This window comes from Crocodylus siamensis, chromosome 5 (assembly GCF_052110815.1).
Source record: "Crocodylus siamensis isolate JL-2025a chromosome 5, ASM5211081v1, whole genome shotgun sequence".
NCBI classification, from domain to species: Eukaryota; Metazoa; Chordata; order Crocodylia; family Crocodylidae; genus Crocodylus; species Crocodylus siamensis.
This window is the reverse complement of record NC_143399.1, coordinates 176,330,939-176,396,408: the sequence shown is the minus strand read 5'-3', so window position 1 is coordinate 176,396,408 and position 65,470 is coordinate 176,330,939. Positions and strand designations below refer to the sequence as shown.

The window sequence follows — 65,470 nt, the reverse complement described above, 5'->3', positions numbered from 1 at the left end:
CCTGTTAAGGCGAGGTAAAAGGGTTTTCCTGCAGTAGATTAAAAACTAACCCATGGTAGCTAAGTCTTCAGTGAACAATGTAGCCTCCTTAGAAAGAGATCTCTTTTTAGAGGTCAGCCCAATGCATGAACAACTTTCAGAGCAAGGAGAAAAGAAGAGCCTGGAAGATAATTTGTAAATTAGTTTCTCCCCAGTGAAACTCAGCATATAGCAAAACTTTATTTTGTGTAAGAAAGAGACAAAGAAGAAATGGAAAACCTATTAGTTTCACAGTAAGAAGTTTCCATTGTACCTTTTTCCAAAAGACATCTGGTAGGGGATAACCAAGACTAACAGATAGCAGTTTAAAATCTAACACAAGAAATTCCATGGTATGTTAAAATATTACATGCTAGAAATTAATTTAAAACAGCAAGTCATATGCTGTCCCATACATACCACTCTTACAATGCCAAGTACTGTTGTATTAGACAGTCACTTACAGGTTTCCCTCTATTTATGCAGGTTCTTTATATGCAAATTTGCTCTTATGCAATTAGCATATTTAGACCCACCAATTCATTCTATGCAAGGTAAATTCACTCTTATGCAATCAGTATAGACTCCCCCCCGCCCAAGCAGGTAAGTCTGTGGAGGAGGGGAAAGGGCCCCACTCACCCCAGCCCCAGCTGAAGCAGTCCTGGGAGCGGCCAGCACCAGCTGCCTGCAGCCACTGGGCTGCACCATGCTCCACTTGTCCCTCCTGCATCTGGGCTCCACTTGTCCACACTCACCTTTGCTACTGGGGCCCGAGAGCAGCTGGCACCAGCTGCCTGCACCAGGGCACGGTGCCACGCAGGAGCAGAGGTCAGTGCGCACAAGCAGAGCCCAGGCACAGGGGGACAGGCAGAGCACGGTGTGGCTGTGGGCAGCTGGTGCTGGCTGTTCCCAGGTGGGGGTGAGGTGAGTGCCCCTCTGCTTTGCTGCCTTGTGCAGCCCCAGGAGCGGCACCCCTCCTCCCAACCCTTCCCTAGACCCAGCCTCACTCCCTCCCTCCTTTCCCACCATGGGAACCTATCCCTATTTCTTACATTGTAAAGTAGGTTTACTTTATGTGAATTCAATTTATGCACTGTTCTTCTGGAATGCATGTACTGCATAAATCGAGGAAAACCTGTAGTCTCTTCCCTTGACAAATTAATTCCTGCTAATTCCAAGTATTAAAAATAACACATTGAAAGGTATTTTTCTTGTATTAAGAGGTGCTGGTTGATAAAGTATATCTCCAGAAGTTTTTCCCATCTCTATTTACTACATTTTAAAATCCTGTAAATGAAATTATGAAAATTGCATTAACCATGGATAAGTATTTTTCCATAATACATGGCTAAGAACATATGGATCATATTTTCAATACATTCTTATGTTTAAAGTGTTATTAAAAGTAGTCTTTTTCTAATATTTAAAATATTTTCAGTGTTGAAACAATACTGGATTAGAAAGGAGTTTTTCAAGCAACACTAGCAGGGGTTCTGTGTGGGTTTTTTGTATGTCACTAGGGAAGAGTAACAATGAGCAAGACTTACTTTGTTTTACACATTTCGTTTGCTTTTGGCTACTGACACTATTTCAGTATGCTTAAAAGGATTTTTTCTCTTGGTATGGTCTTGTAGATAATAGTATACCTTCTAGTCAAGAAATGCTCCCAAGCATGCCTTCCCAAGCCTAGGAACCCAAATGGCTAGTATAATTTGAACCACACATTTCCCCAGCGGCACACAAGAGCGTGATGTAGGTAGCATCAGGCCTTTGACTGAAAAGCCTGAATGTCCAGGGTGGGGTGACTGTGGACTGCCTTTTACATCTGAGTTGATTGTAAACAGCCTTTAGCATGAGTCTGAAGCTGTAGCAAGACATTGCTTTGCTGTCAAATCCCCACATTTTCTGGTACATTTTGCAAGATCTGCCTGTACATATGAGACTCCCTCTGCACTACTACAGAATGGTAACTCACTGTGAAGCTTGGAATACTTGGCCAATTTTGTTCATTCTCTTGCCAGTCTACAGAAGAAATTTGATTCTCCATTGCCATAATGCCTTATGTAGTCATTTGAACTTGAGCAAGATGTTAACAAAATAATTTGTATTATTTTGAACTCTGTCTCAATTTGCAAGTATTGTATTTACGCAAATCCAAGCTGACTTTGAACCTAAAATGACACCCCCCACAATATTTAGATTAGTTATAAGTGTAGTTTTCCATGTGTAGAATTTAATTATTGGAGGATCCTCTTAAATTTGTCCTCCTACATGCTGCAGGAGAAAAGCAACAGCAGGGGCTTAAGCAGTAGAGAAAAGTAGAGGTAGTGGGAATGTAGTGGTAGAAGAGCAGGTGGTGGAGAAAGCACGGGCAAAGGGAGCAGACAGCCTCTTATCCCCCTGCCGACTGGCCATCTACCGCTTGTCCCCCTGCCTACCCCCTGCTTCCACCGCTTTCTCCACTGATCTGTGTGCAAGGGAAGCCCCAGAGCCACTTCTACCCCACTCCACAAGGAGCAACTGTGCTGAGAGCCTAGCTCGGCAGTATACAGTATCTTCTTCCCTTCCTTTCCAGGCTCCCCTTCTCTTTTTTTCCCCATCTCCCCCACTGGCAGGGAGCAGGCTGGAAGCAACAATCTGTATGCTGTGAAACCTAGCTCCTAGGAGGGCAGGGCAGAGCAGGGCAGGAGCAGCTCTGGAGCTCCTTTATGCCAGCAACATCTGAGAGTTGCACCACTCCAGCTGGGATTTTTTGGATCCTACTACACAGACACCCTGGCTTGCTGGAGACTGCAACAGCATGCAAAGATTCCTTCCTCCTGGCCTAGCTCCCTGAAGGAGATGAGGGTAAGGGATCCAGGAAGAGAAATGATGCTGGAAGCAGGAATTTGCATGCTGTTGATGCTTTCACTGGCCCAGCTGGGCTCCCTATACAGCAGCTCTTCAGCCCCTACCTGAAGTAGTTTGATACTCAATTCTAAGAGGAGGCTTTGTTTCCCCCATGGGAAATGGGGTAAAAACATTGTCTTGGAATCAAGAAAATATGGGTAAATAATTACACAAATTGCAAGGCAGTGGAGAATTAGATCCCCAAATATATAACTAACACCATTAAGGCAATAACAATAGAATTTGTGTCTGTGTCTTTGTTATACTGATGCTAAGAACTTTTCTGATATTTGGTATCCTAACATGTTACACTTCTACTTTTGCTTGCAGAGAAATAAATAATAATACAGTAATCCTACAAAGTAATAATGATTTCTGATGCTACAGAAATGTTTTGGGTATACTGAAGATTCAAGCACTCTCTCAAAACTTCTACATGTCCCTGTTTCCAAGGATAGAGCTACCCATGACTCTCTGACACTCTCTTGTATCCAAACACTTCAAATAAAAGAATCTGTGCAGGGCGTTTCACCTGATAAAATGTGATTTATGGATATTTTGCACCTCCACTGGAAAGTGAGTACAGGAGCTGATAACGTCATGAGTTAGCTGTCAGGCCTACGAGGATCTCTTAGTAGGTCATCTAGTCTAACACCCAGCATCTTTTGTTGTCTCTCTCAGCTACTATAAACACTTCCATAATACCTGAGTGCTTTCCAATCTCTAACTTATCTGTCCTCAAAAGGTAATGTGCTTTATTTTCCTCATTTTTACAGATTTAACAAATAGAGGCCTCACCTAGTCAATCATCATTGGCAATCCCTCATGGTTGAGGATGATCACTCCTGTGGGTCAAGCTAAGTGTTATAGATAAATCTGTTAATGGCTAAGGAGGTTAATCCTAAAGCCACAGACGGTTGAACCATGGGTTTCTCAGTCTTGTTTCCTTTCCTTCCATTTCTGTTAGTTTTTCTGTTTTCAGGACAAGACATTTTTCCTCAAAGAAAGATGTACCTTCTCTCGTAAGGCATCACCATGTAGCCCTGTCCTGGGCTAGTTTTCCCCAAATTTGTGGTGTCAATGCCACATTTCTTAATGTTTGCCTTGAGAGTGCCCTTGAAGTGTTCCTTCTGGCCCCCATGTGTCCTTTGTCCTTGGCTAAGTTGGGAGTATAGCAGTTCTTTTGGTAAACATACATCAGGCATGTGCACACAATGCCCTGTCCACTGCAGCTGATGCTGAATGATCAGTGTTTCATATTGGTGGTGTTAGCATCCATGAGGACACTGGCATTTGTGCAACAATCCTTCTACTTTATTCTCAGGATCTTCTGAAGGTAGAGCTGGTGAAGGTGTTCCTGGCTTTTCAGGTGGTCCCTGTAGGTCACCCAAGCTTCACAGTCATAGAGAAAAGTTGTAACTACCACAGCCTCATACAGTAGGAGCTTTGTTCGAGTCCTGATATTGTGACTGTTGAACACATGGTGATTCAGTCTTCTGAGGGCAGAGCTAGCCCATCAGAACCTATACTCAATGTCCTCATCAATGTTGGCCTTCTTTGAGAGAGAGCTGCCAACATATGCAAAGTGTTCAATACTCTTCAGCTGCTGTCTGTCAATGACGATCTATACCAAGGGATTTGATTGGATTTTAGCAAGGCCTTAGATACAGTATCTCATCCCATTCTCATAACTAAATTAAGAAGCTGTGACATAGATGTTTACACGGTCTGGTGGGTGGCAAATTGGCTTAGCAGTTGCACCCAGACAGTGATAGTAGACGGGTCGTTATGGACCTGGAAGGATGTGGGTAGTGGGATCCCACAAGGTTCAGTCCTTGGACCTGTACTCTTCAATATCTTCATCAGTGACTTGGATGTGGGTGTGAAGTGTACTCTGTCCAAGTTTGTGTATGATACTAAATTGTGGGGTGAAGTGCACACTCTGGAAGGTAGGAAACGATTGCAGGCAGACTTGGTCATGTTGGAAAAGTTGGCAGTACACAACAGGATGTAGTACAACAAAAACAAGTGTAAAGTGCTGCACCTATGGTGGAAAAATATCCAGCACACCTACTGGCTGGGAAGTGACCCCTCTTGGCAGCACAGAAGTGGAAAGAGATCTCATAGTCATGGTGAACTCCAAGATGAACATGACTTGTCAGTGTGATGAAATTGTCAGCAAAGCTAACTGCACTTTATCATGCATCAGCAGATGCATGACAGATAGAACCAAGGAGGTGATACTTTCCCTCTATTTGGCATTAGTCAGACCACAGATGGAGTACTGCATCCAGTTTTGTGTGCCATACTTCAAGAACAATGTTGATAAACTTTAGAGGGTCCAGAGGAGGGCCACTTGTATGGTTAGGGACTTACAGGACAAGCCTTATGAGGAGAGACTGAGGGACCTGGACCCCTTCAGCTTCTGTAAGGGAAGGCTGAGAGATGATCTTGCGGCCACCTACAAATTCATTAGCAGGACACAGCAAGGGATTGGAGATGCTCTGTTCACCAGGGTGCCTCTTGGGGTAACAAGGAACATGGTCACAAACTGACAGAGAGCAGACTTAGGCTAGATAACAGGGAAAACTTCTTCACAGTAAGGGTGGCCAAAATTTGGAATGAGCTTCCAAGGGTGATGGTGCTCTCCCCTACCTTGGGGGTCTTTAAGAGAAGGCTGGATAGCCATCTAGCTGGGGTCATCTGACCCCAGCATTCTTTCCTGCCTAGGCAGGGGGTCAGATTTGATGATGTGTTCAGGTCCCTCCAGTCCCTAACATCTATAAATCTATAAAAGCAAGCTGGTAATGCACCCTTTCCCCATCCCCCATGTTAAGAGACAGTCCCAGGCACTGGTATGCTTGAGAGAAGCAGTTAATGGCTGTTTGTAGGTCCTTCTCTGTATATGCCATAATAGCACAATCATCAGCATACTGAAGGTCCACAATCAAGGCTAAAGTAATTTTGGTCCGGGCATGGAGGCAGGAGAGATTTAAAAAGTTCCTATTCAGCCTGTACTTGATGCCAATGCCATGTGGCAGACAGTCACAGATGAGCATCTTGATGACTACAAGAAAGATGGAAAACAGAATTCGTGTGATTACATAGCCCTACTTAATGCCAGCACTTTGAATGGCAGATAGCTCCATAGCAGGTTGGGAGGAGGATAGAATGGAAACACTGTAGTCATCTGGTCATAAAGGAGTCCTAGGATGGTGACAAATTTCCCTGCACAGCCAAACTTTGATAAGATCTTCTAAAGAGCTTCACGATTAACAGAGCTGAAGGCTTTGGTCAAATTAATATAGGCCATGAAGTCCCTGGTGTTGTTCTTGGAATATTTCCTGGATCTGCCTGGCTGCAAAAGTCATGTCCATGGTGCTTCCCAATGTTCTGAAGCCACACTGAGACTCAGGAAAGATTTTCTTGGAAAGAGGGAGCAGTTGGTTAAGCAGAATTTGAGCAAGGATCTTTCCAGAGATGAAGAAGAGGGCAATACCTCAGTAGTTTCCAGAAGCAGACTTATATCCCTTTTAAAAAATGGTGGCAATATTAACTTTCCTTAGGTCAGCAGGAATTTCCTCAGTGTTTTAAAAAAACAGTATATGGAGCTTGTTGGTCATAGTTTCCACCAACTTTGAAGACCTCAGCTGGTATGCCATCTGGGACAGAAGCTTTGTTGTTCTTCATCTGTCTTACTGCCTGGTGGACTTAAAATAGAGGCCTCATCCAGTCAATAAGAGCTAGGTGTCCAAGTGCTTTAAATTCCACTAGATGCTTATCTGCACCATTAGGCACCTAAATGCCTTTAAGATCTAACCCTATCATATGTACTTGCCCTGAGTTCACACTAGAAGTCTGTGGCAGAGCAGGGATTTTAATCTATCCATTCCAAGCCCCACACTAGCATTTTAAGCCCTAGATCATCCTTTTCCTACCTGGACAAGATGCCAGATGCTTGTGCCTTGACTGTATATTCCAGTTGGAGGCTGTAGATCCTTTTCTGAGTTGCCTTCTTGTAGACATTGTAAACTGACATTGCATTTTTCTGTAAAGAAAGCCTTTTGTTCCAAGATCCTGCAAGGCCATTGTTTCATTTTAAATATCTATGAAGTCTGAGAACTAAAATGTCCTAAAACTTTTTTCTGAGACAATGCTATGCATGGTAGTGCCTCATTCAAGTTAATTGCCAGTCATTCCAGGGACAAACCTGTCAGGCTGTGTGCTCTACCTGGACACTGAGCAACAATGATCTTGGAAGGACTATGTGTTTAAAGAGCTGTGCTGCTCCTCTCTTGTCCTGGGTTTTGACAATGAAAAAAAAATCATCTTAAATGAGACATCTGTTTACAGCCTTAGGCTGTGTGTAGATGAAACAAGGGGCATATGTGCATGACACTTTAAAGTGCATTAAATGTTTTTGCACCGCTTTAACGATGTTGGTGTTTCCACACATCAGTGGCGTATTGCACAGTAATTCCAGCTGCTGTAGCAAATTCAATGGCGTAATGCACCTTAAATGACTCGGGGCCCAGCAAACAAACTCCTCCAAAGAATTTTAGTTTGCTGCCCTACAGCTACGGAGCTCTGTGCAGCTCAGGGGCTCTGCAGGAAACCCATGCAAACAGCCTGGTAGGAGTCCGGGAAGGCAGGCTCCACTGAAGGAAAAAAAAAGTGGCAATCTTTTTTTTTTGGCTGGAGCCTGCCTGCCTGAGCTGTGCAGGGGCCCAGCGCTTCCCTCCATAGCTGTGGTGCCCCCCAAGACTGCCCAAGCCAGGTGCCTGTAGGTGGATGCTGCTGGGGGGGATGTTGGGAGGGGCACTGCCATAGAGGTAAGCACCAGCCCCACCTGCACCCAAGGACTGCTCCACCTGCCAGCAGCTCACCCTCCCCTCCCCACCGCCAGAGAGGCAGGTAAGTGCACAGATGTTTGCATGACATGGGGGTTTACTTGGCCCTAAATTGAAGCGGTGTTTTTAAAAACCCACTGCTTCAATTTAAGGCCCCCATTTCATCTACACATGCCTTTAAAGTGCTATCCCTGGGCTTGAAGGAGGTTATAATGAAGAGCACAACCAAACAGAGCTCTAGACGTGGCCTTGCTTCCTCCATGCCCTGTTACTTTTGCAGAGAAGTAGCTCTCACTTTATGGAGTTTCAGCAGTGCCTTCAGTATAACCAGAAATGATGACTCCCATTGTGCATTTGATTCTGCAGCCAGGAAGAAGAGGCTAATTATATCCTCTGCCTCCTTTGTGACCCCAGGAAAAAGCAAAGCACAAACCTGTTCCTTTTCATTGGGCACATCTATACAGGATGCTTAATGTGCAGAAGACTAATTCTATTGCGCAGCAGATGTAGTCTAATGAGCATTAACATCACTTAAAAGCATTAATTTGCACTAATGTGCAGTAGCGCCAATTTATGGTTCATTGAGTTAGTAGCTGTTATTACAGGTTAGTTATAACAGGTTAGTATTTACAGTTTTTTTTATTTACAGGTTAGTATTACAGATACTAACTTAATGCACCATGTAGACATACCAAATATTGCCTGTTGGATCAAACTGCAGGGTTTTCTTGGTTGAAGATTCCTGTGGTAACTACAGTCACATTCTTAAGAATGGGGGCAAATTATTTTGAAATGAGAGAAAGAAATGAGAGGTAAAGCAATGAAAACTAATGACCCACTTGCTTTAACATTCTCTGCTCTAATCCCCACCTTCATATAAATTGGGTTGACATTAGTTTTTAAGCCCAGGTACACTGAAACCTATTATAATCACAGCAGTCTTCCTTGGAGCAAATGGCAAAATGAAGATACATAGCAGCTTAACTAAATTTACTGGTGGTGGGCACACTGTTAAAATTAACTATGTTTCTTTCACTATAAGGAAAGTTTGAGCATCATTTTGCCCTTGGAGGTATGCCATGTTCACATTTTAAAGCACAAAATTTACTGTTGGAAGAGATGGGAGTGTTCCAACATAACAATGGGCTCAAGAAATGTTCTAAGGGCAGTAAAAGCTAGCTAGAAGGAAGGTACTATTTATCTTAGAAGTCAGAGAATAATGTTTAACATAAGCAAGAAAGGAGGAACAGGTCAACCCACTTATGATTGGAAACCCTTGTAGTTTGGAATTGGAGCTATTTTTAACGAGGTCTTCTGCCTTTACCTTTCAGGAAAAATTATTCTGACAAATAGGTTTTTTTCTTCCTCTATGCATGTGTGAGAGGGGCAGGGGAAATTCTTTTTGTTGTTAATCATAAAACTCCTGGAAATTGAGAATGTAGGAAAAATCAAGTGAAATATTTAAATATTTTCTGCTAATGAAATGAATGCACTTAGAGTTAAGGCCCAAAGAGAACATTGTGACTATCCAATCTGACCTATATTATGAAGTCTGTAAAATCTCACCAAGTTATTCCTGCATTACTTCCATAACTTCTGCTTGAGCAATTGCATAGCTCTTAAAAGCTTTCCACTTCTGATTTAAAGACTGCAAGTAAGGAACTTCTACAGTCATTACTTGGGACTTGCCTCACTAGCAATGTTCACAGATTCTGCTCTCTGTCAGTTTAAATTTGGATGAACAGAGAGAAGAATGTGGCCCCTTGGAGATGTGTTGAAAAAATAACAAAGGGAACTGGTGCTGAGCCCCACTGATGCTGAATAAAATATAGGACCATTTTCTCTGAGCACGGTTTGCAGAATTTTCCAGTGTAAGAAATGAATGCAGTGCCACTACTTTGTACTTCCTTCCATAAAGCATTGTCCCACGCTTTTCTTCAGTCTGCATGGGAAATCTTGACAAGATGGTAAAAATAATGCCCAAAAAGTAGTGTTTTGGTTTTATGAAGTTGATTTGGTGAATTCCCATCAAACTGGGCAATATACTAATCAGCAGAACCCCATCCCCCCCATCTTTTTAACTACAATCTATCATTATTCTACATAGGAGTGGTAAACTCACCTTGTGCCCCAGGCTGGATTCAGACAGACCACACCCCAAAACGTCTGGTGGCCTGCTCTTAGCCTGGCAGGCTGCATGAAGAGGCTCTGGTAGCCCCAGGCTGGATATAGAGGCTGGATTTGGCCCCATGACCAGGCATTTGACACCCCTGTTCTACATTATAGTACCATTCTACCTTAAACATTGCCTGACATATGGAAACTGACTGTGTCAAAGGGATTACCCCAGAAGGGTGAACCTTAATGAAGTAGGTTTCCTCTTGGGGAATCACAGGAATTAAACTCTTCCCGTACACTTGTGATACTTCTAGTGGGACGATTTAATGCTGGTTCAAACAAGTGACCGAATACCTTATTGAAAACATCACAGTCATAGACCCTGTGCAACACAGAAAGGATTAGCTGGTATGCAGACCACTAAAACTGTGTACTCAGTAGATGTTGTAATATATGGCTGCTTCTGGAATATGAACATAGTCTTTGGCATGTGGTTCATTTTTATTATTTATTTTAGTCAAAAGAACATTATTTGCTAAGCAAGTGCAGGCTGTGATATGTTCACACATCCTGCTCTTGGAAAGAAATGTTTCCAGTATTAATTTGCACTCTCTGATACAAGAGTTAATTTTGCTAATGTCCAGTGGTGTCCTGCCATTGCTTGAATTGACTGTCAGTTGAAGGTCATGAAGTGACTCAGCTTCAATGTGAGCAGATGAAATACTGGAGGATTTGTAATTTTTTTTTAATCTTACCTTACTAAATGTAAATACCAACTCCTGAAAAAATGGGAATTTGGAATACAGAGGTATCAGTCATAGCTTCTGAATTAAACTGCCATTTCCCAAAGTTTAATATCCCAGAAGAAATAATCATGTTATTTGTCTACCTATGCACACTAGTCTGGGATATAGGAGACCTGGATTTTATTCCCTACACTACCACAGATTTCGAGTGACCTTTAACAAATTGTTTAGAGCCAGGCTTTTAAAGGTGTTAAGACTTGCAAGCTGTCGCGGGGCACTCCCGCGCCCCGCTCCTAAGGAGATGCCCCAGGAAGAGGAGAGGCCTGAAGCAACACAGATGGGGGTTGCTAGGGCAATCAGGCAGGTCATGTGGCCCAGAGAGGGGCAGGGCCAGGCCCTTATAAACAGCTAGGCCAAAGCCTAGGGAGCAGTTCCCTTCTGGCTGCCGCAGAAGCAGGAGCTCTGCGGCTGAGCTGAGCGGCCAGAGTCGGGGGTTGCAGCCTTACCCCTAACAGGCTGCAATGATGCAGGGAACAAGATCGCCCTGATGAGAGGTAGGACGGAGCGTTGGCTTTACGAGCAGGTAGGCTCTTCGTTGATTTTGTTACAGCCGTTCGGGCTTGGCTTTAAGTTACAGTTTACACCGGAGGACCGGGTGAGGCTGTAGGGGAGCGAGGAGGCCTCAGCGGGGCTCCCCAGCAGTTTGGGGGCTCCGGGTGCCCAGTAGGGGCACGGTGCCGGGGGGGCACAACGGTGGTGCCGGAGTGGCACAGAGCACGGGGTTGGACCCCGGCCCGGAAGGGTGGCGCTTTGCCCAGTGGGGCAAAAGACCCAAGAAAGGGTCAAGGGGGCCAGGCACGGCTACGGCCACCTGAGCCCCAAGCGCGTGAGGCGTGCAGCGCGGGGAGCGCGGTACACAGGCCCCAGAGAGGGGGTAGCGCCAAGAGAGCGCGATACAGGCCCCAGAGAGGGGGTAGCGCCAAGAGAGCGCGATACAGGCCCCAGAGAGGGGGTAGCGCCAAGAGAGCGCGATACAGGCCCCAGAGAGGGGGTAGCGCCAAGAGAGCGCGATACAGGCCCCAGAGAGGGGGTAGCGCCAAGAGAGCGCGATACAGGCCCCAGAGAGGGGGTAGCGCCAAGAGAGCGCGATACAGGCCCCAGAGAGGGGGTAGCGCCAAGAGAGCGCGATACAGGCCCCAGAGAGGGGGTAGCGCCAAGAGAGCGCGATACAGGCCCCAGAGAGGGGGAGGCCCGGAGAGGGCGCAGAACAGGAAGGGGACCAGACAACGTCCCCCGGGACAGCTGCGAGGCTTGGGGCGTGCTAAAGGGGAGGTTTTGGAGGCACGCATTTGCCCATAAGGCTGGGGGAGAGGACCCCACTTTGGAGCGGTAGTGAGACCATTGAGGTGCCGTTAGGTGCGAGTAGGCAGCCTCCCAGACTGAACCAATAAGATCTAAGACGTGGCGGGCGAGTAGAGGGTGTCAGGCCACCCTAATTGGCACGGCAAAGGGGCGCTCGCAAGCTCACGGCCGCTCGCGGGGCCATCCGTGACACAAGCCTTAGCGGACTTTCCTTAGGATATCTAACACCAATACAGCTGCTAATTATACAATTTCTATATACCTATAAAAATCTCTCTCAGTCCCTCTATCCTTGGGTTGTCTCTCTGTAAAATGGGGCTGATAGTGAATGTTGGTTGAATAAATTACATTACACTTTGTATGATGCTCAGATAGTAATGGCAACAAAATAGTAAATTAGCTTTACTCCAAGGTAAAAGTAGCTTGACATGGATGTATGTATGACATTCCGCTACCCCTCAAAGTGAGGAATAACTATACACTAGTGAGTGTTACACTGCTGGATTGGTCATGGTCATTGCAGGGTAACCCTTTGTTTGACTGATAGACACTGCTACCAGCAGCTGTAAAAGAGCAGCTAGTTTGGCTGCTTACATGGAGTAAATTTACTTCAGAGTAAAACCCCAGGTAAATTACTCCACAGTGATCTTGTTGTGAACCTGGCCCTAAGACAGAAGAAACAATGTGTTTTAGTTATATAAAGAGCATGTTTTTGTTTTGTAACATGGCTTTCCCTTGGTTGACTCTTCCCCAGGGAAAAATAACAATTTCTGCATTCAAGGAACAAGTCATTGACTTCATTTGCAGAAAATAAATTAAGTGGGGGGAAAGGGGAGAAGAGAGCAAATTCCTGATATGAAATAAATGTCAGTCTAAGAAGTGTCAAAGCTATTATGCATTCATACAATAGAAGCTGATGCTCAATGCCTCCCCAAAATCAGTCAGTACCTAGAGTTGGGCTATTACCAGCAGATTTGTTTAGGGCCTGACTTTGGACTCATTAGTTAACTCAGTGGACTTTTACCAATAGAAATAATCCCAGTAATGTTAATAGGGTTAATTACTCAAAAAATATGGGTTGTAGGATCAGGCTTTAGGAGAAGACCATACCCATGGATTGTTATTTAGGTAACCCCAACAGCTCTGTCATAAAAGCATATTGTACTTGTAGGAATAAATCAATTCCTGACAGGACGACATTACTAATGATTTGAGCAACTGCCATAGCTGTAAGTACAAAAACCTTGTTCCATCATCTTAGAGTTGCAAATCATTATCCAAAATATGTTAAATTTTCAATATTTTAATAATCGTATGTAATTGCATATAAGGAAATCCTTAGTCAAATTAGTGATTCCCATTTGTGGGAATAAACCAGTTTTAGTCATTTTGTTTCTATACTATATATAGGATCCAATCTTTCTCCCACTGAAAGCAATTGGCAAAAATCCTATTTCCCTAGGTTTAATGAGTAGTTGTAACAAGGCACTCATCCCAGGGCAGCTGCAATGCCCCCTGTTGGCTGATCAACCCTTGACTGGTCTAATTCCCTTGGGCACTCTCTCCTTCACTTGCCCACCCCACCTTGATGTTAATTTTTCAGAAAAAGGGAAAGGGAGGCTGCCTCAGGGCTTCCCACATATAACAACAGATGTCCATGGTTACTGCCTTACGGGCTAATTACATGTCTCCAACCTCCCCTTCATACCACACCCATGCCTCTAAGATATTGTCTGTCCAGTCAGTCTTATCACTCTCTTGTAGGGGTCTTGGTTTACTTGGCCTCTGCCCCTTTTTTTTCATGCTGGGCCACTTAGCTCAGTTTCCACTGCGCTGGACCCAGCTTCTGGGCTCCAGCTCTAGCCTTGCCCTGTCGGACTCAGGTTTAGTTCCCCTTGTGTGCTGTGGCTGCCAGACCTGCAGTAAGCTATCATAACCTCAGGTCTCCAGCTGTCTATTTCCTTGCAGCCAGCTCACTCTAGGCTGAGATCTCCTGACCAGCAGCAAGTGCAACACTTTACCCTGCTGGGCCTCTCCACTGCATGGTCAGCAGGGTTTTGACACTGCCTGGCCTCTCTAGCTTCAGTTTTTCTTCTTAAAGTAACATGATCCTCCAGCTCTCTGTTACAGAAGTGTAGACACAAACGGCTCATTTGGAATGGGTGTTCTGATATTGCTAAACTGTGTAGTAAATTGCCACAGCCTTATGTTCATCATCGTTTCCATTACTGCAGTGGGTGGGCAGGACACAACAATACTTCATTACTTTGTCAACAATAGATAATGCATAGTATATTAAAATGACATTTTTGTCGCATTTAACTCAATAATTTATTTTTACTATTTTTTCAGTTTCATAGAAATAAACTTATTCTTGGCATTAAGTAGTAATATGATTTTATGCCTAGATTATTCAGTGGTAGTGCATTTGAGTTCAGTTATGTTACATATATATTTTTATTCTTTTCTTCGATCAGAGTAGCAGAGATCACTAAGACTGTTTAGCTTAGTGAAAACTAACCAGATACTGCTGTGAGGATGAACATGAGATTTGATAAACTCAGTAACAAATAAAGCATAAATCTAAACATTCTTCTTTACAAAAAAAATTAAACTCTGAATAAGTTAATAAAATAAAAGTTATCTAGTTTACTTCAGATACAAAATCTCAACAACTTAATTTAGAAATCACTATAATGCACATGCAAAAGGAAAATAACAATATTCAAATTCATAACTGGGAGGCTTCCAGTATAATCTTCATATTTTAATTTTCTTTTCATATATAGCTAAAAGAAAAAGGCAAAGCCAACCTAATAGTAATCCAAGGTTCTGTAGGAGAAACATCAACCAGGGTCGCCGTGTCTGAATGTGAGTCATTTCAGGAAGCTAAAAAAAGAATAAGACATCAGAATGAGAGCCGGATATATTCAACTCTGGGAAAAATGTCTTATGGGAAAACAAGAGAAACTTCATTAAAAAAAGAGACTTTAAATCCTTGGTTTCTGAACATAGTTACAAATCTGTAGCATGCTCTGTACATTATACAATCACAGCTACTTAGAGTGAAATATTTCAATTCAGCTTGTTCCATCAACTTAATCTCTTTTATAATATTAGAGTTACAAATGGGTATACAAAATGTGCTACATTTTCAAAATGTTTTAATAACGGTACATAATTGCTTATAAGGAAATGCTTACTTAGTCAAATTAGTGATTCCCATTTGTGGGAATAAACCAGTTTTAGACATTTTGTTTCTGTACTATATATAGGGTCCAGTCCTAGTCCCACCGAAAGCAATTGGCAAAAATCCTGTTTCCCTGGGTTTAAAAAGTACATACATGAAAAGTATAGTCTGTTAAATATGCATTCAAAAATTAGCTTTTATGGTTATCTCCATAACTGTTAAATGAAATAAAAGGGTACCAGATCTTTAGCATCATATTAAATGCTACTTTCATATTAAAGCTTCTCTTTCTCCTTACATGATGTCTTGTATGACAGTAGTCATGATAATGCATGCTAACTACACCCACAGTAGCTTACCCAGTACACCCACCAGTAGCATCAGGTTCAAATTATTTTCTTATTTCCTTTTATCTTTTGTATTTATGTTGATAGTGTTCACATAACTATATTATATGAACCCCTAGCAATCAAATGATATGTTTCCATTGCTTATTGTAGGTGCAAATTTATCTTTAGATAGTATTATAGAATCATAGTATTTTACTGGTATTTACTATGTTTTTCTTTCTTCAGTACTTAAATGCTTTAAAACATGATAAAATATTTAATGTAGAAATGGGTTCAAATCAAAACCCTGTCTACAAAAGCTGTCTCCAGATTAAAGTTTTGAATCTTAAAATGGAAAAAACTAACCCCCCCCAGATTTAGCTATCTCAAGTCAGTGAATCCAAATTTGTTCCAAATCTGACCTGCCATAGAGTTTTGTGTACTTGGGTTCCAGTTAAGTTTGAGACTTGAACCCTGAATTTGAAATAAATTTAAACACCTCTAATTTTGGACTAATTCAAATTTGGATCAATATTTGAACTGCCAAGTTGCAAGCATTCAGATCTTGGGATTTTGGAGGCAAGTACTGACAGCGAAGGCAGATCTTAACCTGAATCCGGGAGTGTCTAACCTGGAGTTTTAGTTTGGGCCTCTCCTTAACAAGTCCAACTCTGTAACCAGTCTATATCCACAAAACACAACCAACCAAGATCTCTAAGGACACAATGATAGAAAACTTCATTTTTTCCCTTCCATTATGCAGATTCAGATTATTTCTGCTGATGCCAATGAGTATTTATGGTATGTATTCATACTATGTTAGTAAGATAGCCTGCATGCAAGTTATTTAAGAAATAAGATCCTAGCAAGTGGAATTCCTATGTCGGTTTATAGCAGGGGTGGGCAAAGTCTGGCCTGTGGGTTGGATCTGGCCAGTAGTGGACTCTATTTCCCAGCAGCCTCTGCCCTCATGGCTGGGGCCAGTCTCCATGGAGACCCCAGCCACATCTGTCCTGTGATAGTGCAAGGCTGGGGTTGCCATGGAGACCAGACCCAGCTGTGCTCACATGGCAGAGGACTGCTCCAGAGCTGCTGGGATCTTGTGGTGGGGGCAGCTTGGTCCAGGGCTGGGGTAGAGCTATGATCCACTGCCTGCATGCTCCAGGCAGGGGTGCACAGGCGGCAGATCGCAGCTCTGCCCTGGCTTTGGACCATGCTGTCACCGCTGCAAGAAGCCAGGGCAGAGCCGCGATCTGCAACCTGCACATTCTGGGCAGGGGCATGGAGGCAGCAGACCACAGCTCTGCCCTGGCCCAAGCTGCCCCGCTGCAAGATCCTGCCAGCGTGGTTGGGGCCAGTTTCCATGGCAACCCCAGCCTTGCACTATGCATGGAGACCAGCCCCAGCCATGCAGGCGGAGGCTGCTGGGAAATGGAGTCCAGCTGCTGGCCGCATCCACCATTTTGCCCGCTGCTGGTTTACAAGCTGCTCTGTACTCTCAGTCTTCTAACTGTATTACTATATGCATACTCCCTTTTCTCAATTTCATGTCATATGAAAGTAAAAATGAACTGCAGCCACAGCATCAGCTATTCATCATAGCCATCAGTGAGTTCCATCCTATATGACTTTGTGAAGCACAGAAGGCAAACAACCATTGGCTGAGGTGGGCCATGAAAACCAAACAGGGGCCACTGACAGCAGTCAAAATAAACAAGGAATTATGTGCTGTGCTCACAATGGTGACACAAGGTACCAGTCAACCCTGATTTTAGTTCCTGCTCAGGGGAAACAAACAACCGGGATTTACTCCCCACTCAAGTCAGTAGCCACCTTACTCCTGCATTTTCCTCACCAACTCTCCACATAGGAAAGTTAAGAAACTGTGGGTGCATCTCCATGTGCAATTAATGTTAAGCAATAAACTCTGGTAAATATCTCACCAGGGTTTACATGTTTACATGTGCACCCAGGACCCTAGCACATTGAGCTGGGTCAGAGCAGCCCTAGCTTGCAAGGGATCTGGGGGAATCAGCCTGCTACCCTGGGTCTGTTCTGACCCAGTTCAGTGTGCCGCAGAGGGGGTGGCTGGGGCACAAGGGTGCTTCAGTGCAGGGCTAGTTGGCAGCATCAGTGTCTACATGTGCAGTAAATGATGCCACTGCAGGTTAATATTTGTATTTAGTACTGCAACCTAACAGGGCCCACACGTGTAGAAGCAGGAACTTTACTGTGGAGCTAATTAGGTAGCTCCTCAGTAAACATCTTATGTAGACATACTCTGCAAGTACTAAGCTGAGAAGAGAAACCAGTGGTTGATCCACCAGTTACTAACTAAACAAGAGAACTGCCAATGTATTGTTCATCCTCCTAGATGCTGCTGCCAGTTTGTGCCAGTACAGCATCACAAGAGTAAGTATAGTTTAAAAAATAAAATAAATCTTTAGCAAGTATTATTCTGCACAGCATCTAACCTTTATAACTACATGACCTCATTTGACTTTGTTGGCTGGTGTGTGTGTGTGTGTGTGGTTTTGTTTTTTTTAAAGAAATGGAGGCCTCAAGTCAGGCTGCCAAATCCTTAATTAGGTACTTCAGTACGTAGCTGAGCACCCAGAAGCTCCTCTGATATCAAAGCAGGTAATTCATTTATTTTCAGAGATCATAAAATGATTAGATTAGTAAATAATTTTCAATAACAAATAAAGTGATAAATTACTGCTATAGGACTACTCAGGAAAGCAAAATTATGTGCTTGCTTAAAGTGTTTGCAAGCTTGGGTCCTTACAGAACAGAAAAGGACAATACATTTATCAAATAATTCTTTTGCTATGAGTGATTTGTTCTGTTCTACTCTGTGCACTGATTCCTCAGTATTGATCCAGACTAAACAAATAACCACTTGCTGGATAACAGTAATATTAAAGAAGAGATTTTTGAGGGCATTTTAATGGATAATCATAATTACTGACATACAAAAGCGTGTTCTGTTCTCAGTCTAAACATAGGTCAAGTACAACAAATCTCTCACTGTGTAGGTCACACAGAGCATACAGGCAGTGTGTTTCCTATCCATTAAACAACTAAGGACATGATCCTGCAGACACTTATTTTTGTGCTTATCCTTAAGCCCATTGACATCAACAGAAAAATATTGTTAAATACATGCATGTACATTTGTAAAATCAAGTCATTTTTTTTTCTTTGCTTAACAGGAAGATGAAGATTTCCAGAATCCTTTCCAGCAGTCTGATGATTATTAGGAATCCTGATGTCTGTCTTCCCTACTCTTTCTCCTTTCCATTTTCTCTTTTTAAAATGAGTATATCTCAATGTTTTGCTAATGGAAACAGAATGACATTTTTAGAAAATGAAGCCTTTTAATTAACCATGGAAGTGTTACTGCAAAATCTCAATTGAGGATTCAATCACTGAGCTGCCCTGGCAATGATCCTCCATCAGTATTTCACAAAGCAGAAACCAGTGACCTTGTTTTGTTTGTTGTAGATGCTTCTCTGACCACCACAGGAAGGATGTGCAAGTCTTAGAACAGATACTGAAAATTATAGTTAAGGTTTTTTGTATAGCATTGGCAAGGATAATGATGGTTGCTGTTGTGGGGGGAAAAAAGTGAAGAATATTAATAAAAAGCAGAGACTTGCCCTATCTGTGCAGAATGATACACAATATATAAAGTGCAACTGATTTTCTCTTTAACTGTCATGTATTTGTAATTTGTAAGAAAAAAACAGACTGTTAATTTATAGGTCCTTAAAATATGCTATTAAAAACTTTTGCAATAATTCATTTATTATAATATCAAACACATAAATGTGGGTTAGCAGGTAGGCCTGCGCGAAGCAGCTAATATTCACTTTGGATTTGGATACAGCCGATTCGGTGGGGAGTCAGTGGGGCTGGCAGGGGTCCCACCGTGGTCCCCAGCCCCCACTCCCTGGCCCCTAGTACTTAACAGTTCAGAGTCAGCTGCAGCTCCCTGCAGCAGCCACCAGGGACTATCCAAATCATCAAAGCTCTCCAAATCTTTTCCAAAGATTTGTGAGAGCTTTGAATCAATTTAGACCTTTAAATGGGTCCCCTGATTCGATCTGATTTGGATTTAGAGATTCGGCTGGTGGCTGGTCCCAGAGCAGTGGAGCCAGGTGATGGATGGTTGTGGGAGCTGCCACATGCAAGCTTCCCCCTCCTCTACTCCCCAGTGTAGAGTATTTTTAAAAAGTGCCAGATTTTTGAGAATTCCAGATTTTTTATATCCGGATTGATGAGGTTATACTGTGTGTATGTGTGAGAAAGTGTGTGTGTGTAGCACAAGCTTTTATGAAGGTCACTTCATCAGATGCCATAAAAGAACATGCACAAATTTGTATAAGAGAAATAAATTAGAATACTAACGGCATCTCAATCACTTCTGCCCATAATCCCTTCCACACCTCAAGTACTGCCCCTGGCCTGGTATCATAAATAATGAAGAAAAATATCAAAGCAGACAGACATCTGGTAAGTTTAGCAGCTTATCCCAAACATCTGAGAGAGAAACTGGGATAGAAATGGAGACATTCTTGCAAGATTTCTGGGCTTCATAATTCTGGTTTTCCAGAAAGAACAGAGAGAATCTCTCAGATTATTTCAGTTTATATACATCAAGTCCCTACTGAAACAAGGAAATGAAGTGTATATAAATATAGGAGAATGAAAATGGAAAAAAGTTAACCAGGTGAATATTGCTGGCTGAAGTAGTTCATTATCAACTAGTTAGCCTAGGTTTTTTAGTCTGGTTTTTTGGAACTACAAAATTTAGTTCCTTCAGTGTCTCTTCTTGTTTTATGCTCTTTGTATCCCTTGTTTTGCCCTTTTTGTTATTAAACATGTTTATTGTAGCTGTGCTCAGGCACCCAAATGAATGGGGCTATACATGGTTTGCGCACATTGAAGCAGCAGTGGCTTTTGGTGAGAACAGTGCTTAAACTCTGCACATCCACACCTGCTGGCATTTTTCAAATCCAAAAATGTATAACTAACACACCTCTAAGCCAGTGGTTTTCAACCTGTGGTCTGCAGACCCCTAGGGGTCATTTCCTGGGACCCCTAGGGGTCCACAGACTGTCTAAAGGTGACTATGATCAATCAAAAGTGTGTGAATACCCACACTTCCAATTCAAAGGGTCCACACCTCCGTTCAAAATTATCAAAGCGGTCTGAGCCTCCATTTAAAATGTTTTAGGGGTCCACAAATGAAAAAAAAGTTGAAAACCACTACTCTAAGCTCTTCCCACCGAACCCATGCTTGAGCCCTCAGGTTCTGGTTTTCCTGAAAGCAGCCACTGATAACAAGGTCAGAGTAGCCCCACCGCTGAAATTCTGGATTTGGAGCCCATCAGAAGGTGTAAGTGAATGCAGCTTGGACAGGACATGTTTGGTCTGGTCCTTAGCAGGCCCCACTGCTGCTGCAGTGCAGAAAATCCCATTTTACTTGGCATTATACAAACTGGAGTAGAAGACAGCCCCTACCTTAAAGAGTTTACAATCTCCTTAAAGAGTTTACAAGAAGAGTTTTCTTCTGTTTCTCTGCTATGCTCTTTTATGACATGTTCAAAGGAAAATAGAAGAGACTGCAGTGCTCACCATTTCTGCTAGTGATAAATACAAGAACATTCCAGCTGTGACCGTAAAAATCCAGTTCTGAACACATGGGTCAGTAGATACAGAAAGGCCAATGTAAAGTCCTAAGAAGGCAGTTAGTGCACTTATAAAATTCATTAGAATTGCAATTTTTGTGGAGAGCCCTGTACTTAAGAGCACGGCAAAATCTCCTGCATAGAAAAAATAAGAGGAAGACAATTTATTACACAGCTGATAAAACATTTTCAAAATCTTCTGATAGTAAATCACATAATAATTAAGATATACACAAACACAATGTATTGGGTAATAGATTCGGGGCATCTGTGACATTTCCAACTTGGATACATTCAAACGTGAAATCACATGCTTTCCCAGAGTTTCTAAATCTTTCTTAATTGGGAACTTGCCAGCAGAAACCTTGTGATTATATCTGTAACTTGGCCTTTGAGTCTTTACTTACAGGTGCTGTATGTCAGAAAAAATGCTGGGTTTGATTTTGATCTTGGGAGGATAATTTCATTCATTGCTTTCAGTGAAGGTACTCCCAGTTAGCCCTGTGATAAGTTATATCACAATTACCCATTAAAATGTTCCCCTTCTATTATATACTACTGCATGAAAGTCACATAGCACAAGTATTTTGGAGGAAAGTTAATTGCATTGTCTTGTTACCCACACCAGTTTGGCTGTAATTAATGTTTTATCATTCTGGCCTATCAGTTAGCAAAAGTGTTTGTAGCCTCTGGAACCAGTACACTGAGAAGTTGCTTCTCCACAGTGCAGAGTTGGAGGGATCTATGTATATGTGTAGGGCTAAAAATAATGAGTAGGAAAAGCAGTGCTAGCAGATCCGTTTGTATTACTGAAAGCAGTGCTGTGTATCCACAGCATTTCTGATAACTAGCAGCAAGACTAAACCCAATGTGGGGTATGGACTTCTTAGTTCCTTGATTGCATGGTGAGGACCTCGATGAATTCCATGTTTCCTCAGCCATAACCACAGCTCATCACTTTGTTTGCTCCTGGGTGCCTGACAATAAGGAATGAGGTGAGGCTTCTGCTCAATGGGAAAGCTTATACCTGTGTGCCAAATCTAAGTCTCTGTGCTTGAACGTGGGATTCTTGCAGCATTTCCCAAACCATAGGGAGTGCCGTCTCCCAAGGAAGTATAAAAGGTTCTTTTCTGGGATGAAGCACATACAAATTACTGAAGCAATCTGTAGTAACCTTTAGTGAAGCTGGGCACTCTTGCACCCTCCTACCTCATCTGCCCCTGCAAGTTCCACTACCCTTGCTTCCCCTCACCACAGATTAGTGCTGATCACCCCTGCTACCAATTGCTACCAATGTTAGATATGAACCCACAAGGTTTGGGAAATGTTGACTTAACAGATCAGGACTTGTACTACATAGATTCATTGTTTCTCTTCCTTTAGACTACACCAAAGTAAATACAAGTATTAGTTAAGAGCAACAGCCTATCCCTAATTAGAGAGCTATGCTTCTAGGTAGATGGAACAGCATGATCAAAACAGACCTTCAAGTGGGATCAAAAAAGATCTGCAGTGAGAGCTGTATGATACATTACAGCATATGCACAAATTGATGTGGGGTTGGACACACCGACCCAACCCTCAGTGGCTGATGCATCCTCTTGAGGATATTGTGTGCAGTGGCAGCAAGGCACTAGGGAAAGATTCACCCCTACTATTTATGCAGAAGATGGGATAAAAGGAGGGCTGTGCCCTCTTCATCTGATCCATCCAGTGTACCAAAGGTAGAACAAGGCAGGATCCAATAAAATGGCATTGTTACCCAAGACCGTGAAACTGGTTAGAAGAAATGAGCAATGATGTTTGCTTACCCATTTCATGGGGAATTTCATGGCATAAGATAGCAATAGTAGTTGTCACACCCGTTTCTGTTGAGGATGAAAATGCTGCTCCTATTACCAGGCCATCAGCAAAATTGTGAAGGCTGTCACCCACCAAAACCATTATTGCTAACAAACTAATTCCTTTGCCTAGGGAACAAAATCAAAAGTAAAACCAAAAATGTATCACATACTTCTACTTATTTGCAAACCTGTGCTATTAATTGAACCCAAACTTTGTGTTGTGAAAAGCCAAGACAACTAAAAGATGACTGTTCTTATTGTACTGGTTTCAAGAATTTAGCATGGAAAAACAGCCAATAATATATTTCAGAACTGCAAATACCAGGCAATAGCCTATTTTTGTCTCTCTTTTTTTTAAAGTAGGTAGACTATTTTGACAAAAAGTTTAGATTTGGTCTGAGCACCATTGAGTGATTTACTCCAAGGATTTCTCATTAACTTCACCCTAGGGTGCTCAGGCTCATGTTTGCTCCCCCCGCCCCATCTCAAACTGTTTTTCCTTAAAAGGAGGAGTTTATCCAAATTGGGTCAGAGAGGTGTACAGCTGTAATGAAGGGAAGAATTTAGCCTCATGTAAATGGTACTTTAAACACTATGAGTAGGACAAAATTAATGTTTTCACAGCCTCATCTTTAGGCAAATATTACATTAGGGGAAAGAATTCAAAAGGCAAAACACCTTAAAACACCATCATTAGTACAGTGTCATAGCATATTAGTTCTGACCTTTGTTCCAGTCAATTAATGAACACCGTGATCATGCATACCACTCCTGTCTCTAGCATCAACAATAGAGGTGGCTGTTTTTCTTTCACCTTGTTTTCCATGACCTTACTTTAGCACTGAACATCAGGCTTGTGCAAATATGGAAATATTTGATTTGGATTCAGATTCAGCCAATTCAGAAGTCAGTGATTTGATTTGGAGATTTAGATCTCTGTCCCAAATCGATTCGGCCAAATTGGCTTCGGAAAATTCGGTGCTGATTTGGAGCGATTCGGTGATTTGGCCATAGATTGGCAGATTTGGATGAAAACAGCAGAGTTGGTAGTTCCATCAAGGAGATAGATGCAGGGGTTTCTGGGAAACTGTATCTCAAATTGCTGAAAGCAAAACTCATGTCACTTGTGTGTGTTAAGGCAGTTTTGGATGAAAACAGCAGGGATGGTAAACTGTAACAGGTGGCCTTACCAGTGCTGGTTATATCTCTGCCTGCCCACCTGTTAGATCTTTACCAGCCCACCTGTTTCTCTTTTGCTCAGGCAGAAACAGCTCACAAAAGCAACAGAAAGGCTGCAGACAGAGGCTTATATGCTGTTTCTACATCCCTCCCACAGAGCACTGTAATTGAAAGGGGACTCAGGGAAAGATCACAGTCACTGGCCAGTTACAGATGTCAGTCTTTTCCCCCCAACTCCCACTCCCTCTTTTCAGTTTCTGTTCCCTTGAAAGACTGCCTTCTGAATCTCCAAATCTTTTTTTCCAAATTGATTCAGAGGTGTTTTTTTTGGTCTCCCAGTTCCATTCAGATTCGGTGATTCTACCTCCGAATCAAGCTGAATCATCTGAATTGAATCAGTGACCAAAGCTCTCCACACCCTTACTGAACATTACGTTATTTGTGATCTAGCATTCGGCATTGGGAAGACTACTAACCACATGCATGGTAAAATACATTAAGGCTAGAGACCGACATTCAAAAAGCCTGAGCCTGAATTGTTTCAACCTTTGCGGGTTAGTCTAATCTGCCTAAGCTGAACTGGTTTGTAACAGGACAAACATTCTCTCTCGACTGAGGTAATGCAGGCATTTCCCTATTCCCTGCTGGCTGCTCAAAGAGCGGGAGTATTGCCAGATCCCAGCCCTCTCCTAGGACCTTGAGGCAAAGGGTGCGGCGGGAGGGTGTGCAGTGCATTCATCTGTTGCTGATGTGGTGCTTTTCAATCTCCTGTCCCTGCTTCTTTATACTGTCTGCAGCAAACTGACAGGGGAGAAAGCCGTCAGGGAGCTGATAACAGTGTTTATCACCCCATCAAAAAAAATACCCTCTCACCATTAGTTCAAATGCTTCTTAAACAGCTTACCAGCTGACATGTTGATTAGCTCCAAAAAGGCCTATGTGGTCACTGTTCTGTCTGCTTGTGTCAGTGAAATTGGAGAAACACACACACAGACAACTCTCAGCATTAGCTAGATTACCACATGCCTAGGGTCCATGGTGATGGGGTCTGTTCTGTGAGAGATGGGAGGGAGGGGGGTAGGGGAGTCCTGCTTGTCCAGCAAACGGTGAAGGTGGTAGGGCAGGGGGAAGCCAGGCACACCCTGCTGTACCTGCAGTCTCTTCTGGAGCTGCAGCCAGGGAGCAGAGGGGAGGGGCCAGCTCTGCTGTGCAGCAGAGAGCTCCACCCATCCCAGAGAGCATGCCAGAATGCTGGGGGAGTCTGGTTTATCTTAAACCAGCAAGGGGTCTGGGACAAACATTGCTTAAACTGGTTTGAGTCAAATCAGTTAAGCCTGATACTGCATTCAACCAGGTTTAGCTCAAACTGGTTTTAGCCATTTTCAGACTGGTTTATGTGCACTGAACAGCTGTTCTGTTACAGGTTTAAACTAGTTTCTGATCACTTAAACTGGTTTATGTGCAATGTCTGTCCCTAGCCTAAGTGTTTTGGGATAAATCTTCTGCTCGCTACCTGGACCAGACAGGTGGGTTGCGTGAACTCATACACAGGGGAAATACATTTTTTTTCCCCAGAAAATAGAGAAGCTGTAGGCTATAGCTAGGGGCTATAGAGTTAAATAATTAGAGCAAGTTTATAGCTGGTGCCAAAATCCTGAACCATTTTTGGTCCTGGGACAATTCATTCCATCCACACTCATAACCACATATGCCGCACACATTATATATCTCCCAGAAAGCCTGCCCAATGCCTGTGTATCCTGCATGCATAGTAGAACAGCAGCGGTTCTGTCCCACTGCTAAGGCATACCTGTCTGAGGGTGAGGTTACACTTAGATTACAATAAGGATACTTAAAACATGAGTGTCTTCATGGTAAAGCTCATTAAGTAGTGCTAAATACCCTCTGCATATCTCAAAGTTACACCACTTCAGGCAAGGGTTAACTCTGGGCGGGGCTACCTAGTTTGGGTTAGGGTAACTCCAGTCTCCTTCATAGAGATAAAATGAGCAATTTGCAGTCCTTCAGTATCTCAGGATGCACTCCCCACCACCCCATGTAGGGATAGAACCCAGGTTCGCTGTCTCCTGGCCAAACCCCTACTCACCAGCCCTCTAGTGGTAAGTAAGAGCCCTGCAGGCAAGAAACAATATTAACCCTTAGCTAACAACTGTTCACAGCATGTGCTAACTTTAACATCGCTTAACACTCCATGGTTTTAGTATGATCTAAGTGTAACATGTAACTTCACCCTGACTATACAAGCAGGGTCAGGATCAGCTTTCCTAACTACCCTAAATCACCTCATAGATAAAACATGACTACCCTGGGTTGTAAGGTGGTATTTCACAGGTGAATATAAGGTGGATATTGTTATTACAAGGTTTTATTGCAATACCATTTTTCCAGGGAAGACTGTTTTACAGAGTTGTGGGGGATGCTTTTCTTACATAAACTGGCTAAAGCCAAAGCCTTCAAACTGTTATTAACCTTCCCTCCCCCCAAGAAAACAAACAAACAAAAAAACACAGCATAAAAGCCTAACATCTGTATTCAGAAAATCCTCCCCAGTTGCCTGGGAGCCCTATAGGTTCAGTAACATTGGCAGGCTTGTTAGATTTTCTGCCAGCTTACAGAGCCAAATGTGGATGTCCCCAGATCACACAGCTCTTTCTAAACACTTTGGGCACTTTATAATCAATAGTACAGGACAAGAGTTGCATAGAAATAATATATTGCTGCACTACAGTAAGTTTGTGATTTGTCATAAGTATCGGCTAGAATGAAACTGTAGTTCACCATAAGATATTCAGTCTGTTTTATTTAAATAACAGTTGTGGAAAGAGGAATAGTGTAATTACTGGAACTCCTTCCAACATATTATCATCAATAATATAAAATGGGGGTCAGAGTAACTTTATGGCGTGTGAAACATTTTAAAGCTTTTGCAAATGTAGTCTTTGTGAACATACTGGACCGACATCGAAGAAAATCCATGCATGAAAAACCCTGAAGGCTTTTCCTTATTTTTCTTCATTCCATTTTAAATAACAATAATGTTCTTAACAAACATGTGAATACACTTTACTGCTCTACTCTACAATTTCCTATGAAAATAAGCATTTTAATTTAAATACATCTTTGAATAACCTGCATTACATTTGTAAATGTTGGTGCATTCTTTGAATAAACTAGGAAATGGGGCCCATAGCAGATTAATTTTTCTAGAGCTAGCTTAGGTTGGATTTTTACCACATGATTTCACATTTACAGGGTTTAATTTGATCAACCTTTGCCCATAAGCATAAAGCTTTTAGTTCAATGTTTTCATGGTTAATACCATATGCTCCTTACAAAAGCATTTCTGATAAATCTAATATGAATCAGAAAATGCAAATACAAAATGCTAATATTGTTTGCTGAGATAAAGACAAAAGGGATCTTACAGTCAGAAACATTAAAAGGACTTAGCTACCTAAATGGAGATCTAACTGGAATTTAAGACATGCAAGTGCAAAAGTAAATCCCTCTGCCTGACTCATTGATGGCTGGAAAATTCCCCAAGCACCTAAAACTGATTCTGTGCATGTCCAGAACTGCTTCCATTTTGTCAGGGCTTAGCATCTTGGTGTTTATCTTAGGCCTACTCTGCACACCAACAGGACTTGGCTCCACATAAAATACAGCAGCAGTGGCCAGATATGTCCAAGAACTACAGCTAGACAATGCCTCTCCCCTCAACCACACACCCCTTTTTATGCAATAGCTAAGTGGATGTAGACACCCTGAATTCAATGCCCCTGGCCTCAGGAGATATTCATGTTGCCAAGGACAGCGGTGGCCTGTCCAGATGCCATAAGTGGCACAGGCAGCCTCTATGTGGCATGCAGAAGATTGGGAAGGGGACAGGTAGCACAGCAGTAGATAGAGCAGGAAGCAGAAAGCAGAGCAGGAGATAGAATAGGGCAGGGGACAGAAAGCTGAGCAGAAAATTGGTTAAGGGAAAGGGATCAGGGTGGTGCTCAGGGAAGGTGCGTGGCTAATTTGTGGCATGCACATTGAAAGAGTTGACCCCCACTGGATGTAGTATGATCTATGGATGGCCATGTCCAGGGAGCTGAAAGATGTGAACTTTAACCCCTCAGAAGGAGAAAGGCCTGTAACCTGGTCTCCCACTCCCTGGGTGAATGCTTCAACCAGAAGCAAAGTATAAAAAAGGGTGGTTTGGGTACCTCTTCCAGATATCTTTAGAAAGAAATGTGTGATTTCCTCTCTCTGTTTTCTCTTAAGCATCTATTTCCAGGTGTAGTTTCATGGCTGTGAAATGCAAGGAGAGGGAGTTGTGTCCCCAACACTCAGGGTTAGATACGTAAGCCCAGAGAGATGAAATTTAAGACATACCCTGTCTTCTGTGTTTCTTATTAGCTACTGTGGGTGGCATCTTTCTCAGTCTGCTGGCTGTTGCGAATCCTATTCTGAGCTACCTCACTTTTCTTATCCATTGTTCGAGGAGTTCAAGGGCTTACGTCATGTGCCTGAAAGATTACATCAGCAATCGAATGCCTAAATCCCTTGGTTGATTTAGGCCTTAGTCAAAAAATGTATCAAGTATCAAAATAAAGTCTTTGAAAGTTTGTTATTTCTCAAAATATTTTTGTATAATATTATGCCTAGTTTTCCAATGCAGCAGGAGGACTGAGTTATGACCCAAAAAAATGAAATGGAGCAGGGAATTTTTAATGAAGAGATACTTGGAAAATTATCTCAAATAGAAACGTACTATATTTGGAGCAGATAACCTTGACACTGCCTGGAATATCTTTGATGTTTAGTAGATAGTGATGACTAAACAGGATTGCAAAATCTAGAGATGAAGTAGATAGTAGCAGTGAAACAGGTACTTGATGATATACTGAAGGAAAGGTCAGAATCAAGCAACCAGAATCCAGTTTTCAAGAAGTAAAATCCATGACAAAATGGAAACAAAGCCTACAATATCCAAAGAAGAGTACAAAGAAGCTAGCAGAGCCTTATGAGACTAGCAAAGCATTTTGGGTCAGGTCCTGAAACCTTAGTGTCACTAGACAAAAGGGAAAAGAATGTAATAAGTACACAGATTTTAGGTAATATAGGGTTCTTTCAGTCTTATCCCTGCTATGATATTAAATGGACTAAATGATCTACTGAGGTCCCTTCCAACCCTAACATATATGAATGTAAAGAGGTTATATACAGATACTCAAGAGCAGAATTAGGTCTGTACTATAGTGTCTCATTTTTTCATAAAGAAAAGCCAAGCAGAGACAATGAGAAGGTTTTCTTAATTCACTTAATCAGACAATAAGGGAATTGGTTGGTCAAAAAATAGCTTGGATAATATAATGAGTCCAAAGCTCCATATGAAGCATAAATCCCTGCAGATTTTAATAAACCTATTTCATTAACATGAAGGAGACAGAAGGAGTAAGGGAGGAATTGTTTTTAGTGTGGTGAGTCAGGAAATGAAGAGCGATGACAGTAAATTATAGACAGGTTAGTTATGTTAATCTGCAGTCAGGCAGAAGGCAAGGTGGAGGTGCACTTTATAGACTAACTGAATCAGAGAGGACATACAGAGATCAGGACTATCACATTTTGCTCAATGCATGCCCAGTCACAGTATCTGATGCAGTGAGCTGTGGCTCACAAAAACTCATGCATCTCTGATTCAGCCGATAAGGTGTGCTTCTGCTTTTGCTTCACAGTAAACAAGTGAGAGTTTCCCTGTAAGCGAAGGGTTTTGGAAAAATAGTTTACAATGGCGGGTAAACAAACATTGAAGCGAGGACCATCTAAGATTAATGAACTTCACAATTACAGGGCTGGCTAGCTGGAAACATTTCTTAAAACAGAGATTTAATTATGTAGCCAGGCAGCAACGGATGTGATGATGTAACACACAGAAAACAGAGCTAAGCCAGTTTCACACCCCATCCTAAGTCTTGGGATTTTGTGTTGCCTGTTTAGTCTTTTTATAAATACTAACGTTTTCTGCTGGTCGCCTTATTGTCTGTAGGAACTGCAGCAGCCTCAGAATCTTCCGGACTTTTCTAATTAAGAGGAGAGAGAATGGATTGGTTATAGGGGCTGTTTCAACCTGTTGTTATTAAACAATAAAAAGTCAAATAGCTCCACTGCTTTTTGAAGGAAACATTACCTGTTGCATCTACATCTATGCCATTATCATCACTGGAGTTACTAACTGAACACCGATCGCGTGGCTATTCTTTCCACAAGGAACTCTTAATCTAACTCAGACATAAATAAACCATTTTGGTACCATTGTGGTCTCTTGAGAAAATCATGGTTCATTGTTGAACCTAAAATTGAAGCCTAAAATTCACAGTTGAAAAGGACTGTGTTACAATTCAGGGAACTGTACAGTTTTTGTTATGAGTCAGCAAGCTTTGATGTAGCATAATCGTGGGTAGTGTGAAAGCATTTTTAAGGAAAAATAGTAGACTGGAATTTATACGGACTTATGGAGTCCATAATCTTATTAGCCACTTTGAAACTGCAAGATCCTGGTGGAGATGACAAGAAATATCGTTTGGAGATAGCAAACAAATATTAAGGTACTGGACTGCCTGAGTTTTGAAATATCAATATACCTGCTTTGGTAACACGCCCTCATCTTAGTTTTAAGAGTGAGTCATAAAAACAGCAGAGGAACCATCCTCTTTTTGTATTAACTGTTTTTCATGCACGGTGCCTACCAACTGGAACAGAACTGGGCCCCAAATTTCCTTCACTGTGGTGCACCACCTCATCTCCTTAGTCTGTCTAAACTGAGGATTGCAACCAGTTGCAGTCATTAGTAGCTGGGCAACAATGTTGTCGATAGGTAGAGGTGGTATTTGGCACCACAAGAGTTCACCCTCATTTCAAGCTGTAGTAAGTTCCTCTGGTGTAACAAATAGCTTTGCCCACGACACTAGAGGTTTGAACTCATGTACCTGATTTGCCTATCAACTTTTAGAACTGCGGCAAGGTCTTAATCTCACTATGCATTCCCTATTCTGGGAAATGGAGGGCTTTTGGCAAAGAAATAGAGAACCAGCTAGATTTCCAGTCTTAATCTCTGCTTAGTTGGGGAACCAAGGTATTAAAACTGCCATAGCTGCCTATACAGAGCTCACAAAGAGGATACTTTGTGCGAGTCAGCACTCACTGCTCCAAAGAACAGAACAGCAATGCATGCTGGCTGCAGTGTCTTGTGTGGTTCTCTTTTACTACAAATTATTGTGGCAGTGAAGTAAAAAAGGGGTTGTGTGCCTCTGAGGCACACACTAAAAAAATGTCTCTTATTGCTACATTTAAGAAAACAACTTTGCTTTCCGTGAGTTTAGCCAGTCATATGAATTCCAGCATTTATTCCAAGTTTTCTCAAAGTATTTATTCACATGGCATCTCTTTGAACTCTGTGTCAAAAATCCAAGACTAATCATCGACCTGAAAGATTTATTAGTTTTTTGTAGTCGACCAATGTTTGTCTAATAATTATGTACAAGGTTCTGAAAAACATGGGCAGCTCTCCTCCAAACTGACTCAGACACATTAGTTCCTATTATCCATGAATAGCTTTAGGATGGTTTTGGTCATTAACGTAAACAGGAAGTAATCATGCAACTTAAATTTAGTATGCTCTCTCTTCACTAGTTTGCTTACATGCATTCAGGCAACAATTTCCCAACTGCGGTCTGTGGATTGACAGTGGCCCATGGGTCATTTCTTGATAACCACTTTTCTATAAAAAGTGGTCCATAGAAATATTTGAGACCCACCAATTTAAATAAGACTGCAGCTACACATCCTGAAACTACAGACAATCTGAAGGAGAGACTGCCTTTGGAAAAAAGAAAAAAGCGCTAAAATGTAGCAACCCATGTAGATGCTTGAGCACTGCTCCATAGATCTAACTGGAATTTTTTAGTGATTAGGTATTTTCAGTTGTCTGGTTTTATGTACATATTCAAATAAATGGAAACATGTAGGCTGAGATTTCAGCTGTTAACTAATTATATACTGTATTTTTTTTGGACACAATCTTTCAATACATACTCTAGCTTAAAGTTTGAAAGGAGTTTGGCCAGGAGCTTCAAGGAAATGGGTATGCTATGTGACAATAGAGCACCCTCTGGTACAGGTTATTCATTAATAAAATATGCATTTTCCTAGGACAAAAAATTTAAATCAGGACAAAAATCACGCATCTTTTAAATTGCTTTGGGAGAACTTTCTCAACCCAGAACTGTCCTTATCAAACTGGACTGCTTGGTAGTTATATCCTTGCATGTGATTTACTTTTGAAGAAAAGGAAAACAGCAATTTTTTGAAAATATTCAGGGCAAAAGGAATTACATCTTTCTGTTTTGTATTTGTAGATGCTCTTTATAAAGATTTATGATTAAAATCTGCCTGAAAAGGTTTATTATGTACTGAGAAATCTACAGATACTTAACAATGCATCCTTTCTCAGGCCACAGAATGAGAAAATTAATAAACACTGAAAAATATTATTAACTTATGATATTAATTGGGTTTATTCTTTGAGATATACAGAGAAAGAAGAAAATCAAGTCAGTAAAGCATTTTGTATCAGGAACCTACCAACTGTATGGTTGAAGTAGATTTGTCTCTGTCTGAATGGTCATTTAATTCAGAATCCACTGGGAGGTCATGGGAATGCCCCAAGTGCCCATTAACTAATGAAAGGCTCTGCTGGATGAAGATGCTTTGCAATTAGTTCTGAAGCCAGATGGATACAGGTGCAGTCTTTGTCAGTTTCATGTTCAGATTTAGCATTTACATGACCTATGAGAGATCTTAGCTTGAAAATAAGAACAGTTGAAAAGACTGCAAGCTGTGCTAAACATTTTCTAATGCCTTTTCAGTTCAGAAAACTGAATCTGAAAAAAAGTTTAATGTTTTATAGGGAACTTCAAGACATTTATAGGAAATGACTTTGTTTTAAAAACGAAGGTTTGGGGTTCCCGGGTAAGATTAATAAAGAGTGTAATGTTTAGTGTTCATTTAAACACCTGGAGAAAAATAGTCTCTCTCTCTCTTTGGTTAAGTAAACACAAAGTCATTATGTTTTATTTATCAGTTGAATTACTTCATTCTTAAAATCTCACATGTAAAATCCTAACATTACAATGTTTATGCTATTCTCATTCCATTTAGGTTATGTGGTGTTCTTGTGTCTCAATCCTGCATTCATTAAAGGTGGTGGTGGTGGTGGGTTTGGATGCATGAGGAAGAGATTTCTGGTCAGGCCAGTGGTTAAGCATCCTATGTAAAACAGCAGCAGCAAAAGTTAAGCTGTTTGAAGCAAAATTAAGATGGCCTCCCATCCTGAGAGAATAAATGAAGCATCATGTTATGTGCTACATGATATCCTTGTGGGTAATGACATTTTCAAACACCAGGCATGCTGAGATAAAATAATAGAATTACTGAATGCATGGTATCCAACTATGAGACAATATTAATATAATACTAGATTTGAAGTTCAACATCTATATTAATTTTAAAAAATCCATTGGGACAGCAAATTGTGAGCAATTTGGTAAATTTTAAAGTGTAATTTTTCAAAGTGCCTTTAAAAGCACTTTGTTTACATTTTGCTTTCAGCTCTCCAGGCAGAGCCAATATGAAACGACTTCTGTATAGAGGCATGCTTTTCACCTGCTCCCATGCTAGCTAGGAAAGTTTGCTTATAGAATACAATAATTAAATTAACTAGCCCTTTTTAGAGTTAAATACATCAAACCTATGGAACAAAGTAAAGTAGAAATGGAAGGGAAGTCTGGTGGGAGTAGTTTGGGAAGCAGCACTTTATAGTTCGTCTTACTTCATTCATGCAGTTTATAATTTCAAAATTAGTGATTTAAAAAGAGATAAAAAATAAAGTTCTACCTGGTCACTTGGTGATACCAAAAGAAAGAAACATTTTTCTATCAGAAAAAACCCATGAATTCCTCCAATCATTCCTAAGAGTTTCCAAACATATTCTTTCCCATTGTAGATGTGTTCCAACTCTTGTGCTTCATGTTTATGTAACCCAAGAATCTGGAAAAAGCGGTGAAGTAAAAAGACTTTTAAAAAAATCATTTGGCTTTTGCTGTTTGTCCATAATAAGGTAACTGTATGCTTAAAGTTTTGCTTCACTATCACTGCTAGAATTATAATAATGTGTTTTAAGGTGTCTGGTGGACACCTGTGTAGATGGATGAAATTAAATAAGTAATGGTTTCCATTATGTTTCCATCAACCCTTGTTACTAAGAGCACTGTTATTTCCAGAGGCCTGTCTCCTTTTTTGTACTTCTGGAGTAGTTTGATCATTACAGTCTAAAAAGTTGTTTGGGTCATCCTCAGATACTAAATTCATAGAGAAAATGGCAGATTGAGGATGGAGAACATAGTAGCATTCCTTTAAAAAGCTTTGAAATAATAATGACTGGCCTCAGTAATCATCTTTTTTTCTTCTGCTAATTGTTTGTCTGCTACCCCTGGGAATTTTTCCCTTTTCCAATTTAACAGCTGTATTCTCTGTTCTTAAAAATTGCTGTACTTGTTCTCCTCCTCAAACCTGAAGATTACTTTGCATTTGAAAGCTTATTTAACTTTACAATTAATCCAATGGAAGACATTGCCCCCCCAATTCTTACTTCTTACAAAATTACTTCTTGCAAAAAATCGTGGACCATTACGGCTACAGCAACCCTCTAACACTGCTTTATATCTAAAAGACGGCACTTTAAAAGTGATACATATTATATACATCACTGTAAAAGTTAAGAGGTTAAATACCTGAGGGATTTAGAAGTACATGTTCCAATGACTTTTAATGACACTTATTTCCCTAAGTTTTCTGGTATTTCCAGTCCTGCCTTCCAGGCCCTTCCAACATAGAAAACTACCTATACCTGACACAGATAGGTGATTACTAGACAGCTATCTACCAACTTGCTCTTGATTTTTCCCAATCCAACAACAAGACACAGGGTTAATGTAATATGTTTGACTCCTTCCTTGGCTTCACACAGGACACAAAATCTATAGCTATCTCTACTGGTTTGCAAGATATTTCTCTCAGATCTTTTTCTTCCATTACATTTTATTAATGAGAACCTTTGTGTGAAAATAGGACCCATGTTTCTTCTGAGTTAATCATCTGTTGCCTTCTGCTTCTCACTCTTCAACCTTTCTCTGATTTTGCAAAGTGGATAGTGCAATGGGAGGGCTAGATCTATGACTTTTAAACCACATGGGAAACTTTATTTTATAAAAATAAGAGCACATGAACATTAGCTAGGTTGAAGATACAAGATTTTCTGGATATTGTTGTGGAGAAGAATGGAAAGAAGGCAGCATCATAAAGTAAGCATTTCTTTACATATAGGAATCATGCATGTTACCTGTGGAATTAGATGCAGCAGGGCATCTCCAGAAAGGGTCCCAACAGCTAAACCTACAAACAGCTGCAAAATGAGTGTATAGATTTCTTGACATGAGTTGAACAAAATGAGGGTTGTACCAAACATAGATCCGATAGTAATAAGCAAAACTGCAACAGTGCTGTAGCCATACTCTATGGGGAAAAGGAAACAAATAAAACCAATGGCACCTTTAATCATTGATTATTTAATTATTTGAAGCACACCAGTAGGAAAAGTGTGAGCAGTACTACATTCTTCTTTTAGATGCATAAGGGAAGGGTCAAGACCTACAAAGAATTCATTTTACAATGACTTGAAGAGGAACAACCCCACCCCAGAATACCAGGCCATAAAAGACAGATATGCTTCTACTGTGGAGATGACTGAAATTCAGAATACCTTACTTGTGAGGAGGCAAGATTGTCTCTCTTTTCTGTTTGCACTGACCTTTAATTCACTTGGTCACCATGACTGGTCCTTATAAATATTCACAGCTAATACTACCTTATTAGCTTAACACTGTGTGTACACCTGGTGGGGGGGAAGAACCTGTCAGACCAACCTGGTGGCCTTCTATGACCAGGTCACAAAATCCTTAGATGCAGGTGTAACAGTGGACGTAGTCTTTCTGGACTTTAAGGAAGGCCTTCAACACTGTCTCTCACCCCATTCTCACTAAAAAACTAGGGGACTGTCGACACCTACACAGTCAAATGGGTCACCAACTGGCTGGAGGACCACACCTAGAGAGTGGTAGTGGATGGGTCATTTTTGACCTGGAGGGATGTGGGCAGTGGGGTTCTGCAGGGTTAGGTCCTTGGGCCCACACTGTTCAACATCTTCATCAGTGACTTGGATGAGGGGGTAAAAGGCACCCTGTTCAAATTTGATGACACTAAGATGTTGGGGGAAGTGGGCACGCTAGAAGGGAGGAATAGGCTGCAATCGGACCTAGACAGGTTACAGGGATAGGCAGATGAGAACAGGATGGGATTCAACACTGACAAGTGCAAGGTGCTGCACCTGGGGAGGAACAACCGGCACCATACCTACAGACTGGGGAACTCCCTTCTCGTCAGTGCAGAGGCAGAAAAGGATCTTGGAGTCATTACTGATCCCAAAATGAACATGGGCTGACAGTGTGGGGATGCAGTCAGGAAGGCCAACAGCACCTTGTCATGCATCCACAGATGCATCTCAGGCAGGTCCAAGGAGGTGATCCTCCCCCTCTATGCAACACTGGTCAGGCCGCAGCTGGAGTACTGCGTCCAGTTCTGGACGCCACACTTCAAGAGGGATGTGGACAGTGTGGAGAGGGTCCAGAGGAGGACCACACACATGATCAGGGGGTAGCAGGGCAGGCCCTATGAGGAGAGGCTAAGGAACCTGAACCTGTTTAGCCTCCACAAGAGAAGGCTGAGGGGAGATTTAGTGGCCTGTTACAAACTAGTCAAAGGAGACCAGCAGGCACTGGGGGAGTCCCTGTTCCCCCGAGCACTACCAGGAGTGACTAGAAATAACGGTCACAAGCTGGCAGAGGGTAGATTTAGACTAGACATCAGGAAGAACTACTTCACAGTAAGGGTGGCTAGCATCTGGAACGAACTTCCAAGTGAAGTGGTGCTGGCTGCTACTCTGGGGGGTCTTCAAAAGGAGGTTAGATGAACACTTTGCCAGGGTCGTTTGACCCCAGTACTCTTTCCTGCCCATGGTAGGGGGTTGGACTTGATGATCTGCTCAGGTCTCTTCCGACCCTACCAACTATGAAACTATGAAACAATGAACAGACAATGGCCCAGAGTCTCCAACATATGTAGATGCCTAATACCCAGACACCTAATTGCCATGGGAATGATATGCATAAATAAGTTTGAGGATCTGGGCCCAAGCTTCTTGTTCTAAATTATGTCTGTTTTTGCTGTGTACTGGCTTCTTTTAGGGATTGAGTCAGGGTGTTTTCCTAGTTTAATAGGGTGTTTGGAAGACTGAAAAAATAATACTTATAATTTATGAACAGCTTACATCTTTATACTTTACAACAGGAATTAATTAATCTTTACTCTATGTTTATGAGGTAGGTGAGAAACAAGCACAACTATGTTTAAGCCAGAATATTCCAAAGTATTTACTAATTTGGGGTACATCAGTCTTTTTAAATCAGTGATGACTGTGACAGCTCAGCACCTCACAAAATGAAGGGGCATTAGGGGCTGACCTTAGGGGTTGAGTGTATTTCACTTTATATGCCTAAATGGACTGTATCATGAGTGACTGGTGCCTCTTGAATCTGGGGGGCAAACCTGCAGAAACTGTCACTGGTGGCGGACCTGTCAAGGGGGGCACCAACCCTACCAAGAGCATCAGTTTTGGCCATCAGGGGGGCATCGGCCCCATTAGGGGGGCACATGCACGCCCATGCTCCCCCTACCAGTTGCCGATGGACTGTATATAGGTGTGTAAATGCAGACTTTGGCATTTAGGCAATGTTCAGTTTGAGTATTGCCTGTTCAGTTCTACTGAACATGCCTGTTAGAACTATGCTTCAGCTAGGCAGCTGCCTGGAAAAGTAGAATGGACAAGTCTTTAAATTTCAGTTGGGCAAAAACTAGGACTACTGAGTGTTATACACCAAAGGAGGAGGCATAGCAGAAACCTTCCACCTTTTAGCCCAGTTGCCTAGTCATTAGGGCACTTGTCCAAATAGTGGTTGAGCCAGGCACAAGGTTCCCCTCACCATAAGGGAGATTGAACTTGTATCTTCTATTCCTCAGAAAAGGACCACTCTTTACGCTTCTTTTTGAAGCTGGCCCACTAGGTAGCCAAAAGAGGGAGCTTTGTGAAGCTGGGATGGGGAAAACAAAGCAGAGGAAGAATGGCTTGACGAGATGGTTTCTGCTCGAGAAAGAAGAGGGTGGTACGTAGCCTGGTTCTTGGCTCACAATGGGGAAGGAACATTATCCATTTTATTCAGAATATTACATGGAAGGTGCAGTGGGACAGCACAAAAGGGAGGCTGGAAATGGGTCTGGCCTGTGCTGTGGCAGTTAGTGGACTTTGTTGGGAAGCCTGAGACGTAGCCTGTTGGGGATGGGAAGGTGAGGGGGGGCAGGATTGGAAACCAGTTCTTTTGCTTCTCTGGGCAAGTGCCCTAACCACTAGGCTATTGGACTAAAAGGAAGGCATGTGTCCTCTCCTTCTCTTTTACTTCTGGCCAGTAGCATAACTAGGGAAGGACACGTGGGACATCAGCCTGGGGTGTCAATTCAAAGCAATGCCAGTATGGTTCCCTTCCCTCAGTAGTTTTTGCCACAGTAGTTATAGCTCTGTGCATCCCCGGTCTAGAACCTAGGAGCCAGGCTGGCACAGCCCTCCACCTAACAGTGTATCTGGAGGCATGAGGATTGGAATTTAGGCACATAAAGTAAAATACAATCTGGGTCCAGGTAACTCAGGTTATACTGCCCAACACTCAAGAATCCTAAATTAGTAGATACTTTTGACAGCTTAGCCCTCAGTGACTTGCCAAAGACCACACAGCAAGTCACCTAAAAACTGGCACTGAAACTCCTAGTCCTAGGCTCAGGTTACATATGCCTTACATCAGGACCTTGGCTTTTCTTTTTATTCCTTTTGGAAACATCCCCAGTTTAGGCTTTAAACCTGCAGAGACATTCTGATGGTCATAAAGGCCTTTGTCTTACACCATGCATTATAGATACTGAGCTTTATTTGGGGATTAACCTACACACATGCATTCCTGTTTAGACTCAGAAAAATGGGAGGTTTAATAGTTCATTTTTAATGAATATTTTGGATTTTCACTCATAAAAAATATTTTGTCCATATGAGATCATCATTAAGGGAGTAGTTAAGTCACTAGGAACCTGGAACCTTGTTCAATTCCCATTTCTGCTGTAGATTTCTTGCATAACCCCCGCTCTTAGCCACTCTTTGCCTTGGTTCCCCATCTGTAAAAGATGGACAGTAGCACTTCCCTACTTGACAGTGGTGTCATGAGGATAATACCTTAAAAATTGTGAAGTACTTGGAAAATATGGTAATAATAAGGACTTGAAGAAAAAGACACCTTTTTTCTGGTGAGTGTCAGCACTTCTTTTTCCTCTTAATTTTAACATTATGTCCACAGGCCTCTTTCCATTCCATAATCTACCATATTATTTACTATACAATGACCATTCACATTCATGTATGCAACAGGGAATTGTGATCCAGTTCATTCCCAGCAGCATCCTAATTAAACTTGTTTAAGCAATAGTCTAAATTCAAGGGTCTAAAGGCTCCAGCAGTCCTAGATAGATGATTGGCTGGAAGGATGCTTGGGAAGCCTACCACCCATATCAGCATATCAGTGATGTGAAACTAGTAGACGAATAAAATACTTCACAACAGACGAAAGTACTCAGTGGACTGAGTTGTAGCCATACAAGTGTGTCAAATTGACTTTCTTCTCCAGGCCAAGTTAAACAAATCTTGAAGCTCATATAGTTACTTTGCTGGGCATAGATACATTCAGCTGAAAACGTGCTTTCCTTTCACACCTTTATCTTTTCACAAGATGATTTACTTTTGCTGTGAAAAATTCACAAAATGAAAATCTGCAAAATCATATGCAGTAACTTTCTGGAGAACACATTAACAACAGTAATTCAGCACATCATGACACAGCATATCAGGGGATACAGTACTCAGGCCTGATCCACCACCGTGAGTTACCCTGAACTGAAACCAAAGATGTTATATTAGGATAAACCCAGAGGAACACTGTGGCTAAGCAGAACACTGGTCTCACCTACACAGAGGGCCTGCCATAGTTCACAGGCATCATATCTCCCACCGCCATCTTTGACCATCACTGCGGAAGGTACACTTAAATGAGATTCCCCTCAAATATGTAAATTAAGCCCTGCTTGGACTTGGATCCCATCTTTTCTCACTATAATAATGCTATAATAATGCTATGTGGCACAAACACTATGAAATTCTCTCAGGCTCTGAATCTTCTTTTGGTTCAATACTAATGAATGAAATCCCTCTACAAAGTAAGGCCAACAATGGCAACATAACTCACTTTCCAGGATTGTTGGTGGAGGCTTTGTTTGCTTGGATTCTGTAAGCTGACAAGAGCAACTTAGTAGTTGCTGAATGATTGCTGGACTGATTTGCTTGAAGTGCTCTTCAGAAATGGATAAAGGATTATTTTGTAAAACTATCTTCACAAGCTCTTTGGCAGAGAAGCAAGCCTATATAGAAAATTATATATGATTACTAAAACAGAGAACCTGAGTTTAATATTTAGGTCAATGGTGAATTCAAAGGACTCTTCAAATGACATACAATCATGGACTTGAAAAGTTAACCCTGAAGAAAAATCTAGTTTTCCATCTGTTCTGTCTTGGTTACATCATTTAAAATGATCATCATTCTGACTCATTATTAATTCATTTCAGTGGACCTGATCTTCATTTTTGAGACAGGATGGCTACCACTGAAATCATTTTACATCATCTGAGGGTTTAAAATATATGTATAACATATTTCTTAATCAAGACTATTTTTACTACCGAAGAGGAGCTAACATGTAGTTTAAAATTGCTTGAGCTACCTTTAAAAGCACAAAAAGTTAAGAGGTTTGCAGGCAGAGCATTTGTGGTGGTACTGCAATTAAGTCTGTATTTGTGCTGCATATCTATGTCCTTCATAATACAGAGAGCAAATGGAAGTTATAAAGGTTTATTGGGTTGAACCATAATAAGGGTATACTAAGATCCCTATGGTACTTATTACTTTTAGAGCAGCAATAGTGAGATAATATAGCTTTGGTATGCAATTGTCTTTTGGAATCCTTTTTTAATGCAATTCCTAAAGCACTGTTTCCCAAACTTTTGATACCTGGAGCACACTTTTTTTTCTGAATTAAAATTGGCAGCACACTTTTTTGAATTTTGTGGCATGCTGGTTGAAAAATCACTGAGTCAGATCTGAATTCAGAAAAGATATGTGGGGGTGCGGAGGTGGAGGGGGCGGCTTTAAGGCTAAAAGTAGAGAATCACTTATTTAGCTGGTGCCACTTAAAGGTGGGGAGAGGTGCAAAGGGCAGGGGAAGCAGGGCCTTGCCTTACTCTTTCTACTGTCTGATCTCTGGTCTGTATCTCAGGGCAGCTCCTGATGCTAAGGCTGTTCTGACATATTCTCACATGCTGGTGACCATCCCTGTAGCTTCTCCTGCTGGGTTTGGGAGTGTGGGAGGAGTGGAGGGGCCAAGAAAGGTTGCAAAGCACAGTTTTGTCTGTGCATCTGTCCATCCACCTACCCACTCGTAGCAGATCATGCTGTTGGGAGCATTCAGGGGACCAGCAAAGGACCTGCCTGGGAGGCTGGGAATGGCAGGGGAAGGTAGCAGCAGTGGCAGCAGTCCCCAAAAGAGAAGCCTCAGGCATCACTGGAATAGCTGGGGAAGGTGCAGGGTGCTGGACAGGGAAGAAGAACATTCATCCTTAACAGGATCTTGTGGCATCCTTCCATCACTCTCTTGGCACACTGGAATCACTGGACTAAAGGTTTTGCTTATCATGCTCAGTAAAAGTAATGGCAGTGACAGTGATACACAACATAGTTTGATGTTTTCCTTTCCTTTCCTGTTTTTCATATTGCTAACTGACTCAGGCTGGATTGATCCTTTAAGACAGGGAGGGAGAACCAGATACTTCAATAAGTTTGGTGTTGCTCTCTCTTTTATATCAGCACTGAAGCAATTACTCAATACTGTGTTAGGAAAACAATACCATTTTCTAGTTCAGTTATGAAATGGAAGTTTTGACTAGAGCTAGATGGGAATTTCCAACTGCTTGCTGGCCACAAAAATGAAACCTTTTCTCATGAATATATCAGTTTTGCAAAGCTCCATGGGATACTTTCCCCTCATCCTCCTAGTTTTTATGGTGAAAACTGCAAAATAACTCATTCATTTAGGTGACCCAGGCTCAGATCCCTGCTCTGAACCAGTCTTCTAAAATAAATTCCCTGACCAAACATGTTATTGGCTAGTCTGAGAAACCCCACTAAAAGTCTTGTTTTTGTCCTACTGCTAAATGAGAAATAAAAAAAATAAGTTAAAAAAAAATCATGGGATGGGAAACAGTTTCTAATTCAGCTCTAGTGCTGACAAATTATATTTATTCTTGTTGTTATTATTATTACGTTTTCATAGTATTTTTCATAGGAACCTTAGTCATAAAGTTCTTGCTCAAGAAATTGTGTTCTTTGAATATAAATGTACTAAGTATTGAATCACTGGCAACATGTAGGGGGTGCATGTGACTGTGAGAGAGCCTGTGAGAGAGCCCCAGCCCCGATAAGCCCCGGGAGCAGCGAAACTGGAGCCGCTGCGGCAATAAATTGCTGGCGGCCGAGGAGTGCGGGGCGCGGTGCAGGCGGTGCAGGCACGGCGGGGTCAGCTCAGCACGCGAGCCACCGAGCAGGCCTGGCTACAGGTGTGAGTCCCCTGCGGGCCCCCAGGGTGGGAGATTCACTTACCCCTCCCAGGTGTGCGGCGGCGCCGGCGGGCACAAAAGCCGCACCGGAACGGAGAGGAGGCGGACTGGAAGAGCCGGGACGGGAGCGGATCTCCGGCGGGAGTCCAGAATGACAGAGAGACACCGCCACGTGCCCTGCATGCACATTCTGGGGAAAGGGTAAGGTCTCGCAGGGACGAGACACCGGGGCGACAAGCCCTGAAGTTATTTGAGGCAATTGTAAAGGCTGGAGGCACCTCATCCCAGCTGGAGGCTGCTCGGCCAGTAGCCTGGAGAAGTGGGCTACTGGCCTCAGCCACAGTGCACTGGGGGCAGGAGGTGGAGCCGCCCCAGATGGGGAAAAGACTCTAAGGGGGCAGACAGCCCACCCCAGTAAGAGGGACGAGGGGACTCCTGAAAGAGGAGAGCTGGACTTGAGTGAAGCCGGCAAACACCAGGACCCGGAGTCAGGGGCCCCCGTGGTGGAACTGACTGTTTGGCTCGCAGTTGCTAACTTTGTATTTTGTATTAGAGGCATTGCCCCTCCCCGCTCACCAGAGGGGAGACTTTGAGGGCAACCCAGACTTGTACATGGAGGCCTGGGCGAGGGTGTAGGGGAGGAAGGGGCCCTCAAGGATCTTGGACTTGGAATGACTGGAGGTCTCATTTTCAGACATGCACGCGTCATAGAAAGACACTGAACCAGGGAACCATCAAAGTCGTGGCAGACGGATCTGATGCATACATCTCCGGAGTGAGTGCACCCCAACTAGGAATTATTGGACGAACGTGCACAGACTACTGAATGATTGGACTCATTGACTGGCACGTCAACAGTGACCCCCTATGAAAAGGTGCTGCCGACCCTGTCAGAAGCACCTGTGGGTGGTCGCCACTCACCACCCCCACTGCTGACGCTGCCGGTGGCATCTGCAGGTAGTCGTTGACCCCTGGTCAGCACTCGCCTCCCACCCTTCCCCCCAGTGACAGCACCATAGCAACCTAAGGGAGCTCCCAGCTTACCGCCACCATGCTTCTGCTACCACTGTGCCCCCCCAGCCACCGGGGGCACATGTCATGCATGGAACAGAGTAAAAGTTAACCTCAGTTCTTGCCCCACCTGCCATCTGCATTTTGCTAATGATTAAGTAATTCCTGCACATAATTTGTTCATAATTAAGTTTACAAAATCAATTGACTTCTTTAGGAGGATTCGTACTGCGTAAATGGAAGAAATTTGTAGTTTGTATTTACACTTAAATAATATCAATAATGGATGAAATCTTCCAGTCTTTGTTCGTCTAATATTAAGATTAGAACCCGTATTCTACTACAGTGGTAGTTTGCATGAGTAAAGGGCAAAAATAAATATTTTTATAATTAAAAATAAATTAATTAATTGTATATATTAAAAATAATTTTGTGAATCAATCAATCAATCCTAGTTCAAAGGATATTGTATATTGTCCTCCAGGAAAGGACAAAAATTGTCCATTTTGTTTGATATTCTGACTGACAGAGGCCAGCATCAGCTGCTTCAGCGGAAGTAGTAAATCACTGTAAAATCTGTTCATGGGCAAATTAAAAGTTATCTTATGCTCTGAAGTGAGGCATGAGGGTTTGTACCCCTTTCACATAAACATAACATATTAGGACTTTAACATCTCCCTAGCAGTCTTGGCCTTATGGCCCATTTAACATGAGAATGGAAGGATATGGGCCTTTATTACTGAAGAAAAAAAAGTCTATGCACTCTTGATGGGGAATAATAAAAAAAATTACAGATTCCCTGACAATAAACCAGAATGATGGATAACTTTTCTTCCCCGCATATAAATTTATCTAATGAGAAAGTATAATTAACATTATAGATATGATTTATATAGTTTAATATGACTAAATGTTATTGCCTTAATTAGATCACTGTATTAACTTAAGTTTTATGTACATTTCAAAATCATTAGAAAAAAATAGGATTTAAAAAAAAAGCAATGACCTATTTTTTTGGCATTATATTTCTGCATAGGAAACTATTACCTGAAAAAATAAATTACAAGTTTTATTTAAAGTGGCAGAAGTAAGCCATATACCAGTCTCTCTCTCACAGGTAACAGCATCTGCTATTGATGAAATACAATAGGTATCTAAGACACATGCAGAAATTATGCAGAAAGATAAAATTAGCTACGACCCTAGAACACAAACTCTTCTAAGGAAATGATTTAGCAATGAAAACATATATGGCTGATTAGAAGTGATATGGAATTAAAAATAGAAGTTAGAGATCAGAAAAGAATGACAAATCTCTTCTCTCCAGGTGTATTTTTACAATCTTACAAAAGCTACACAAAAATACTTTGGCTTTCAATTTGACTTCCCACTCTGAAAAACTCCTATATTCAACTCCTTTGATTCAAAGAAACACTTAGAAGTCTGAGTAAAAAAAATAAAACCCTCTAAAAAAGTGCTCATTTTTATAAATTTGCTTCTACCTGGGGAAATTCTGCTTTCTATACTGTTAGCATTGCTCTTGGCCTCTGTCACAGAGCACTTAGGTGCCCTGTGCCTGAGAGCAGAAACAGCTCGGGAGAGACCCCTAGTGGCAAGAAGGGGGAGGCTCAGCTGCCAGTTACCAGGGCAGCCAGAGTCACAGGGGCTGGTTGCTAGGACAACCGCTGGGGAGCCAGCTGACAGGAAGGGGCAGGGCCTGGCCCTTCTTAAGCCCCAGGCGTGAGGCCAGGAGGGCAGTTCCCCTCTGGCAGCCAAGGGAGGAGGAGCTTTGCCAGTGCAGACAGAGGGGAGAAGCCCAAATGCATGAGCATCCCCTGATTGCTGCTATGGGTTGGAGTATTTCCTGGTAGGGATTGAATGTTGTTTGGCCAGACGGTTTAGCTTTTTATGTTATAGCCCAGGGGCTTTGTGTTTTTATGTTCGCTGTTTTGACCAGAAGACCGGGTGAGGCTATTAGGGGTTGGAGGAGGCCTCATAGGGACTCCATGGTAGCATGGAGACCCTGGCACCAGGGAGGGTGCGGCATTTTGGGGTGCACTGGCCCCAGCCCCAGAGAGAGAGGGCCGTGAGGATTGAGAAGCCCCAGAGCAAGGGGGGCAGTGAGAAGCCCCAGAGAGAGGGCCACAAGAAGCAAGAAGCCCCAGAGCGAGGGGACAATGAGCAGCCCCAGGGAAGTCGAGGAGAGGGCCAAGGCACAGCTGGGCCCAGGTGAAAACCATATCAGTACCATCTGTGAGGCTTGGGCTGCAGTGTATGGGAGAAAAAGGAGCCGCAGATAGTGCCCCCTGGCACGGGGGCATATAAAGTGGGCAGCCTCCCGCTAATTACATCAATTACTTAATCAATTAAGATCAAGACGTGACAGGTGAGTAAGCTGGTGGTTGGCCCACAACAGGAGGGTGGAGTCACCAATAGAAGGGTTCCGGTAGCGATACTCCTGTTACAATGGTGCATTGGCAAGGAAAGCTTTATATGACAGCATGCATCATAAGACACTAGTTTGCCCATATAAAGAAGAGAGCCCTTGGATCCATGTAGAGAAAGGAACAAGAACAGATGCTAATCCCTGGCCTGGAGTCAGGGGAACAAGCTTTGGATCAGCTACATTGAACAGTGCAAGGCCTACTGGACCAAGCCATAAGGCAACAGATCCCGTTAGCCTCCGTGATCAAAAACACCCAACCCCGGCCAACGATGCAGGTAGGATTGTGCAGCTATGGAGCCTGAGTCGACCCCGAGGTGGGAGATTAGCCACCCGCACTGTTAGCAGAAGTAACAATAGAGGGGAAAAGAGTAGTAGCTGCACTGGACTTGGGCTGACAGTCGGCAGACAGTGGTGTGGGGCGACGTGCTACCGACAAGGGAGAGGGAAATAGTAGATCATGCGAGGGTGCAGTGTTGGTGCGGGGATGCCCTCATTTTCGATAGGGTGAGGGTCACTCTGGAAGTAGGCGACAAGACCCACCAGATGCTAGTGGGGGTCACAGAACATTTACCCTACCCAGTAGTACTGGGCTGTGACTGGTCCGAGTTGCTAAAGGAGATAGTTGGCGTGAGGGGCGAGGAGACTGCGGAGGGTTTCGTGGGTGAAATCGAGCAGTCTCCCCCTGAAGAGGAAGCTGAACAAAGGGTGGACGTCACCCATTTATGGGAAGATGAGCATTTTCAGCTGGAGCAGAGTCAGGAGGCGGACTTTTGGTGGGCACTGCAGGAACACCTCATGCGAAGAAATGATGAGGTATTGAGACCGGAACTGATGAGGAGAACCCTGAGGTTCAAGTTACGAAATGGCCTCTTATACCAGATTGAGCAAAGGAAACCAGAAGGAGGGAGGTCGCTCAGCTATTGGTCCCTCAGTGGTATCGACGGGCCTTATTGAAGGTGGCTCATGAGCTCCCCATGGGCAGGCATCTGGGCCAGGACAAAACAGAAGCATGCATTCGGGCAAGGTTTTATTGGCCAGGACGGATGCGGGAAGCTGCAAGATATTGCGCTTCATGTCCCGTCTGCCAAAAAGTAAACCCAAAGCCACCCCCAAAGGCTCCTTTAATTCCGATGCCTCTGGTAAAGGTTCCGTTTGAGAGGGTAGCGGTGGACATCGTGGGGCCACTTCCCCGGAGTAGCACTGGGAACCAGTATATATTAGTTCTGTTAGATTATGCAACTAGGTACCCGGAAGTGGTACCAATGTAGACAGTGTCCGTGCCAAAGGTGGCGAACGAACTGTTGAACATATTCTCCCGAGTAGGACTCCATAAGGAACTACTGACTGATCAAGGGACGAACTTTACATCACGTGTGTTCAAAGGAGTAAGTAAAGTTTTGGGGATCAAACATCTGAAGACAACCGTATGTCATCCCCAAATGCACGGGTTCGTGGAACGCTTCAATCAGATGTTGAAGCAGAAGCTCAAAAAGTTCATGGCGGAGAGCCTGCAGAATTGGAACAACACAATACCACTTTTGTTGTTTGCAGTAAGGGAGGCACCCCAGACCTCGACTGGGTTTTCACCTTTTGAGTTATTGTACAGCCAGCAACCAAGGGGGATCCTGGACCTAATTAAGGAGAGTTGGGAGGAACAGCAGAATGGAGACCAGAACATCATCCAGTACGTGATCCAACTGCGGGAATGCCTTGAAGCGGCCCAGAACATGATGGTGGAAAATCTCAGAGAGGCCCAGCAATGACAAGCGAGGCATTACAATCAAGGCACCAGGGAAAGGAGATTTGACGTGTGGGACTGCATGTTGGTTCTACTGCCAGATAGTGAGAGCAATCTACTTGCCCGGTGGCAGGGACCCTATGAAGTCGTACGCCAAGTGGGGCCCATGGACTACGAGGTGTAAATAAATAAATAAGAAGAAAAAGAAACAAGTATACCATATCAATATGTTGAAGTGGTGGGAAGACCGGGATTGTATGTATTTAGCCCCTCATCCCGAGGAGTTGGAACTGGGACCTACGTTAATGGAGGGAAGTGGGCCGGGGGACGTAGAACTGGCCCTGCGACTGTTGGAAGAACAGAGAAGGCAGGCTGCCGAGTTAGGCAAGGAGTATGAAGATGTATTCCAGGGAAACCCTGGGGAAGCCCGGGGTGTGGTACACTGGATAAAAACTCCTCCGGGCCAGGTAATACACACGAATTGGAGATAGATTCCCCAGTGACTCCAAGACCCGATAAGTGCGGAGATTACAATGATGCTAGAGAATGGTATTATTTGTGAATCTCACAGCGACTGGTGGAGCCCCATCATGGTGGTACCTAAGCCTGATGGGGAAAATCTGCCTCTGTATCAATTACTGGAAGGTGAATGCAGTGGCTAAGTTTGACGCCTATCTGATGCTCCGAGTGGATAAACTGGTGGAGAGCATCAGGCAAGCTCACTACATTTCCATGTTAAACCTGACCAAAGGTTACTGGAAGGTCCCAGTGGCCCCTGAAGATCAGGAAAAGAAAGCATTTACCACCCCATGGGGTCTTTTTCAATTTTGGCGAATGCTGTTCGGGTTGCATGGAGCTGCGTCCACGTTCCAGCAGTTAATGGACAGAGTCTTGGCTCCCCACAGGGGTTACGTCGCAGTGTACATTGATAACATTGTCATATACACTGAGGGCTGGGCTGAACACCTCACTGCACTGAGAGCAGTACTACGAGATTTAAGAAGGGCCAGACTGACAGCCAACCCAAAGAAATGTACAGTAGGGAAAAAAGAAACACAATACCTGGGGTTCCTAGTAGGAAGCAGGAAAGTGAGACCTTTGTTGAGTAAAGTGGAGGCATTGTGGAGATATCAAGCACCCCATACTAAAAAGCAAGTGAGGGCTTTCCTGGGGCTGGCCGGTTATTATAGAAAGTTTATACCTCGCTTCACAGATGTAGTGGTACTGTTGATGGACATGATAAAAGCAGGGGCTCCAACCAAAGTGGACGCTGGAGGCAGAAAAGGCATTCCGAGTGGTGAAGGATGTGCTGTGCTTACAACCACTCTTGTATACTCTGGATTTCAATAAACCTTTCCTGGTGCAGACCGATGCATCAGAGGTGGCTATCAGAGTCGTGTTGGTACAGAAAGAAGGAGAAGAAGAACACCCTATAGTCTACATAAGTAGGAAATTACACTCACTGGAACAGAGTTACGCCACAGTGGAGAAGGAGCGTCTGGCAATTAAGTGGGCTATTGAGACACTATGATATTATTTGTTAGGGTGCTAGTTCACCTTGATCACCGACCATGTGCCCCTGCGCTGGCTGCAGAGCATGAAGATGGATAACACAAGGCTGATGAAGTGGGCCCTTTGTCTGCAGCCATATTGTTTTGAGGTAAAGCATCGCCATGGAACCCAAAATATAAATGCTGATTTCTTCTCAAGACAATATGAGGAAGAAGTGGGGCCAGGAAGAACAGGGGGATGCCAGATAAGGGACAAAAATTGAGAGGGGAGAGGGAAGCGGACTCCCAACAACTGCAGTGATGCACCTGCCGCTTCCGTCAGAGGGGTACGCCATGCCCAGAATCACCCACCTGAACATTTAAAATGTAGAAAGAAACCAGGCCCAAGCAGCACCCTACCAAGGCTGGCTAGTGTAGGGGGACTACCAGTGGCGGGTAACTCCCAACAAATCCCACACGGTGCGCCTTGGGTAAAAGGCAAGTAGGAGGCACCTGAAAACCTCCGCCTCCTGTACCTGAATTGCCAGGTGCCCGGGAAAGGGCTGAGAGGAGAGTCCCAGATGGATGGAGCACCTGGGTGAGAATGAAGACTCGGCTCGGTGAGTCTGGAGTTAAAGGGGGGGAAGCGTGTCACAGAGCACTCAGGTGCCCTAATCCTGAGCAGAAACAGCTTGGGAGAGACCCCTAGTGGCAAGAAGGGGGAGGCTCAGCTGCCAGTTACCAGGGCAGCCAGAGTCACAGGGGCTGGTTGCTAGGACAACCGCTGGGGAGCCAGCTGACAGGAAGGGGCAGGGCCTGGCCCTTCTTAAGCCCCAGGCGTGAGGCCAGGAGGGCAGTTCCCCTCAGGCGACCAAGGGAGGAGGAGCTTTGCCAGTGCAGACAGAGGGGAGAAGCCCAAATGCATGAGCATCCCCTGATTGCTGCTATGGGTTGGAGTATTTCCTGGTAGGGATTGAATGTTGTTTGGCCAGACGGTTTAGCTTTTTATGTTATAGCCCAGGGGCTTTGTGTTTTTGTGTTCGCTGTTTTGACCAGAAGACCGGGTGAGGCTATTAGGGGTTGGAGGAGGCCTCATAGGGGTTCCATAGTAGCATGGGGACCCTGGCGCCAGGGAGGGCATGGCATTTTGGGGTGCACTTAACACAGCCCCAGAGAGGGCTGCGAGGATTGCGAAGCCCCAGAGTAAAGGGGGGCAGTGAGAATCCCCAGAGAGAGGGCTGCGAGAAGCCCCAGAGCGAGGGGGAAGTGAGAAGCCCCAGAGCAAGTGGCCGATGAGCAGCCCCAGGGAAGTCAAGGAGAGGGCCAAGGCACAGCTGTGCCCAAGTTGAAACCACGTCAGTACCATCTGCTGAGGCTTGGGCTGCAGTGTAGGGGAGGTAAAGGAGCCGCAGGTAGCGCCCCTTGGCACCGGGGTGCATAAAGTGGGCAACCTCCCACTAATTACATCATTTACTTAATCAATTAAGATCAAGGCATGGCACGCGAGGAAGCAGGCGGTTGGCCCACAACAGGAGGGTGGAGTCACCAATAGAAGGGCACCGGTAGCGATACTCCAGTCACAGCCTCCAACCTGCACTTATGCTATTTTGGGGCCATACTTGCTTGAAACATTTGCTTGGCAAGACCTTCTTCTGAAGTCAACAGAAATAGAAATGATTATGAAGTTGGGATATGAATTCAAAATGCAATAGTTTACCCAAGTCAGTTTATCACAACAGCATTCATCTCAGCAGTTGTCTCAATTGTACACTGAAAGAAAGTCAAAGAACATCTCTTATCCCACACACAAGAGTAAAAACACTGATTTTGAATCAACCTAATGTAAAAAAAAAGCCTACTTTATTAGAAGTGTCCCAGCTGTTTGTCCTCAGTCTAAATGAGAACGGTCAGCTGCCAGCTTAGTCACTTTCATCAACAACGTCTTTTTATTTTTTCATTGCATGGGAAAAAGATGTATGTAACTGACTTAAGCTTAAAAAGCACCCACATCAGTCTTTGTGTCAGATCCTATTTCAACTGTAAGGCACCTAACTGTGATGCTATTCCATGTCAAGTCTCTGTAAAATCATTAACATGCCTACTTTTGTTACATGCCATCATCTAGGTTTCAACTCTTTAAAACTTATACTAAGCAGGGGGCCTGAGCAGGGTGGGATATAATGATATGTAAATACTGGATGCCCAGAACTGGATGTGGTCCAGAGTGTTTTGACTTTCTCAGAGGGCATACAAGGCAAGGGCTCTACCTCCCCTGCTTACAGTTTTCTATACATTTTATAGGGAGCTTTTGGCCTCCATGGAGTTCAGATGAAACCTTTTAAAAGCACATATCTGTCACCATATGGCTAGGGACAGAAGTTACACATAAACCATTTTAAGTGATCAGAAACTGGGTTAAACCTGTAACAGAACAGAAGTTCAGTGCACATAAACCAGTTTCAAAATGGCTGAAACTGGTTTAAGATAAACCTGGTTGAATGTAGCATCAGACTTAACTGATCTGGGTGAAACTGGTTTATGAAACTTCTGCCCCAGACCCCTTCCTGGTTCATGTTAAATCACAGTCCCTAAGTATCCCAGGATGCTTTCCAGCCCTGGGCTGTTCTGTGCTGTCGGCTCCAGCAGAGAAGGGTTAGGGTTGTGGGGGAGGCAGGGACTGCCCCTACCCCCAGGAAAACCCCAGCTAGGGTCTAGGGCCAGGGAGCAGGGTTAAACTTCCCTTCCCCCAAGTACAGAGCTTCCTTGCCTTGCTAAAAACATACTGCTGGCTGTGACTATGGACTACAAATCAAAGAGGTACCTGGAAGCAGGAAGAGGAAGTGATGAGCAACCCTGCAGAGTCCTGCTGTTGTGATTCTGGACTGCCAATCCCAGAGACCTCGGGGGTAACAGGAAGAGGAAGTGAACACATAGCCTATGCTGGCTATATGTCAAAGAGCTATGCTCTAGAGCCCCCTGACCTATGGCCTGAGCCACTGCAGATATGTGGTTTCATTTCCTGAATCAAAAGCGAATACCTGTCCGTTTGTTTCTCAGTTTAATCTCTGCATTTTAGAGTAACCTGCACAGACTGAATCCATTCAGCCTTGGGCTCTTTGACTGTCTGTAATTAGCCTATAAGTTTCCATTAAATATTCCTTTCTTTACATATGTATTTTCTCCCTGGGTTTGAATAGCCCTTGGGGCTCCCTCAACCCTTAGAGATTCCTGATGGCCTAAATGAGACCCAACAGGCCTTGGAACAGAAGGAAGAATAATTCTAAGGCAACCTTATACAGACCTAAAGTGTGACTGAAATCCTTTGTTATGAACCAATACTTGATCCCATCTCACAACAATCTATGTGCCAGCCCAGTTTAGTGCATTATATACAAGTGCCACTGGCCAAAGGACAGGGTCAAGTTCCAGAGACAATACTACTTAAGCAAATGCATAGTTTAAAAGTCCATGTGTGTATAGTTGTTTCTACTGACACATGCCATTGTCTTAACTTTGCCTATTTTTAACACACATATATGGGGGCTGTGCATGTGTGAAATTAATACATTTCATTTGCTGAAGTTATTTCTTCTTTGTGCTATCTTTTTTTCAATTTAACTTACACTTTTACAATTTACTAACTACACCAAGTGACAATGACAAAAGTAAAAATGAATTAACCTGATCCCAGTCAGCATTATTTTCATTATCTTCATAATAAGCAGTCATAAATTCTCCATTCTTATGCTCTGATGTAAAAGGAATATTTATGTTGCCAGTATCTCGGGTTGTCATACTATGTTGCCTTCTTCTGTGACTATGGATTTGTCCATTTGTATTGCAGGTTCCTCCAGACCTCAGCTTGCTTAGGAGTTTGTCTACTTCTAGGAATTTATTAGAAAATATGATGTCACTTTTTTATAAATACAAAAGAAATATTTCATGGTATCACTTGTTACCAACTTAAAATGTAATACAGTACACTAATTTAACTAATAACCAATATTTCCTCTAGTAAATTTGGAGATAAAAGACTAGATAAAAGATAAAAGTTGGACAGCTTGGCAGTCTAAAGTCATCCATAAACTGGCAGATGTTTTTTCACACTGCAACATTAACATGTTTTCCTCTTGAACATCTCCAAGAAAGAAGGCAACTCATCCTTTATGTCATGCAATCCTCTGTTGTAATTATTTATTTGAACTGGTTGCAAATTATTTAGTGGTGAAGGACCCTGGGCTTGCATGGAATAATTTGCAGAGTAAGGGCCAAAACGATTTTTGTGAACTAGAGACTTGTCCATTAAGCTAATGGCAATGAATTGGTGGCAATTTGTTTCAAAGGGCTGTAACTGTAGTCAGCTTTAATTTTTTTTCCAATGTTTGCAATTGCAATTTTAATGCATTTAAAATGACAGATGACTATAATAATCAATATAGGCTTAAAACATATAAACACTGTAAAAATTGTTTAGAATATCCTCTGGATTCTAGGAGTGGCATCCAGTGACCACAATGGGAATCTTGCTTTGGACTTCAGGGGAACCTAGTTTTGTATGTAATCACATACAGCACAGCTGCACCATGACTGGCTGTATCCACTGCTGTGTTATGAGTGCTACGTTCACAATTTTTAAGAGGAAGTTGTTTATTAAATACCCAGGTTTAATTGAAGTAATGTTGTCTTGGAATTAGAAAGTGGGACTGGGAGTTGAGAGACTTCAGTTCCTCTGTACTTCAACTTATTTGCTCTGCAATCATAATTATCAGCTTGCCCCTCTGACTCAATATAATGTAACGGGACCTACAATATTTTCTTTTCTCAGTAGTGCATCATGCAGACTAATTAGTATTTTGAGTTTCTCATAAAGTGCTATCATTAGCCAATGAACCACAAGAAAAAAAAACATCTGCCTTAACTTTAGCTCTTACTGGTATTAGGCATCTAAATTGGCTTAATTTTCCAAGTGCTGAGCCTCCAGTATCTCTTACTGAAATTAATGAGAGCTGTTGGTGTTCAACACTTAGAAAATTAGGTCCCTTGTTTAGATTCCTTATTCCTTGGTCCATTTTAAAAATTCTAGGGTGTACATATTCATAATTAAATTTAGCTGTATCCAGAAAAATAGCTGACAAAACTGTAGCATTTCAAATGGACTTTATGGCCATGTTTACATGGTATACTAACTGCTCCCAAGAGCAGTGTCCTCAAGCTCATGCATTGCTCTGGGAGAGCTGCTTTCTAAACTTGAAGCATGGTAGCCGTGCCTACTCTGGAGCACAGTAATTTACCATGTAGAAATGGCCTATATGGTCTAAACTCCCTGGATGTGAGTAATGTTAGAAAGTGGGTAGGGGGAAAAGTGCAAACTTTTGGAACGGGTAGAGATGATAACGTATCCAGTCAAGACAAGATGGCTAATGCCTATGGTACCTTCTCTCAGAAGCTTCCCTTACCTCACTCTACAGCTGTGTCTAACACACTCTCCAAGACAGGCTACTTTGGGCAGTCACCAGATCTAGTAACTAATATCACTTTTTAATTAATAGTGGAAATACAGAGATATGTTTCATGCAACTGAAAAGGGTTTTCAAACTAAAAGTGAACTTGCCTCCTAGCATTCTTCTTGCACTTAGAAGAAATCTACCTAATAAATCTAAGATGAAGAGGAAGTTCAAATTCTCTTTAGCAAAATGCATAAAATGTTTTTGCCATTTCCGGTAAGTACTACATACAAACTGACACAGAAGGCAACTTGAAATACGCAGCCTTACCTGCTACTTGAAGTTCATTAGTGCTGTTTAGAGAACTGAAAATATATTTTATAAAGAACTCTGGGGCAGGTAAATTTGATTTCCCCATGCAGACTCCTTGGAGAGCCAAAGTAATGACTGTAGCAGCCAGGCGAGGAAGCGTATTTTCATCAGCACCTTCACTGTCCAATATATCAGCTTTTTTCTCCAGAACACTTACATCAATGCACTGAAACCAGGAAATAATTGGATTAAGACATTCTTGGTCACATTAGTTAACATAATCAGGAGGAAGGAGAAGAAGCTGGAGAGGACAGAAGCCTGATGTTTAGGCAGAAGCCCAACATTGATGTTATGATGCAGGGCATAACTGACAGCGCTGAAAGGAACAGAGGGCTCAAGGATGGGGACAGCCTACAGGACCCAAGATTGATTTCTAAAAAGGAAGGTTATGTGAGATTCCTTTCAGTCACATAAGGGGAAGGACCTAGGCCTGGGAAGAAGGAAAGGAACTTGAGGCAACAGTTAAAAGTGTTATGGTCAATTAGTTACTTTTCAAGTTATTTTTCATATCATTTCATGTCTTTTAAGAATTTTGCTTCCAGCAGCACAACTAGTAAAACCCCTAAAATGGGCAGAAGAGCAAAGAGAGGAAGGGATGTTTTGACTAAGGGGAGTGAGACTCAGAAGATCTAGATGAAGTTTCTACCTCTGCCACAGACTTCAGATTCAGTCTTGGGTGACAGCTTTAATTACTTGTATTGCTCATCTATAAAATGGGTGTGAAAAATGCTCACTTTCTCCTTACCCTTTGTCTCTTTTGTCTATATTGCAAGCACTCTGGGGCTGTGTTTTTCACAGTACATGTTTTATAGTGCCATGTTTGTAGTGCCTAGTACAATGAAGCCCTGATCACAGCTGAAGTCTCTAGGAGAGCCAAGGAGAGGGGAGGAACTGTATGAGATAAATGTAAAGAAAAGGATATTTTGCGAATGAATGCCTACATGCATTTAGTACAACTACATATAGCGTTATCATAACAATAGGAGTGGAAGTACTCTGAGCATGAAATTACAGTTACCAAACCTCATTACAGTACGTATAATACACAAACATACTTTTACAAAGGGTTTGAACTTTTGGTCTGAAACTTGAATCTCTTTGATCAACTCTCATGAGAAACATTTAGAATCATATTTTCATTTTGTCCCTAAGGTGGTGTAGCCACCTAATTATACTATTCCAGCTTGCTTGTCTGTTTTCTGGAAACAAAAGATTCAGATACGTAGTCATAGTGACCTTGCCTTGGCTAATGGCATACTGCTAATTGTTTTTGCAAACAGCAATAAGGACAAAATTATACAGATTAATAGGGTCTTCTTATTCAAGTCAACTGGACTGAGTTTAAAAAGCCATATGTGCAGTAAATATCTATTAAGCCCACACACATCTCATACTGTACACATCATAAAAAGTCTGATCTACAGTCAGTATCTCACCATACAACCTGAAGATCTTTCTCTTCTCTTCCCCTAACCCTGGGTTCTATGATTAAAGACATTAGATGCGCTGCAGAGTTCTTCAGCATCTTAGATAAAGTTCCTGTCTGTCCTCATCTTAGTACATGATTAAGTCACAGTTACTAAACAGGCTTTCTGATTGCACTGCCACTGTAAATAAACAGACCACACAGTAAAGCACTAGATAGACTGTTACTCAATTCTGACATGCCAAATAGTCACCAATGCCTCTTTGTAATTGCTCAGATACTGCTCAAGTTCCTGGAAATCAGCACTTTCACTGTGACTTAGAACCAAACATCCTAGTCAATGAATAATTTATGATGGGAAACGACTACACAAAGGACACTAATGGAAAAAGGAATTGCAGGCCCTCTGCTCAGCCTGCCTAGTCAAGGGCATCTAACCTGTTCGCTCTCACTACTGCTACTAGAGTACAGTCTAAATTAAAAAGCAGGGAGATGGGGGAAAAAAGTTAAATTTTAGCTTTATTATAAAACCAAGGTTGTGTGACATGAAAGGATCTGATAAACTTTTCACACAGGTCAATGGATCTCTTACATGAATTGTTCTCAGAATTTCTCAGTCCATGGGCAACAATAAAGAACAAGTGACATGCTGAGGAAAACCTCTTATCTTTTTCTCCCTGCAAACCTGAAATCTTGTATCTTCTGACCATGAGTAATGTTGGAGAGCCTCTGCCCCCAGGTCACAGGCTGGGGACCAAGTGTCATAATATCTGGCTACTTTGAAGATCTAGTAAATATGTTTCATTACTTTAAATTGTGAGACTAGGTTACTTAGACTGTAAATTACTTGGGCTGGACTATTTATTATTCTTTGTTTGTACGATTCCAACCACTACAGGACCCTATTCCTATTTAGTCCACAGGCTCTAACATAAACAAACAACAAAAAATAACAAGTAAGCAACACCTTTTTCATTATTTTAAAAGGATGTTTATAGTTAAATAAATGAATGTATTATTTGCCTTTCCAAATGTGAATTTAGTCTTTTTTGCATAACTCCTTCCACCAGGAGGCACTTACCATGTTAGGTAAAATTAGTTTCAACTATAGCTGTCAGTGGCAGGAAACAGCCACATCTTTGGGTGATTTCCCTGCTACATCCAGCTGGGGGGAGAAGGGGGAACAGAGAGGGACTAGCAGGGAACTGGATACAGTGACCAGATTCTGATTTGGGTTTGACTGACTTGGGAGTTGCCTTAATTGTGCCAATTGGGTGTAATCTTCTAGAGAACACTTTAGTCAAGTGCATCCTTATGGCAGATCTAGCGCACAGCCATTTTATCTTTGTCAAGTATTTTGTTGTTTATAACTATTGGATATTTTGTTACCTGGCTTTCAGAAGTTTTAAAATGTTGCCTTATTGCAACCAAAATATCTTCAGTTTCATTCCGTGAAAAATAATAGCAGTCTTCATCATGCCTTAAACTGAGCAAGCTGTGCAGGTAAAATTTATAATCTTTGTTACTCAGACTGATCTTGGAAGAACAGATATCTCTTTGATGAATAATATAGTAGAGAAGAATGAGACAAATTCTCTGGAACACTTCTTCACTGAGATGGTCCTCTAAATCTCCTCCAGCTATTAATAACAAAGTATCTGGTTCAAGGCACTGTGAATTATTAAAAGAAATGGAAATTAGGTTTAAATATCATTATTAATTTCCTATACCTAGGATTAGAGAAGAGGGGAGCTCAGATTTATGATTAAAGATCTAGTCTTTAGCCTGGACCAATGCAGAACTGTGTGGTAAAATGATGATCAGTAGGCAAAAAAGTAAAATTGTGCAATATTAGAAGCAGCTACCCACCTGCCATATTCTATTCTATAACCCTCCCTGCCTGGGAGTAACGGGACCAGTGCCTAAAGCCTTATCCCCATTTAAGGCTGATCCAATAGCCACTGGAGCCAGCTGAAGGATCCCCATGGACTTAAACGAGCTTTCTGGCCCACACTGCAGACAACTGTCACTAGCAGCAAACAGTTCTTTAATTTCTGCACAACCTCTGCTTATACACTCATTAAGCTTTTAGAATTAAGTCTACAAAGAGCCAAACTTATCTCTCAGTTACATCAGAATAACAGTGAAAGGAACCAGGATTACTCTGTTTTTGTAACACTGTAAGACAGCAGAATTAGGCCTGTATTTTTATGGATTTTTATAAATATATATGAATTGTTCCGATTAGAACATTTGGTAGTTATGTAATATTCACCCCTGTGCAGTGAACCAGGAAAAGGCCTACAGACTGATTAAGTCCTCAAAACAGGTTTTGAGAAACAGTGAAATAGTGCATATGCCTTATACAGGTTCTCTGCATGGCATGGCTTACACTTTCAGGGAAGGCAGAATATGTTAAAACAGCAATATTACCAAATACCTCGTAAGACTCCATTTATTCCCATAGTTATGCCCCTTTCACTGTCACCTTAGGCAAAGTTCATTGTAAACTGAAAGGCTTGGAAGACCAAGAAACTCTGGCAGACTGAAGAACTATGGATAAGAGAATTCCAGAAAAGAAATTCCATTTCTGAAAATTATTAACAGCCCTGTTTAGCCCAATGCTTGCTAATTAGGGCACTTCATTAAGAAGATGAAAATGTGCTGGATAAAAAGTGGCACTCGCTCCCCATTTTCTTTCAACCCTGTCTTATTAGTTAGACATCTAGTTTAGGTTCAGGTAGATTCCTCCTCTATCAGTGAGCTGGATCCCAACAGGATATCTCCCTTTTGAAAGGCAGAATAGCATGTAGAGCTTCTTGTTAACCCAACCCATCCTTTCAAATATACCCAATGTGAAATATAGGCAGAGGCAAACATAAGCCATAGTTACACACTAAACTGGTAGCAGCATCCTCCAGAATGCTGTGCTGTTTGGGGCTGCTTAACCCGGGAGAAGCATAGCTGCTTTTGTACTGCTATATGGGCAGGTGTGATGGGCCTGAGGTTGCAAGAGTAGCCATGATGCTCCCAGAGCTAGGGACAGACATTCAAAAAGCCCGAGCTTAAATTGATTCAATCTTTGCAGGTTAGTCTAACATGGCTAGGCTGAACTAGTTTGTAACTGCACAGACAGCCCAGATATGTAGGGACAGGTTTACAGTGGATAAGGCTAGAAGCTGGGGGGTGCTAGAGCAGCCCTCCCTTCCCTTCTGCGGAGCATGGCCAGACCTCAGCAGGATGCTCTAATTAGCCTAGCAGGGAACTGATAACAGTGTTTATCACTCCTAACTCTGTGTTTATTACCCCATTAAGAAAACAACAGAGGGATGTTACCGGTTATCTGTTGATTCTGCCTGTTGATTCTACCTGATGATTCAGCAGGGACTGTAGCCAGCATGGGGTGTGCTAGCTAAAACACAGGCACTTCTCTGCAAGGCAGAGGAGAGCGGGGAATTCCTGCTTAGCTGCGAGTGGTGAGGGGAATGGGGAGAGTAGGTCACAGCCTGTGTCAGAGCTGCAGCCAGGGAGCAGGGAGAGGGGCCAGCCCTGCTGTGGGAACACCCAGCCCAGAGAGCATGTCCAGATGCTGGGGGAGTCTGGTTTGTCTTAAACCAGAAAGGGGTATGGGACAGACATGGCATAAACCGGTTTGAGCCAAATCAGTTAAATCTGATACTTACTACATTCAACCAGGTTTATCTCAAACCGGTTTCAGCCATTTTCAAACTGGTTTATGTGCACTGAACATCTGTTCTGTTACAGGTTTAAACTAGGTTCTGATCACTTAAACCAGTTTATATGTAATGTCTGTCCCTAGCTCAAGTGGCCATACAGCTCCTGCCCACTCAGACTTCCTGGGTACCCTCCCTCTTTTCCTATCTGTCACACCTTCATTGGAAAAATCAGATTACAAAAAGGGAGGCTGCCTCAGGGTCCCAAAGTAAGCCCTCTTTGCTTCTGTGCCCAGTGGGTCAGTCTTTTGTAGCCCTTTTGCTCAGTAGCTCTTCCCCTTTCTACCTGCAAGTCCAGACTGACTGACTGGCCTCAGGCACTGGATTTATGTGCCTTCCATGCCCTGCCACTTCCTGTCAGGTAATTCTACAGCCAGACACAGGATTTCCCATTTTGGCCCTGACGAACAACTTGCTTTCTCCTGTTGCAGCTTAGCTCATCTGTTTGCAGTTCTTTGTTTCTGGGCTGCCTGTCTGTCTGCCCTAGCACAGCTTGCTGCAGTGCCTTCATTCCCTAATTAGCATGTGTCAGAGCAGACATTCAACATATGTATAGGTGCCCCCAGTCCTTAGTTGCCTGGTAAACTGAGACTAAGTTCTCTCTAAAGCTGCAGTTCTAAAATGTTGATACTCATTTTTTTTCCAATTCCAGAGCCTGGAAAGCTTTGTAGTTTCATTGCTCTTGGTCTCCATTGCCTTGTCAGTTTTATCAAGACCTCACTCAATCCTTAGAGGCATGGAGGAAATGGCTTATGGATATGAACTAGCCTTGCATTGGGCCAAGTGAAAACAATAATGATAAAACTTTACAAAGCCATTCCCATTATGTTCATTTATCTCTGCCTACCATGGACAGCCTTTGATGTTGCAAATTCAACCTAGTGCTTTCACTGTAGACTGAAGAGTTTTAAAAATATCTGAAAATTATATGGCAAAAATTATTATCGATATATGAGAAGTAAATGACACTAAGTCTTTAAGTATGCTTGATATTTGGAGTTTCTTTTTACAAGACTAGATCAGTCATATAAATAATTTGCAATTAAAGCATTTCAGAAGTTCATTTCTGTTTAAGATTGAACTTCTTACAGAGCCAAGATTCAAGGTGGCTTCATCCTAATATAATGATTTTAGAACTCATTTAAATGTTTCCTTCATTAACTGAGGCACTAACCAGATTACAGTCCTCCTGTATCCCATTAGTCTGCTGTGGACATTCAATTCTCTCCAGCAATATTTTGATCAGTTCCCGTGAATGGTTCTTGTGGAACTCAGTGCTGTTGTCAGCTGAAAGAACATGTAAAACTTCCATCAGAGCAGAGCTGCCATCCTGCTCATGCTCTTTCCCAGGCTGTGCTTCTGCAGTAATTGTGCTGAATATGAAAACTGAATACACCACCCAAAAATTTGGATGCTTGGTCAGAAAGCACATTTTCTCTTCTTTCTGTAGCGCAAGTCTGTGCTGAGTTCTGAAATGTGGTATGCACTTCACAAGTTAGACTTGGAACTGGAGGAATTTCTATGGCAAAGGAAAAAAAACCCCTTTAATTAGAGTGACTGCAATATGTTTGAAAGGATTTATTAATTGGTTGGCTAAGCTGATTTGCAGTGACAAGCTGTTTCTGAACAACAGGGGGTCTGTAGAAACTTTACAGCCTGAAATAACAGGAAACTAAGATAAGTGTGGCCTTAAAAATTCTGTAGAATTATGGATAAGAAGGTGAATCAGACTACCCTTCCCCCACCACAAAACTTCTAAATGGTCATTTTTCATTTCAGTGTTTTTCAGTTCAATGCTACTGTATTTGACAATAATCTTCCTTAGTAAGTATAAGAAAATACCATTACTTTTACTCCATTACAAAGATTCCCAAGGACTGACAACATTCATGTACACTAAGTACAAATAAAGCTTGATGAAATAACTCTGATAAGAATGTACAGTAACAATGATATTTAGTAATCATATACAGTGGTCTGCATCTTCAAAACACATTACAAGCATTAACAAACATGAGCTGTAAACAAAAAGAAAAAAATCACATGTTAACCAGAATTTATAGTGCTTTATAGTTAGAGGAAAGTTACAAGTTGGACGTCATAATGTTCAAACAGCTTGCAAAAAATTAAACTACACAAAAGGCAACTAATTCTCACTTTAAAAATCCCAGCTGCAAAGAGAGCATTCCAAATAGCCAAAGTGACTACTATCCTGCCCATATGCTACCTCACTGTCAGATTTCTTTTAACTCTAATTCATCCTGCGAGAGAAGCATAGCAGTGGTGAAAGAGTTTTTTAACTTATGTTTTCCAGCTATAAATTTTCCCTTTGCTGGTGAGCAGTTCTTGGGTACTATACATGTATTTGTTAACAATAAACTACATAGGTTAAATAGCCATACACAATATCATCCTCTCTTAACTGTAAAATAATACAGGTCTGATTACTTTTAGAAATAATAAGGTTATTCTAACAGAATGTTAAGTAGATTGCACTAACAATTTTGCTGAATTACAAACTGGCATTCAATCAGAGAGTAGTTGGCTGTGGAGTAGATGTAAAGAAAGGCTTTGATGTTTAAAAAACAATTTTGGTTTCAACTAAGCAGTTAGAAAGAGGTTAGAAAGCATTACAATTTATAGGGGCACAACCATTTTTAACATTATTTTCTTACCTTCCGGAGAAAAAAAAAAGAATGACTGAATATCTCTAGCTTTGTGGCCTTTTGAATCCCCAAAAGTATTTAGCTGCTGGAACGCCCAATGTTTTTAAAATTCCTTGATGGTGCTCTGGAAGCTGGAGAGGATTAGTTTATTGCAGCCTTGAAAAGTTTTCAGTTGCTATGGAGAGCACCACTCTTAAGGTAACAATGGAGGTGGATAGGAATTAGTACATGTTCTTTTTGGCAGGTTTTAGGCATCACATTATTAAATGAATTAGCTAATTATTTTAGTAGTTATCATTTTATGTAAACATTCCCTAAATAACATCAGCAGATGGCAGGATGCATGATTTCTACTGAACAATATATCCCCCTGTGGTGAATAATTCACATAAGCACTCTACAGTAGTTTCACAAGCTTATTGCAAGCTGTGCATAATTCTATATCTCATGAAAACATGTCTTTCTGTTTTCAATGAAATGTTTGTTCTGGTTGCATATATGAAATCAAATCAGAAATATTATCTTGCACATCTGTAGAGAACTCTCACTTTTAAAGGGACTTTGCTCATGTAGAACAGACCATGAATGCACTTAAAAAAAAACAGAACAAGAGTTTCAACCCTCTCCCCACTCCAATGTCATGCCTGAACCAAATTTGAACAAATGTGATTGCTACAGAAAATGGAGAGCAGGAGGGAAAAAGCATTCTTCCTACCCACTCACACTGCTCTACAGATGCTACTGCACCACTGATACTTAAGTCTCACTCTTATCTTTGTCTTTGCTCTGTCCCGAAGCTGAGTGACTGCACTTCTTAAGTAGACTCAATGCCTTGAGTCTCCTCTTTTGCCCACCTCTTTTCTACCTTAGAGAACTCAACTACAGTACGGTCTCCCTTATTTACCTTTGGCACTATTTCCCCCTTGTTTCACCCCTCCTTTCCCTTCTTTAACCTCTATTTCCACCTATTTACATGCTGTACAAATTTACACTCTGCATCCTGCTACCACTGCCCCAGGAATGGCATAATGCCACATACCTGGGAGCAATAAACTCCAGCATGAACTGCACCAGAGTTTATTGCATCAAATTAATTTCACATGCATACATACCCACTTACATGTAGCATAAACTATGTATGATATTAATCCAAAGCCAAAAAGCTTATGATTTACCACAGCTCTTTGGGCTGGGCCCTGCCAGAGTCAACAACATTTCAAGCTCTGGTGACCCCATAACTGAGTACTGCTTAGTATGTTTGTATACTCCAGATACCTACCTCTAGCAGCTTCATGGAGGATGGGGCCATGCTAAACACAGGCTGAGAAAGGGGGTGACAGAGGGATTCTGTGCGAATTGTTTGGACCCAGTTTGGTGATGTTTGCCAAAGATTTAAGGATGGTAAAGAAGAAGGAATCACTGGAAATGGAAAAAAGGAATAGCTCAGCTATGGGAGCAAATAGGAAGTAGTTTGTTTTGGTTTGTATTCTTTTGAGTTGCTCTTGTTTTCGCCTTTCTCTGAAGCAGCAAAATATTAGCTCCAGCTAAGGCTGGGGAGTTTTGACCAAAGTATGCTGGTGTTTTGGCCAGACTTAGAAAACTCTGAGGGTCCTTAGAAGAGGGTCTTGTGATTCCAGTTAGAGTGGTACTGAACACTTCGGGAAATTTTCTCCTAGATCATATTGGCTTTTTCTTAGGGTCCTCTGAGCACATACTAAACCATTACCTTTCTGTCATTGCAGTAGATAATGTTGGAGGATATTCTTAGGGCTTCTGTTTTGTGATTAATAGTTGTGAGCAAGGTTTCATGTACTGGTTTTGGGGAATCATTACTTTTGCTAAATATTTGCATGCAGATTCAGAGGACTAGACTCAATGTCCCAGAAGGCCCACTTCAGTCCTATGTTTCTAACTGGAGTTTCCTGA

At 42.4% G+C, this 65,470-nt stretch overlaps 1 protein-coding gene across 1 annotated transcript; it reads right to left on the bottom strand.

Annotated features, from left to right (window-relative positions):
* Nucleotides 1-14,743: 14,743 nt before the first annotated feature.
* Nucleotides 14,744-62,368, bottom strand: SLC39A12 (solute carrier family 39 member 12). The gene is made up of 12 exons (XM_090049703.1): nt 62,053-62,368; nt 58,534-58,815; nt 55,677-55,884; nt 53,584-53,786; nt 40,796-40,967; nt 35,686-35,858; nt 34,182-34,334; nt 32,871-32,981; nt 30,247-30,310; nt 23,010-23,168; nt 21,146-21,333; nt 14,744-14,872 (listed from the first exon to the last, which is right to left on the bottom strand). The coding sequence occupies exons 1-12, from the start codon at nt 62,308-62,310 to the stop codon at nt 14,744-14,746; spliced, it is 2,100 nt and encodes a 699-aa protein (XP_089905829.1). The 5' UTR covers nt 62,311-62,368.
* Between the last annotated feature and the right edge of the window lie 3,102 nt (nt 62,369-65,470).

What these genes read in the sequence shown, in the direction of transcription:
- SLC39A12 (XM_090049703.1), bottom strand. Translation starts at nt 62,310, where the DNA reads ATGTGCTTTCTGACCAAGCATCCAAATTTTTGGGTGGTGTATTCAGTT. An exon ending in TGGTATCACCAAGTGACCAG is followed by an intron (nt 32,982 to 34,181) that starts GTAGAACTTTAT and finishes ATCTTCATCCAG; the next exon opens with CAGAGCCTTTCATTAGTTAA. An exon ending in TGAAATTCCCCATGAAATGG is followed by an intron (nt 21,334 to 23,009) that starts GTAAGCAAACAT and finishes TTTTCTATGCAG; the next exon opens with GAGATTTTGCCGTGCTCTTA.